Source organism: Zalophus californianus, chromosome 3 (assembly GCF_009762305.2).
Source record: "Zalophus californianus isolate mZalCal1 chromosome 3, mZalCal1.pri.v2, whole genome shotgun sequence".
Taxonomy (NCBI): domain Eukaryota; kingdom Metazoa; phylum Chordata; class Mammalia; order Carnivora; family Otariidae; genus Zalophus; species Zalophus californianus.
Genome location: NC_045597.1, coordinates 53,148,530 through 53,220,618, shown reverse-complemented (window position 1 = coordinate 53,220,618; position 72,089 = coordinate 53,148,530). Strand labels below are relative to the sequence as shown.

The following is a 72,089-nucleotide window of genomic DNA, read 5'->3' as shown; positions in this document are numbered from 1 at the left end:
GAAGTTAATGGAGACACTCTTTCTGTGCACAACCTTGTGTTCAGTGCCTGAGCAAGCTACAACCTGGTATGCTAATGAATGCTAATTAGGGTGGATTATGATGTGGCCTCTGTCACATCAGTTTAGTTCATTGCACCCTTGTGCGGAAAGGAATGACACTTTCCTACTCTTGTGAAGATTATTTAATTTAAATATAAAAAAAGGAGATTTAGTCCTCAGTTACCATCTCTGTAATCATCATCATCATTATTCAAATTTATCTTGTACCTTTTTTTGTATTCCTCTAGATAGCTGAATGTCACTCTCAGAGACCATGAGGAATGACAGTGAGACCAATGAATAAATACTAAACCAATGCACAAAGTATACATTCTTGCACAAATATGGAATTAGGTACCTAAGAGACCTTTCTGAAATGCTTGGCTCTGGATGCTCTGAATGGCTTCTGAATTGCTGGGAGTTATTTTTCAATTGGAATGGAAGTGTGATTCTTGATTGAATGGGTGATGTCTTTCAAAAAAGTGATTGTAATATAAATCTTAAGACTTTCTGGTAGATGGATTTTTTGCTAAGGAGGTGTTTTGAGTGTAGATGTGCATCTCTTCTAGTGGTTGGAGGAGTAATTTCAATGTAGGCTGAAATGATTGACCTATTTGCCAGAATGTTGAAGTAGGTTCAGATACACCAAAGTGTGAGGCAGGCGCTTCCTCTGGTGGGATTTCAGCACACTTGGAACCCCTTCAACTTGGTATTAACCCTGAGGACCAGTGCCTGACCCACTTGCGGGAAAGTTCAAGTTGCCTGTGACCATGCTGGAGAGGGGTGGCTGCATTGCCACAGAACTTCTAGGGGCAAAGCATTTGTGTTTCCTATGGACTGGACCTGGGCCAGGCAGGTGACAGAGTCATTGCGAGGTGAACATTTCCTGACAGTAATCGTGGTTGGCTAAAAAAGTTTTAATCTGTATAAAGTTTTGCTATAAACTCCTTAGCATGATGTCTAAATTTTGCAAATCCAAGCTTTCTCTTTTATAAATATGGGAACTAAGACCCAGTGAGTGATTTCCCCAAGGCCACAAGTAGTATGACTTAGAAACTAAAGCATCCAGCAGAAGAACAGCTAGAATTTCTGGGTGAGCTAGCAGCCTGCAAATGCAGGCCAAATCTAGGTTAACATGGGGTACCTACAACTTTCCAACACCACCTCATCACATGCATAGGGACGCTTGCATATTCTTCAGCCAAAGACAGGTCCTGAGCACAATCTAACAGAGTTAAATGCTCAAAGGTGGCTCTAGCTTACCATTGCCACGGGATGTGCTTTATATTGTTTTGTTAATAGATGTGACAGATTTGTTTTGATTCTATATTTATGACCATGTGCTAGGTCTGACTTTTGGACCAGGATGCCTGCCTGAAGCAATCTGATTGAAGTGGCATGAGATGTGAGATGGGGATTCATGACTTCTGGTTATATGTAGGAGCCTTTTCAAGTCTTTCCCTTGCTGCCACAACAAAACTGTATTACATTCCACAAGAGGATGCATTTCATGATTACCCAGTCAATGTGAAGAAGGAGCCAGAAAGAAAATTCACCAAGGCCACACAGACCACTTTAAACACCCAGATCTTGGAATAATAGGTTTCCAAAAGAACAGCAAATCATGTTTTCACTTCTAACACAGACACACACTGTGTTTTGCGAGTTTACAATCATCTGGATCAATCTTGCAAAGATATCCAAAGACTTGAAATCCATATATTGATTTGTCATTTACTTTCCAGATTCCTACACTTTTTCCTTTTGCATCAAAATCTTTAGATTTGAAACACAGATCTTCTGATCCTTCGATTCATCCTCTGATACATAGCAGAAGAGCTGGCAGAGAAGGGGTAAAGGAATCTGATTTTCTAAAAAAGAACACTCTTTTATTCATAGGCAGTGGACCTTCTAGGAATAGCTGGATATAGTTTTTAAAAGTCATAAATATTAAATCTGGAGGGATTTCAAAGGTAAGTAATTTAACAAACATGCTTCGTTATGTCTTCCAGACCTTCCCTTTAGTCTTATGAGCATTTCCATGATGAAAACTTGCTATCTCGCTATTAAAGATCTATCTCCTTTCCCTGCCCCCCCCTTTTCCTGCTTTTCCATTGACCACATGCATGTTAAATGTAAATGCATGTTCTCCTCATCCAGACTCAGCTGTATTAACCGTGCAGGGGTGGGGATGGGGATAGGGTGCACACTCTATGACCTGCTTCTCATCAGGCTGTTCCCTACTCAGCACATTAACCTGTATTTAAATTTTTGCAAGACCAGGTCAGGTCACAAAGAGTAACAGATATCCTGAGATGGCTTTTGTATTATGCTGACCCCTAGTTTGTTTCTTTTTTTTCTTTTAACTCAACAGAAATCCATGCAAATGGGAAGGTGCTTGCCTGCCAAATATTTTTGCCGGATCCGCACATATCATTTGAATATTTGCAACCACATGCAAATTATGCCTGGTGCTCTGTATCTTGAATGCAGGAATCTTTACTGCACTAACTAAGACATATTATTCACCACTCGGGAGGTAGCAGAGGGATTGATTTATCTTGGTACATACTGCTTGCCCAGCAGCTGTTAGATTCAGAATCGTTTGCTTAGAAAATCCATCAGAATTAAAGAGCAAATTTCAAAATAAATTGTTATCATTTTCATCTGCAGCCCGGCTGCATACACCGTGGGAAGTACAAAGATCCTTTTGCCTAAATGTTTCTTTGAACCCCTTCTTAGTAACAACAGTTATGAAAGCAAGTGCCTCAGGAGTTTTTCCAGTGACAACAGCCAATGTTTCCTCGTCATGTTGAGGTGGGCTTTCAACTTCATCTGATTTATGTTAACGGCAAGCCAGCTCATCCAAATGAGTCAGATCTCTTGAATCATTGTAGGTCTCCAGCTCTGAAAGGAGCAAACAATCTAGAAATGGAAAATGGTTGTTCATCCACCCTGCAGAATACTGTAGCCTTCTAGAGTGTTACCATTTCCCTTGTCCAAGGGCAAATCCCCTCTGCTCTCCTCCATCCTCCCCTCTCTCTGCAGTCTGATTCAGGCTCATAGTGTAAACACCTTTCTTGAGGATAATTTATTTTCTTCCTCAACCACCATCACAGGTAAGACTCAAGCCGAGATGGCAAAGGAATCTTGGTCCTGGGATCCTAGCCCTTCTCAGGTAGCATGGCATTAGAGCAGAAAACAACAGTGACCATATCTAACTTTAAAAATTCTGTTAAGCAAAATAAATAACAAAAGACCAGTATTGCTATTTTGCTCCAGTATGCAAGTTAATGTGTGGCCTTGGTCCTGAGAAGTTTACGTTCTCACCCAAAGCAACAAAGTGATAATGGTGTTCAACCTCAAGTTTCTTCCCTAATCTCAAAAACACAAAAACCAAAAACATCGCATAGCTCCTTCTTTCCTCTAGAAAACACCCTGACAGTGGTAATCATTGAGCTGCATGACATTTGTGTCAGCCATGGTTCCAACATTAGTTCATACAATTTGAACAGACTAAACAACTAATAGTCAAGTGCTAAATTATGTGGTGTAACCTCTGGATACTATAAATGTTCAGTGAACAGATAAGGCATGGTTGGCTTCACAGAAGGGTTGGTACTAAAATTCATTCCACTGAGTAATCCAGAGATGGTGTCTTTTCTATGTTCTCCTTCTATTCTTCATTCTGTTTTATGAAGCCTGACCTCTTCTCAGAAACCTTTAGAAATACTGGCAATTTTTAATTTTCTCAAAGCAAATGAAAACTCTCAATTTTGAATTTCAGGATGTTGGGCTCTATAACTTACCCTCCTCGTGATACCAAGTCATCCTCAGCCCCAGAGCTGGGCTCATGGCTCTAATCTAAACAACCCTCATTGACCTCATCCAGTCTCACCTTTTGTGCTTATCCCGGAAGCTCCCCGACTCTCACCCCAGACTAACCCCCACTCCTTTTGTAAATACTGTTGCTTCTCATTTTCCTCTTCCTCCTTCTCTTTCTTTTTTTCAAAATTTCCACATTTCCATCTAACTCCATTTCTAACTCCATCTAACGCTGGTCACCCAATCACTCAAACAGATCTGACAGGGCTAACTATGTCAGCAAAATGGCGGTTTGGAGTTTTTGGTTTGGTGTGGTGGAGTGGTTGTTTCTCTCATTTATTTCCTTACATGTTTTCATGTGTGTGCTCCTGACTGCCCCAGTAAATTTAAAACTCTTCAGGAGCAGGAGCAGTGCCTTCTCTTTGCTCTAATGTTCCCCATAGTGCTCAGTGCTCTGCACACAGTGGGTGCCCCAGAGTTGCTGCTGACTGATGGATGTAATGAAAGCTTCAACAGCTTGATGAGCCAATGGACCACAGAATGGTATAATCACACTGCTGATTGTCTCAACCCCCAATCTCTGGGCAGAAAGCCAAAGCCCACCCAAGATGTTGTAATGGTCTTATAATGACACAGTATTTGTTTACAAGGCTTCTTAAGAGAAAGTCAATTGGTAGCATCTGAAGCCTTCTAGACATGTTGTCTGATTAGCCTTCCTATTGTGGCTCTGGAGTGATCTAACCCTCTACAGAAAAGGAGCAGCCACAGAGGATATGGAGCCTGCTTTATATGTGTCCTTGATGACGTTCGTAAGACCACTGAGAGAAAAACCTACTGTTCCCCTACTCCTGGAAGTCTTCTTTGATCTCTTGGGCCACTGGTAATCATTCCATTTTTTATAAATTCCTGTTGTGTCTATTGCCTGGAGCACATAAATTGGTCTTTGATATTTATAGCAATAAGTAGATAATGCCAGTCAATAGCAATGACCAATAATAACAAAGAAATAGGAGATTCTTGCTAATTATCCTCTGAAGCAGAGTTCACAGATATCGTTCATTTTTAGTCTTTACCTAAAATTAAATGGCCATTAGAAAGCAAGAATTCCCATTCTTGTCCAGCCATAGACCACCAAGATGAAATAAGTTCATATCCTTTTAAGTCTGTGATGGAAGTTTCTCTTTTCTCTTCCCCTGGAAATAGATATTAGCTACATGGAAACACGGGAAGTTCCAGCCATTGGGTAATGATGATATTAAGGTACTTAACTTGTTTTTGAAGATCTGATATGTTTCCATGGAAATAACAGTTGGAAGCCAATAACTGCAAAATAAGAATTCTGGTTTTTCCTCAGCTTCTGGCTGCTGATAGAGAGCCAGATTTTCATATAAGCTGAAGAATCTCAGAATCTTTGATCTTGTGCATTAACTGTACTCCATTAAAACAAAAATCACATAGTTCCTTTTTTGTGACCTTCTATTAAACTTCAGGACTGTCAACTAATATTTAAGTCACCCCACAGACTGAGTTGTTAGCCAGTGTGGTAAAGGAAACAGTCCTGAGTCTGTAAGTCAGAATATCTGGGCTCAAATCTCACAAATTCTAGTGGTGGAAACTTGGACAAATTATCTGGACTCTTAGAGTCTCCATTTCTTAGGTAGAAGGCAAATTATTATTTACAGGGTGATTATGAGAATTAAATGAAAGAAAACATGGGAAACATTTCATGCAGGGCACCCTGTAATAAATGTCTATTGGACCTTAGTGAGGTGCTCGCTTCGGCAGCACATGTACTAAAAGTGGACCTTAGTGAAGAAACAGAAAAGCAGAAGAGTATGTGTTTGTTTCCACCTCCACCCACCCTCATATTCATGGACTTTCCCTCATCAACCTGAGAGGCAAAACACTTCCTTTTAACATTTCGTTGTTATCTCTGACCCAAAAGAATTTCATGATGTGTATTAGTTTCCTCTCACTGCTGTAACAAATTCCTGCAAACTTAGTGATTTAAATTACACAAGTTTATTACCTCAGCGTCTGTAGGTCAGAAGTTCTGCCCAACATACCTGGATTCTCTGCTAAGAGTCTCACAAGGCTGACATCAGGTGTTGGCTGAGCTGCATGCAGTTCACATCTGGGGCTCAGGGTCCTTTTACAAGCCCACTGGTTGGAACTGGTTGAATTCAGTTCCTTCTCATTCTTTCCACATGGATCCTTCCATCTCCAAGCCAGCAGCTGTGCTTCAAAGCCCTTTCATGCTTTGAATCTCTCAGAGGTCTCCCTCACTGAGGTGGGAGAAAGCTCTGCTTTCCAGGGCTCATGTGACTACACTGGGTCTAAATAATTCAGGGTAATTTCCCAGGTGACGGTCACCTGATTTGTAACTTAATGACACCTGCAAAGTCCCTTTGCCACGTAGCACAGCTATTCAAGGGTGAAACACCAGAGGGTGAAGGTCATGGGGGCCAGAATTCTGCTGAACATATCATGTGTCATATAGAATAAGAATATAGGTTCCTCCACTTTATCTGTTACAAATGTGGAATGGGAAAACAGTGTGAAATTACTATGGTCACCTAACTGTCCAGCGACAGAACCAAATAGCCCAACTTCCCTCTAAATATTTCTGATAGACTTGTGATCTCCACACCGAACATTCTGGATCCTACTCTCTCCTCAGTCCTATTTCCAGCCTCAGTATCAGCCACCTGCTTTCTTATCTGCCATCTCTTAATTCAATTCAATGGCAAGAAAAATAAAATTCAGGAAATAAAAACCCTCGGTGCCCGCTGTCAAGACCACCACATACTCTAGGTACACGACAGACAGGACAGACAATGTGCAGAACACCAGAGGACAAGGAATCTACTCCTCCATCGTGTCTCCCTGCTGTGCCACTTCTGTTCCAGAAGGCAGCCCTCCCCACCCCACCCCGCCGGCAGCCTTGCTGGAGCCACTGCAACCACAGACAGACAAGAGCCAGGACCCGTGGTGCTGCCGGTCCCGAGTGGCTCACCCCAGACCCCTTCTGGCCAAAGCGGCCTGCCCCCCTGGTTGTAGCAGCTTCTCCTCACCACCCGTTTCCCCCCGACTCCTGCCACCCACGCCAGCAGCACTAGGTTCCTGGGAACCCAGTGATACTAAGCTGCTGAATTTGGGGCTAATGTGTCATGTGACAATAGATAACTAATAGAATGAATTAACCTTGCGTGGATTAACAATAAAGTACTCATCCTTTTAAAAAAAAGAAGAAAAAATTCAGTTTTCTTCACTATGATTTTGTAACATGAAAAATCAAATAGCAAATCACCATGTGCAATTTTATTTGTCAATTATACCTTGGGAAAGCTGAAAAAAAAATGAAGTACATATTTTCTCTTCGGAGACTCAACACTGGAGACAGATTTCAGGGGTATGATGGAGTCTGTGTCAGTGTTCTCCAACTGCTCTTCATGAAAACACTTTCAGAGAACCCCACGTTCTCTGGAATATTTTCTGAAAGTCATGGGGCCAAGGAAGCCTCATTCCCGGTCCTTCCATCCACAACCAACAGCATGATAACCTCTCTCTCTGCTGAGCCAGTAAGAAGTCTGAGTGTAAAGAAAGTTGAGAAACAGGTAAAAATGGAAGATCTGGGCTAAACACGTGAAATCAAAGAGCCCCAGCACTTCGCCTAAACCATTAAGTTGATGTAGACATGTGTGTGCTGGGAGGGTTCCAGAAGCAGGTGACATTTAATTATTCATGAGAAGGAGAAGAACCCCTCTCCCCCTTTCAGCACTGTGCCTCTTCAGGAAAACTGATGGCAGGGGGCGGGGAGGGGTGTGGGATTTCAGAGATGTTACAAATAAGGTGGGAAATTTCCCAGAAATGTTTACCTGATTTTTGAACTACCATATTCTTTAGGTAGGTCAGGAAACAAGGCCTAAATTGAAAATGTGGAAAGAGGAAATTGCCCCTAAGTTCCCAGCACGAAGCCCGGTACACCGGCCTCAAACACTGACTCTACAAGTGAGCTGTGTGGTTCCTTCAGGAAAAGGGTCTTGGGCTATAAATCTGCTTCACGGAAGGTGCATTTTACATCTTACCACTTGGAATGCATGTCCTTGCTAGTGGACAAAGGCCAGACCAACTCTCTCCTGTTTATTTTCTTTTTTGTGTGTGTGTTTATTTTCTAACAATACTTTATTCTCTTGGAAAACAAACATCCCCGAAGCCCCCAAGAACATTTGCATTTTGGTTGATAATGTGGTCACTGAGGAATACTCTTGTTTACTTTACAAGTATTTGCTTTGACTCAGAGAACACCTGTCTCTAGAAAAAGACCCCCTTCCTCAGAATATTGTCTTTGTTTCCCCAGGGCATTATTGATAAACCAAGTCACAAAGGCTAGAGACCCGGTAGTACAATGTTCATTCCCCATGGGGAAGAGCCATCCAATGTAAAGCAAAGCTTGGATTTACAAAAGTAGCCCTAGTGATAGTTCCTGAATTTGGAGGTTGTATTGGAAGCGGCATTTACCAACTACCATTACAAACAAAAAATCAAAAATCAGTGGCATGTGAAAAGAAAAAGTTGTATTTCATTCTTGCTCCAGGCTGAAATAGGAATTCCTTGTCAAGTATTTCTCCTGGATGCCTTCTCCTTCATTGAAGACTCGGGGATCCAGCCTCCACCTTGCTTTACCAGCCTCTAAATCCTCAGAGTTCTCCCCACTCAACTGGCAGGTGAAAGAAAACAAGAGAGCCATTGTTTCCAAATTGTGTACCAACATGCCCCGGTGTGTGGCAGGGGATTCACAGGGGGACCACAAGCTAGTTAAAAATACTTGGGGAAACCCAGCAAAAATCAGTATGGGCTGGACACTGCAAAAACGACTTGCTTAAGGTTAATTGCAATTTGATCATTGAATCAGGCTATACTCATTTATACAATGCTACATTATTTTATTGAATATAATCGACATAGAACATTGTGTGAGTTTTAGGTGCACAACATATTGATTTGATACATTTATATATTGCAATCTGATTACCACTGTAGCATTAGCTAATACCTCTATCACGTCACATAATTAGTTTTTGTTGTGGGAATACTTAAGATCTAGTCTCTTAGCAACATTGCAGTTTATAGTATTGTTCACTGTAATCGCTATACTATGCATTAATTCTCTAGGACTTATTTATCTAGTGATTCCCCAGTATGTACCCTTAAACATCATATCCCCAATCCTTCCACCCCCAGCCCCAGTCCCTGGTAACCACCATTCTTACCTGCTTTTGCAAGTTCAGCTTTTTTAGATTCCACAAACAAGTGATATCATACTGTATTTTTCTCTGTCTGACTTATCTCACTTAGCATAATGCCCCCAAAGTCCATCCATGTTGCTGCAAGTGGCAAGATTTCTTTCTTTCTTGTGGCTGATTAATATTCCAGTGTGTGTGTGTGTGTGTCTGTGTGTCTGTGTGTTTGTGTGTGTGTGTGTGCGCGTGCGTGCGCGCGTGTGTGTGTATACATATTGATATCTATATATATATCACAACTTCTTTATCCATTCATCTATTGGCAGTCACTTAGGTTCTTTCCATAATTTGGCTATTGTGAATAATGCTGTGATAAACAAGGTAGTGCATGTATCTCTTTTAGACTTCTGTTTTCATTTTCTGGTTATATATTCAGAACTGGAATTGTTGAACCATATGGTAGTTCTATTTTTAATTTTTTTAAAGGAACTTCCATGTTGTTTTTCATAGTTACTGAACCAATTTAAGCTCACATCAACAGTGTACAAGGGTTCTCTTTTCCCCACATCCTCGTCAACACTTCTCTTTTCTTCTTGATGATAGCCATTTTAACAAGTGTGAGATGACATTTCATTGTGGTCTTGACTTGCATTTCCCTGATTAGTGAAGGTTAGCATGTTTTCATCTACCTGTTGGTTGTTTGGATGTCATCTTTGGAAAAAAATATCTATTTAGTTCCTCTGCCCATTTTTTTTATTGGATTTTTTTGTTTGTTGTTATTGTTGTTATTGAGTTGTATGAGTTCTTCATGGTTTTGGATATTAACCCCTTATCTGATATATGGTTTGCAAATATTTTCTCTATTATAGATTGGGTTTTATATTTTAAAAATTATTTCTTGAAGGATGTTGGCGGGGATGCGGAAAAAGGGGAACCCTCTTGTACTCTTGGTGGGAATGCAAGCTGGTGTAGCCACTCTGGAAAACAGTATGGAGGTTCCTCAAAAAGTTGAAAATAGAGCTACCCTATGACCCAGCAATTGCACTACTGGGTATTTACCCCAAAGACACAAATGTAGGGATCCGAAGGGGTACATGCACCCCGATGTTTATAGCAGCAATGTCCACAATAGCCAAACTGTGGAAAGAGCCAAGATGTCCATCGACAGATGAATGGATAAAGAAGATGTGGTATATATACACAATGGAATATTATGCAGCCATCAAAAGGAATGAGATCTTGCTATTTGCAATGATGTGGATAGAACTGGAGGGTATTATGCTGAGCAAAATAAGTCAATCAGAGAAAGACATGTATCATATGACCTCACTGATATGAGGAATTCTTAATCCCAGGAAACAAACTGAGGGTTGCTGGAGTGATGGGGGGTGGGAGGGATGGGGTGGCTGGGTGATAGAAATTGGGGAGGGTATGTGATATGGTGAGTGCTGTGAATTGTGTAAGACTGTTGAATCACAGACCTGTACCTCTGAAACAAATAATACATTATATGTTAAAAAAAAAAAAAGGTGAAGAAGAAGAAGATAGCAGGAAGGGGGGGAAATCGGAGGGGGAGACGAACCATGACAGACTATGGACTCTGAGAAACAAACTGAGGGTTCTAGAGGGGAGGGGGGTGGGAGGATGGGTGAGCCTGGTGATGGGTATTAAAGAGGGCACATTCTGCGTGGAGCACTGGGTGTTATGCGCAAACAGTGAATCATGGAACACTACATCAAAAACTAATGATGTAATGTATGGTGATTAACACAACAAACATAATAAATAAATAAATAAATAAATAAATAAATAAATAAATAAATAAATAAAATTGTTTCTTTTGCTGTGCAGAAGCTCTTCAGTTTGATATAGTTCTATTTGTTGATTTTTGCATTGGTTGCTTGGACTTTTGGCATCATATCCAAAAAGTCATTGCCCAGTCCAATGTTAAGGAGTTTCTTCCCTATGATTTCTTCTAGGAGTTTTACAATATCAGATCTTATGTTTAAATCTTTAATCCATCCCTAGTTAATTTTCAAGAGTGGTGTAACATAGGGGTCCAGTTTCATTTTCCTGCATGTGGCTGTCCAGTTTTTTCAACACAATTTATTGAAGAGACTATCCTTTCTTCATTGTTTTTTGTTCCCTTGTCAAATATTAGTTGGTCGTATATGCAGGGATTGATTTCTGGGCTCTCAAGTCTGTTTCATTGGTCTATGTGTCTATTTTGATGCTGTACCATACTATTTTAATTACTATAATTTTGTAACATTGTTTGAAATCAGGAAGTGTGATGCCTGGCTGCTTCTAAAATTCTTTACTTTTGAGTTTTGACAGTTTCATTGTCATGTGTCTTGGAGAAGGTCTTTTTGCATTGAGATAATAGGGCGATCTATTAGCTTTGTAAACCCTGATATCCAATTCTTTCCCCAGGTTTGGGAAGTTCTCAGCTATTATTTCTTTAAATAAATGGTCTCCTCCCTTCTCCCTTTATAATACCAATTATTCAAATATTTGTTCTTTTGATGGAATCTCGTAGATCATGTAGGCTTTCTTTGCTCCTTTTCATTCTTTTTTCTTTTTTCTCGTCTAACTGGGCTATTTCAAAATTCTTATCTTCTAATTGATTAAGTCTCTCTTCCATTTGTTCTACTCTCTGCAGATATTCTGTATTGCATATTTTTATTTCATTCATTGAGTTCTTCAGCTCCAGAATCTCTGTTTGGTTCTTTTTTATGATTTCTATCTCTTTGGAAAAAATCCCATTTTGATCATGTATTTGTTTCAAGATGTCATTGAATTATCATTCTGAGTTTTCTTGTAACTTGTTGAATTCCTTCAAAATAGATATTTTGAATTCTTTATGAGCTAGATCATAAAATTCTGTGGCTTTGAGCTCAGCTATTGGAGAACTGTTATTTTCTTTTTGTGATGGCATATTTCCTTGGTTTTTCATGTTCCTTATAGTTTTGCTTTGTTGTTTTGCATTTGAAGTAGCAGACACCTCTTTAAATCTTTGCTAGTTACCTTCAGACAGAGTATTCTATTCCATGATGTTGTTATTATCTGGGGGTTTATCTTTGTATGGGTATTCCTGCCCCACTTCTCTTGCTTCCTCTTGTAGCAGGATTCTTAAGCATTTAGGTCTCTGGTTCTCACAAGTCACCAGGCTGGTTACTGGAATCCTCCCTTCGCTTTCCAGGAGGTGGCACTATAACTCAAATTTGTGGTTTCTCCATTGTCTGTTTTCTGAGCACGCTCTCCCTACCGAACTCTTACCATCCCTCATGGGAGCAGGCACAAGGAGTCAACCACAGAGTCAGTCGGGGGAGGTGTGGGTTTAGCATTTGAGGTACTGGAGTGCCTGCAGACCCCACTGGGAGATCCACCAGCATGGTACTACCAGGGGCTCATGGGTGGACTTTCTGCCCAACACAGTCAGCTGGAACCATGTCTTTATCTGCCTCATTCCCAACCACCACCCCGCCCACCCCCAGAGTCCCTGTCTCAGGACTCTGAGTGCTGCTGGAGAGAAATGGGTTTATCCAGCCATGACCAGCACAGCTGGGGTAAGTATCCACTTACAACTAACATTCTCCCTTGGAGGAGAGGTCACCATTACCAGATAAATCGACCGTGTGCAGTGTTGCCTTGGGGTGATGGGGACTGCTAAACTTTCTTTTGCCAAAACCTTTGCTGTGACGAAATTCATATATTGTTTTGCTTGAATGTCTTGCTGTACCTTTAGATGGCTGGATTTCTGCAAATTCTCTCCCCTGCTTGCGTATCTGCCCAGGTCAGTACCCTTCTGTTTTTCCCTGACTGCAGCAAGAGGGATCTGGGTAGTTTGGGTGGCTCCCTTGATTCTGCAGCCTATCCCAAGGTCTATCTGCTTGTGCTTGAGTGCACAGGTGGATGAGACTCCTCCCACATTCCTGGGCATATGGTGCTAGGTCCCACAACACCCACAAAGGCACTTTTGTCTGTAGATGGATGTCTGTTTTGTTGTTAAAAGGGGGGGGTAAAAAGGAGGAACGTCTTATGACACCATGATTCTGATGTCACTAACAATGCTATTCCTTTTTGAATCTGGGTTTTCAGCCATTGTTATTAAAAAAAACCAAGTACCATATGAAAATTAATATGCATCAGGAAATGAGGGTCGCTGTGTCTACTCTGATTCTCAGGTTTAAGAAGATATGCAGTGCCCAAACAGGCATGCACATTCCATTAGTAAGTAACTGTGGTTATTTAAGAATTAAATAAAAATATTATTTGGCTTTGAATTCATGTGTACTATTTTTTCAACAACATGAAGTTATTAAGATATAAATACTTATTAAGTTACTTGGGCCTAGCCACTTTATAACTGGAACTGTTACATATTTCTTCGACCAAGAAGTAGCATAAAAAATTTACTAAGATTCTAAGAGCACGATGAACTGAGAGTGGAGGCTTGTGCTAAGAAATATTTAAAGGTCAAACCAGAAGTAGTATACATCACTTCCATCTGTATTCCACTGGCCAGAATGGAAAATGTAGTATAGCCATGTGCCTAGGAGAAAAAGGAAAACAATCTGATGAAAAACCAGTCATTCTCCACTGCAGAAATGAGTAAGCAAAGGCACAGAAGTGTTCCACATCTATAGTCTGAGTTGTCCTGAAAATTGATAGAGCATATATTCTCAGTAACTCAGCATCCCCACCATCCTTTCGATTCTACAGCTCTTGGCATCCACAAAGCACATAAAAACCATTGTTCCACTTATTTCTCACAACCTCGTGAGCTGGGCAGAGAAAGGATTGTCTCCTAGATTAAGAAATAAATTGCAAACAACTGGATTCCTTTAGGTCATCCAGGTAGTGAGGAACAGAAGTCAGACCCAAATCTGAGTTTTATGCCATCTTAAAAGTTCTTTCTGCTGCAGTCAACTGCCTGGCCAGTGAGAAGTCACTGGACGGGGGGAACTTGTGTTTAGCCAGAGGGACGTGATATGTTTGGCAGGGGACTGAGATAAGCAGGAACGGGCACAAGGATTGTCAGACAAGCAGTCCCTGTCCTACAAGTAGAAGATGGTCATGTCCTGAAGGGGATAGTTCGTGGGACAGGAGACACTGTCATCCAAGGTACGTATGTTCTTCGGCTTCTCCCACACTGGGCAAGCTCACAGAAGGTGTCTGGCCTCACCCTCTCCCCAGCTCTGAGGCTTGCACAGGCTTTGTACCGTCAGCTCTCAATTCCAGTGACAATTGATCAGGGAAAGGAGAGAGAACTGTCACCCAAATCTTATCTACCAGTTGAATTGCCTTATGACTTGAGAAAATTTGTCTTGAGGACTTTTTTCTAATATAGTTGAGTTATATTAGAAGTCGTCTCTCTCTTTTTTGAGCTCATCACTATTAATGGGAAAAAAGGAAGGTGGCAAGAGCAGGGAAGAAACCTCTTTGGGGTCCGGAATCTACCAGTGAAAGGCTTATAATGTGAATAATTTTTCTATAGTCTATATAAACATTTGTCTAACAGAGGCAGTTGCTCAACCTCTTAAGTTCTCTTCGGCCCCTGTAAACAAGAGGTAAGAAGCCGGAAGCACTGAAGCTGAAGAAGTTGCAATCTATAGTTTTCTTGCTCTGAATGGTGGGCATGCGGTGAGAGATAAATGAACTATTGAAGATAGTCGAGAAGGAATTTTCTTGCATGGCCAATCTTTATGTTATTGTATTTTCTGTTCACGTTTATTTTCTTCTTCAAGCTTCAAATGAAAGTCATTAGAGGCAGGGATTTCATCACTGGGTGTAGGTCAGAGGCCAGTTGACTTTCTGGTATATTCCTTTTTTTGGCAGTCAGCTAAAAGACGCCAGTTTGGGGGCGTGTGCTAAGACATGATTTGAGACCAGGCTCTGGGAAGAAAACTGAGTTCCCTTATGCTTATCAGTGATTTATTGCTACTTGAACCAGAACTAGCTTGCCTGCAAAGCTATACTTACTGCCAGGCCATTGAGTCTGACAAGGCCAAAGCTAAAATTATTGATGAAAGACTAAAGACCACATGTGAGAAGTTTATTCTTTTGCTGTGATTTCTAGATGTGCATGCAAGTGGCTCACACAGAACATTTACACCCTGCAGGTTTCTCTAGTCAAAGACACAAGCACTTTGGGCTGGCGGGTGGAGTGCAGTCCAAAGAATTTCCAGTTTTCTTTGCTGCCATTAAAGAGAAATCTTGTAGACATTTTCATTCTTGTAAGATACCTTCACAGGAATTCAATTTGTGGTACTAGTAGTGCACTCTGCTCAAAAAGATTCTGGGAGAGCCAGGGAAACAGCATGGTCCTTGTGTCTAAATGTCGAAAAGGAGAATCCTAAAGCGTTCAGTGATTTGCTTGGACTCATTTTGTTGGGAAGAGATGATCACAAACTAGACCAGAGTTTTCAAGGCCTAAAGAGAACTTCCCAGTGCTTTTGAGCTTTGGCATAACCCCGTCCCATTTCGCTCATTGCTGCTCTCCCTCAGTAATCCATGCTGTTTGAGAACTGCCATTTCCTATTTGCCTGCTGTGTTGTGACATGCTTTACATGCATTGTGTCATTTAATCCGCACAGCAACACGGAGGGTGATGATGACACCAATGCTCAGTGTAGAAAGTAGTGGCAAGAGAGGCGGATTTGAGCTATTTGACTCCAAATTCCATATTCCAAACTAGCATAAAGCACTGCCTGTTTTGTCAGGCTGAAACAGTAACTTCCCACTTCTCTTGGGTTGGTGACATATTTTCTCAAGTAACAGAATTTTTGGAGGTATCTTTAAGATTTAAAACTGCACGAATTAAGTCAGAAGTCACTCAGATATCAATACTAGATTATTTCCATGTGTCACAGATTCCAAAGAGAGTACCCACAGTTACCACATCATTCCCCTGGCAGACCTTCAGCCTTGGGTCAGTCAGCGTTTAAACAGAACTGTTGTTGCCCCGACCAAGAGAACAAATTCACACATACTCCCAGAAACGCAGGGCTCTCTCTGATGTTGCCTTGTTCTGCTGTACCTCGTATCCCCGGAGTAAATTACGCTCTGCCCGATGTGTAGCCACACCACAGATACAGCACAACGTTCCCACTGATGGTCATCATTGCAACTGGATATGTTCTTAGTTGTAACAAAACATTTTTATTATAACAAAAGGTTGATGGCATTTGGCTGCCTACCTAAGAATGTAGGAGTGTGGTCCTGCAGACCAAATGAAAACCACTGGTCTGAGGTTCGGCTGAGAGTCAACCAGGTGAGCCCTGCTCCTTGTGTTGTAGGGCAAACAACTCTGTGAAAATTGCCCTCATCAAAGCGATGGTCTTACCAACCAAATGCAAAAAGCCCAAGTTTAATAGCTGAGTTTGCCTAGTGGAGAGGCGAGACATTTCTATTTTTATGACTAACTTTGTCTCTCCGTATATATATATATATATATATATATATATATATATATATATATATGTGGGTTTATACTATGAGTATGCATGACTATGTTCATGTTGTTTATATGCCACACTGGCACGTATCTTAGTGTGTTCTTTACATGTGACTTCTAGCTGTAGAACCCTTTTGTCAATTCATGAAGAGAGTAAGAGCTACCTCCATTGCTTTGGCATCCCCCTTCACTCTTCATCCTAGCCATGATTTACAATTCAGTGATCCATTTGAGATTCAGGATGTTATTGAAGATTGAATGTCTTTTTTTAAAGATTTATTTATTATTTATTGTAGAGAGAGAGAGAGCTAGAGTAGGGGGAGGGGCAGAGGAAGAGGGAGAGAGAGAATCTCAAGCAGATTCCCTGCTGAGTGCGGAGCCTGATCCCACGATCCTGAGATCAAGACTTAAGCCAAAATCAAGAGTCACTTAAGCGACTGAGCCACCCAGGCTCGCCTTGAATAATGTCTTTTAAGGCAGCACATCATAGTGGGATGGCGAAGACTTAAAGACAATATAGCCCTTTAAATTATAGAACCTTGAAATTCTTGGGACCTGGATGGTTTTGTGACATTAAAATTATTTCATGTCTCTGAGTTGCCATTTCTTTATCTGAAAAAAAGTAGAAGAAATAATGTCTACCTGGTAGAATTGTAATAAGAATTAGAGTCAAGTGTGATGTCTGTCAGTAGAGTAGTTCTCCAAAAGGATCCATTGCTGAGCAAGTAAGAGAATGAATGAAGTGTGATGGGTTCCACCAGCCAAAGCTCTCATGCCCTACATCATTCTCTGTGATCATCTCTTCCCAACTAGGGGAGTCCAAACAAATCCCTGACAATGGGGTAAACTGTTCTTGTTTAACTTGAATTTTTAAAATTTTAGGATTCTTCTTCTCTACATTTAGGAACAAGGACCATCCTGTTTCCCTGGCTCTTCAGGGATCTTTATGAACACAGTGGATTACTAGTAACACATATTGAGTTCCTTTGAAGGTAACTAGTGCAGTAAGTGATAGCAATTCTACTATAATCACAGGGTGAAGCTAGCTGAGAATGTCTCTGTGTTTAGGGTAGTGATCAAAGACAATAAAAATGTTCAGTGGGTGAAATAATTCTGAGGAGCAAATATTCAGGATTATTTTTGTATAAAAAATTAGAAAGTACCAATGACTCTTGGTTAGTTAGCAACAGTACTTAATCCCTTATGTGTACCAAGCCTCTGGATTTAGGGTGGAAGAAATATAAAAGAAATAAGGATCATGATGACTTCAGAACAGTTATCAAACAACATAAAATACCCTTATTTTATAATACATAGTATTTTATATATATTATGTATTACATGTATTTTATAATATATGTTACTCCTATGCATTATATATATATGTAATTCTCATATATACGAAAAATATACCATACTATAATACGGTAATATATACATTATATATATTGTTACATATATTACTGTATTACTGTATATTACATATATATAATATTCCTATGAGATTAGGCAGTGCAAGCCAAGTGGTTATTTATTTGACAAATACTTACCGAGCACCTACTATGTGTCAAGGGCTGTGTTACATGGCTGAGATTTGATGATGAGCAAGGCATATCTGGTTACTGACCTCCCTGAGCCCAGAGTCTAATGCAAGATAGAAATAAACAGAGATTTTCTGTTTAGGACAATACATGATGCTAGGCTAGGGGTAGAGTAGAATATTGCAGAAGCACAGAGGAGACATATGTAACTCACTGGAAGGTGGGAAGGTGGAGGGGTTAGGACAGACTTCTTGGGTGAAGTGATCTCTAGGTTGCAATCTAGTGAGTGAATAAGATAGTTGGAAGTGTGTTCTAGGATATCGGAACAGCATATTTGGAGGACCAGAGATAAGGGATCCAACCAAAGGACATTGGAGAAGATAAAAGATATACAGTAGGTGAAAATATTGCTGCAAAAACCTACACATGAATGTTTATAGTAGCTTTATTCATAATCACCAAAACTAAAAAGGAATCAAATGTCTTTCAATAGGAGAATAAGTAAACACACTCTGGTACATCCATACACTGGTATATAAGTAAGTAAGTAAGTAAGTAAGTAAGTAAGTAAGTAAGTAAGTAAATAAATAAATAAATAAATAGAAATGCCCTAACAAGTCATGAAAAGACCTGGAGGAACCTTAAATTCATAATACTAAGCCAGAGAAGCCACATAGCATATGTTCTAACTATGTGACATTCTGAAAAAGGGGAAAATATGGAGATAGCAAAAGGGCATTTGTTGCCAGGAGCTCAAGGGAAGGGAAGGATGAATGGGAGGATTCTTAGGTCAGTGAATCTATTTCATATAATAATTTAATGATGGATACATGTCTTTGTACATTTGCCAAAACCCATAGAATATACAACACAAACAGCGAACCCTAATGTAAACTGTAGACTTTAATTAATAACAACATATCAAAATTGGTTCATCAGTTACAAAAATGAACCACACTAACGCAAAATGTTAATCATGGGAGAAACTGTGTGTGTTGGAGGTAGCAGTTAAGGGCATAACGGAACTCGGCTCGGTTTTTCTGTAAACCTAAAATTGCTCTAAAAATTAAGGTCTATTCATAGACAATTATCATATGATCTCACTGATATGAGGAATTTGAGAAATAAGACAGAGGATCATAGGGGAAGGGAGGGAAAAATGAAACAAGACGAAACCAGAGAGGGAGACAAACCATAAGAGACTCTTAATCTCAGGAAACAAACTGAGGGTTGCTGGAGTGGTGGGTGGTGGGGGGATGGGGTGGCTGGGTGATGGACATTGGGGAGGGTATGTGCTATGGTGCTCGCTGTGAATTGTGTAAGACTGATGAATCACAGGCCTGTACCCCTGAAACAATACATTATATGTTAATAATAAAAACAATTAAGGTCTATTCATGAAAAAGACATTCATTGTAGCTGAATTACTGAGTGCCAGATAGGGTGTGTTTGCTGGGGTGGAGGGGGTAGGGAATCATGTCTGGAGAGGAGATTGGGAATATAGGCATTTTTTGGATCATGAAGGGTCTGTGAGGCATTAGACTTGACCTAGAAAGCAAGACTTATCCACTGGATGGTTGGATATAGGGAGAGAAGAAGAGGATTTTGAGCAGATTGTGATAACTGTTTTTAAAATCAATCATAACAACCTCGTATAAAGTGTAAAAAGCATGCTTGCCAAAGAGGCTTCTAGAGAGGGCGAAAATGTAGGCAAGTTCTTTAAGAGGCCATCTCTCTTCCCTGTAACTGCCCACTCAGTTGGTCTTGGTGTGCTTTAGCAGCTGTATGAAGGCCTTCACTGGTAATTATTCTTCTAGTTTTCCATGAAATGTGAAGTATTCTGATAGACGTCCACCAAGTGTTGAACAGGTCTTACGGCATTAAAAGATAAGAAAAAGCCCTTAGAAGCTTCCTCCGGGCATTTATTTGGTCTAATGTTCCTGGCTTTGAAAAAATTGTGGCTCTTGGGCAAAATTCTAATAGTTAAATGTGAGGAAGGGAAATGAGGGATCCATGCTTATTCATTTTAAAAGAAAATAGCACATATGGGTGCCTTAATTATAACAATAATATATATGCAAAGTAAAAAAGTAGAAAATATGGGAAACACAAAGAAGAAAATACAACTATTTGTAATAATACTATTCAGAAATACATGTTTCAATACTCAGTATTTCAAGTTTTTTCTATGCACACATGACTCTTAAAAATTTTTTTTGAGTTTGTAATGCGCTTATTATTTTGCTTTGTTTTTACCTGAACAACTGAGTTTTTAGGGTAGATTGAAAATACTGTACAAAAAGACCCCAAACTATAGTGGTTCCATCAAGATATAAGCTTTCTTCTCTCTCATGGATAAATGCAGAGGTGGACAGGAGTTCCTCAGGTCCCCAGGTAGCTCTGCTCATACGGCTGCCTGGGGACCCAGTCTGTGCACATCCTTGGGAACACTGCTCTAGTCCAGGTGGGTGAGGCAGGCCTGACAGCCCCGCATCACATTTCAGCCAAAGGGAAGGAGAAACAGGGGATGGAAGGCCAACAGCTTCCTCTTTTAAGGATGTGACTGAGGAATGGTTCACTTCTTTTCTGCCCGCTTGTCATTTGCCAAAATTCAACCACATGGCTACACTTAGTTATAAGGGAGGCTGGGAAAAGCTGGTCACCCATTGCCCAGCCACAAGCTTGCAAAACCACAGCATGGGAGAATTTTACTAAATGCCAGGAGGCCTGAATACTGAGGACAGTTCCAGCCTCTGTCTCAAGTCCCCCAGTTACTCATCTGTGCCCTCCTAACCACACATAAAACATACTCCTGCCCCAAGGAGACAGCCTAAAGAGCCATCCAGTTACTAAATCCAACTCAAAGTTTAAGAGTTCTGGGTGACATCAAGTCTTTTCCACCAGAGTTGAAGGTGCCCTGATCTGGAGACGTTTAAACTAACAGGCATGTTTTCTGGCACCTTCTGCACACTTACTGTTCAATAGTGGAGTCAAATAGCATAGTTGCAATGAAAATTCCTCTTTTGGAAAAAGGGTGAATGAGGCAGAATCGTTATGGTCCTTAAGAATGATGACATCTCTTTGGGAAGGAACTGTGACAAGTCTGCCACAGCAAATAACAAAAATTCCTTGGCCAACAGACATTGGTTCCCTCCCCTCTCTGGGAGAAGGTCCTTTGTCCACTGACCTCTCAGAGACTCTGCTTGTCCATTAAGTTCTGTGGCCACAGCTACAGTGAGTGTGGGAGAGCATGCCTTCCTTGGGGATGCACAACTTTCCCGGGGGTTGCTTTAGGGATCAGAAAATTATGAGCTTCTGCGGGCCAGGTTCGTGGTTTCTTTGATCACATAGTACTTGCAAAATTCTTAGCCGTTTTCTGGACTACTCCATAAACATGTCAGGATAACCAAAGATCTTTTCTGCATAAATTTTAAGTGTATGAGCACTCATTTGTTTACTCAACTCTGTACTTGGACTATTTCCTCTCTAACTCAGTAACAACTCAGAGGCCATTGGAAATAACAGGGTTGGATGAGTAGACACTGTGCCTAATTCTGTATTTGCCAGTGGACTGCCTCCTAGGGTTCCGATAAGAGCAGGCCCCAGAGAAAGGTTATAGACCTAGGTATTATCGCTTTCTGTTTATGGTACTGAAGCCGTTCAATTTCCCAGGTCCATGAGGTCTGAAGTACTGGACTGCTAGTCAATTCAGACTGCGGTCCCCCGCACAGGGGACATCCCCATCTGAGCTCTATTTCCTTTCGTCTCCGCTGAGATGCTGACGAATTCTTGCCAAACTTCACCTCTCTCTTTCTCATTGCCTACTAAAAGTAGCAAGGAACGGCCAACAGAAATCAACATTCTGATTTTGTCTCACTGTTTCCCCCAGGGCTCCAGGCCTGGTAAGCGTGTAAACTGCCTTCAAAGTTACCACAGGGACCAGTTTTTGTTTTTGTTTTTTTATTACTTTTTAAAAAAATTTATTAGAGAGAGAGAGAATGAGCAGGGAGAGGGGCAAAGGGAGAGGGAGAAGCAGGCTCCCCATGAGCAGAGAGCCCAGCATGGGGTTCTATCCCAGGGCCCTGAGATCATGATCTGAGCAGATGCTTAACCGACTGAGCCACCCAGGTATCCTTCACAGGGACCAGTTTTGCCAAACTCTGTGCTGTGATTTGATAAAGGTCGCCAGCTTCTCAGCCAGCAATATCTGTTTCCTTGCTGCCTATCCCGTGATTGTTAAAGGATCAGTTTTAAACACAATCAATTTTAACACAATTGTTAAAAGATCACATACTCATTAAAGTGATAGAGTTTACATTTTTGTTACCCCTGCAGGATACTCCTTCTGATACCAGAAGTAGTTTATGTTTTGTTATGATTCAGACTACGCTACTGTTACAAAAGACCCCAAAATGTAGTATTGCAAAACAGATCGAGAACATCTTTATTGAACAGTTTTTATATACATCTCTGGATGACTTACTTAAGAGAGATAATACTTAGAAATGGAAATGTTATGTGTGAACACTTTAAAGGACTGACTAATTGCCTTCTAGAAAGATTGCAGGAGTTTGTAATTGCAGCTGCAGTATGTATATCTGCCTCCCCACATAATCTCCAATACCTAATATTTTTTATATTTTAGAAATCTTCCCCAATTTAATACATTCTTGCCTTTAGAAGAGATTTTTACTGCAAGAAATGAAATCCCGAACTACACATATTTACTGACCACCTATAATAGTTTCTCTGAAAGACCAAACCAAATAGGGTGATTTTTGAAGGGCTCTTCATCTTCAAAGGAAATGTTTTGGGAGGAGAGAAGAGTCAGGTTGGAAAATCTTAAATAAATTTTATGTTGTGGGGCACCTGGGTGGCTCAGTCGGTTCAGCGGCTGCCTTCGGCTCGGGTCATGATCTCAGGGTCCTGGGATTGAGCCCCGCATCAGGCTCCCTGCTTGGCGGGAAGCCTGCTTCTCCCTCTCCCACTCCCCCTGCTTGTGTTCCCTCTCTCACTGTCTCTTTCTGTCAAATAAATAAATATTTAAAAAAAATAAATAAATAAATTTTATGTTGTGTGTGTTCGTGTGTGAAACTTGTTCTCTGATTTAAAGAATAAATACAATCTCACTGTGAGAAATTTAAGGAAAAAAAACAGAAAAATATAAAGAAAATGAAAAATCACTCCTAATTACACCACAATAGAAAATCACCTTTTAATGGTTTATTGTCCAACTATTCTTCTTCCTGAGTATTTATATGCCTGTGTCATTTTAGATCCTTTTTTTTCACTTAAAAACATTTATACTTTTTTTCATGATATTAGAAATCCTTCAAAAATCTTTCAATGACCACATTATATGGCTCTAAATTAACAGAAACTAGTATTTATTAAGTACTTATTAAAATAGAGGCAATTGAACCTCATCATTTGAAAAACAATATAAGGTCAACAATATTGTAACCTTCACAGTGGCAGACTTCATTACTGTACCCAATTCTTCATCCCTCCCTACAGAGTAGTGGTTCTCAAGCAGGGACCAATTTTGCCCTCTAGGGAACATTTGGCAAAGTCTGGTGACGTTTTTGGTTGTCACGATTATGGAGGTGCTACTAACATCTAGGTTGTAGAGGCCAGGGACACTAACAAGTCATAGGACAGCCCCTCACAAGAAAAAACTATCAGGTCCAAAAGGTCAATAGTGCAAAGGCTGAGAATCCCTGCTGTTGAATCCTAACATTAATTGTATGATTTTTTTTTTTTTACATCTTGACTTGAGGTTTGGTCAATGCAACTTGCTTTAGCCAAAAGAATGAGGTGGAAATTTCAATGCAACCTTGTCTTATGAGTTTTAACATTTCCCTCTTGTGGCTCTTCTATCACCACATGAAGTACATGCTTGTCTATCCCACTAGGGTAAGGAGAAGGATGAGAGACTCGTGGAGCAGGGCCACCACCAAGCACATGGATCTGCAGGGAGGAGCCCCAGCCCCGCCTACATGGGGCCAACCCTAGCCAGCCTGTACTCATGGGAGCTACGATAATTCATGAGTGCTGTTTTAAGCCACTGAGTTTTGGGGCAGTTTTTTATTTAGCAATAGCTAAATAAAACATTAGATGATAAAACTAATTGCTTCAGGTCACAAAATTAGCAAGCCAGCCCCATTTCAAACTCAGATCTAGTTGACTCCAAAGCCTAGTCTTAAACCTTGAGAGTATATTGTTTTTCTAATACCGTCATTTATGTAATCATTCTTCTTTTGGATAACTAAGTTATTTTCGGTGTTTTTCAGTTGTAAATAACGATTCTTTGGTAACCATTTTTTTTACATGTATGTTTATCCTCCCTTTGATTTCTCCAGTCTAGAATTTCTCTGTCAAAGGATATGGACTTTGATGAGGAAATTGATGCATTTTGACTGTGTAATTTTTAAAATGATTTTATTTATTTTTATTTTAGAGAGAGAAAGAGAGCAAGGGAGGAGCAGAGAGAGAGGGAGATAATCTGCAGCAGACTCTGCACTGAGCACAGAACCCAAGGTGGGGCTCCATCCCAGGACACTGAGATCATGACCTGAGCCGAAACCAAGAGTTGGTCACTCAACTGACTGAGCCATCCAGGTGCCCCTTGACTATGTAATTTTTAAAACATATTTGAATCATCCAAGTAATTTTATTAATTTAAAAAAATCTTAACGATCAAATCACAATATATATATATATATCTGTATGAAATCATCATATTGTACACCTTAGGCTTACATATGTTCTATGTCAATAATATTGCAACAAAGTTAGAAGAAAATAAAATGAACCCCAGTTCTATTAATTAAGAATTTAAATAATATAGCTCATAGCCAACATTATAATTTTAGATAAAATATACAATGCATAAGAAATTACTTTTAGGCAATATTTATAAAATTTAAACTGTGGAAGCTTACAGTTCTCTTAAAGATAACCATGCAATTTCATGCAAGATGCAATATATCTGTGCTTCTAAACTATATTATGCATCATTTGCTGCACCTATAGTCAAATATAAGTTTCTTCTTTTTTTTTAAAGATTTTATTTATTTATTCATGAGAGACAGAGAGGCAGAGGCAGAGAGAGAAGGAGGCTCCCCACTGTGCAGAGAGCCCAATGGGGGACTCCATCCCAGGACCCCGGTACCTGAGCCGAAGGAAGACACTCAACCGACTGAGCCATCCAGGCACCCCTAAGTTTCTTCTTATAACTGGAAAAATGCAACCCACTTCTATGGAAATTTATTTAGAGGAGCCATTTTTAACAATGAATCAGGACTAAAAAAATTTTTTGAAAATGGACCTGTCTAAACAAGGCACTCCCTGAAGGTGAAGTTAGCAGCAGTTGGATGCCAGCACAGGAGTTAAAGCTGACTAGAGGCTGATGTTTTTCAGCGATCCTGTGTCTAATAAAACGTCAAACACAGTGGCACCTGAATAATGTTACTTTGCCACTGCAACCCTCGGTAAAAAATATAGATAGATGTAAATGGCTCCCTAAAGCCAGTGTGTGACCCCAGTGCCGAAGGCAGGATTTATTAGTGTTTATTTTCACTTAGCGTAACGACTTCAGCCCTAGAACATCAATGCCAAACCCTTCCTCCCAAAAGGTAGTGGTCAGCAAAAAGCAAAGCAAAGACTATCCAGGTCTCCCTACAAAGGGAGGGACGAGGAGGCTGAACCAGAAGCTCGGAGGCTGGGAACCTAATCAACGTTCTTTTGACCCTGGGACTTGGCGTTCTGAAACTCGGGCTTGAATGTTGCCTTTAGAACAGGGTGGGGGCTGGGGCGCCTGGGTGGCTCAGTCGTTAAGCGTCTGCCTTCAGCTCAGGTCATGATCCCAGGATCCTGGGATCAAGCCCCTCATCCGGCTCCCTGCTCGGCTGGAAGCCTGCTTATCCCACTCCCCCTGCCTATACTCCCTCTCTCTCTGTCAAATAAATGAATAAAACCTTAAAAAAAAAAAAAAAAAGAACAGGGCGGGGGTTGCACCAAGCCCACCCCAGCAGCCAAGCCGGCCTTGCTTTGCTGTAGAGCGCCAAGCTCCGCCACGGCCGTGAGCAGGGCGCACGAGAGCAGCGAGGTCTCACCGGGCCCTGCACCCAGCCCGCCTGCGCTTGGGGATCAAGGCTCTGCCCACGCAGACTTTAGGTTCTTAGTAATTGTATCTTTTAATTGCTTTGCTTTACGGAAGACGGTTGATGGATCAATGGAGCATGCGCTGGGGGCTCAGAATGTCAGCTGACCCAGGGTCCCACCGGCCACTGCCTCGCCTCTCCTGTCCCTTCTGCCTCCCTCATCCTCTCCCGCTCCCCACAGGGGACTGCTGCAGCTCCCACCCTGAGGACCAGGTCATGGAGGGGGTGGATTGGGAGGGAAGGGAAGCCCACTTCTGGCCCTTGGCCTCCACCCCGAGTGAGCAGCTGGAGGGGGAAGAGGAGGTTAGCTTGCCCCATTGTCATTTTGTCCTTGGCCCCTGTGTGGGAGGTTCCTGTGGCTCTCGCACCCTCTTCTCATGGCCATCACTAAATTTCCTAATTTGGTATAATCAGTGGTCAGAAGGGTCTGGTCTGAATATTGTCTTCCTCTGTGGGGTCACTGCCACCTCTCCCTGTCTGTCCCAGCAGTGATGCGCCTGTCTGTTCACTCACTCTCTATCCCTACAACCCCACAGCCCTGAAGATAAGTCATTCAGTTGAAGTCCTAGGATCTTCATTTTAGAATTTAACCTGGAGATTAAATGGCGTGTTCAGGGTCACAAAGGAGCGATGGCAGAGCCTAGACCTAAACTAGATCTCGTGAGTCATCCAAATTCCAAATCCAGCCCTCTTCCCACTCCAACATCTGCTGAAGCCCTTGATGTTGATAAATGATGTTGAAGCCTGGCTTCTGCCTGACCTCTCCTGTCTAAACATAGTGACTGCATTTTGCTCTCATTAACTTCTGCTGCTGGCATTTAGCCAGGATATGCACAGAAAATGGGAGAAGTGTGTATCTGGCCATTGTATTGTACATAAAAGAGTGTTGAGTAGTTGGCCTCTGGTGTATAACTGCCTGGGTTTGAATTCAGGCTCTGCCACTTACTGGATGCCCTTGGCCAAGTTGCTGAACCTCTCTGGCCTCAGTTTCCCCACCTATACAGTGAGGGTAATGATAGTAGTCATTTTCTAGAAACATTAGACTTGATGGCACTCAACAAATCTCTCAAAGATGTTAATTATCATTATATAATAATAAATAATTATCATTATAATACAGTCTTCTGCTATTTTGTAGCTTGGCGGGGATGGGTAAGTTCCCATACGTCCTTACTACATTTGAACATTGGTATTTCAGATGCTGAAATCTGACCTTGCCGCAATAACATTCTGCTTGCTCTCCCCACACTCTCCCCCTTCACCCACCCCTGTATCTCTACTTACTTAGCCTCTAAAGCGATACCGTGTAAGAAGTGTAGCCACCCTGGGATGGCATACCATCAAGAAGCCTAGGCCATTTTGAGAAGGTATTTGAAGATGCTCTAGCCAACAGCGAGCGTCCGTGGCCAGCCACAAGTGAAGGTATTTCTAAATGATTCCAGCCAAGAGGGTGCTTTATGCAACTACGTTCTGGGTGGTTTGTTATGCAGCAGTAATGACCAGAATATGAAATGACCAGATATTGAAGTTATCAAACACATCAAACACAGATTAAGCAGTGCAAAACAATAGATGGCGGGGGGGGAGAAGTTCAGCAGAAAAGCTAAAACTTCTAAAAAAGAATCACATAAGAATTCTTAAACTAAAAACTAAATCACTGAAATGTGCGTGTTAAATGGGGTGAGCAGCAGGGAAGATGCTGTACAGGCTAGGATTAGCGAGCTAGGCGACAGATCAGTAGGAAATACGAAGACTGACATGTGGGGACCAAAAAGGATGGAAAGTACAGAAAAGCATAGGGGGTGCACTTGGGACCAGTAAAAAGGTCTAATATGTCTATAACTGGCATCTGAGAAAGGGAGGAGAGAGCGAATACATTAAGAAGCGGATTCAGGGGGAAAAAAAAGCAAAAGAACACTAACAATAGGTTGATCATCTGACTTCTGCTTTCAGGTTCAGTGTGGGGTGAAAACAGGGGCATTCTCTAGTGTTGAGCAGTGACATCCAGAGTTCAGAAACAACCAAGAACTAACAAGGAGGGGGAGTTTATGATGTGAGAAAAGAATCTGGCATCTGAGGTATCCAGAGGAGAAAACTGAGATAACTAAATCGTAGACTGAAACTCCCGAGGGCTGGGCCTAATTCATCTTTTTAAAAATATCAGTGACACTTGGCATCTGAGAAGAGATTCTCGCTAAAACATTTACTGAGTAAGAAGCATCTGTTCCACAGAGAAGGTTGTTGCTTATCTTTAGGCTGGCTAGTGAAGAGCTGCCTGGGGGCAGCTAGACACCCTCCAGATGCTACCTTTTGGGTCCTCTCATTACCTTTAGACTTCTTTTTTCAAGATTTTATTTATTTATTTATTTATTTATTTATTTATTTATTTATTTATTTGAGAGAGAGCATGAGCAGCAGAGAGCAGAGGGAGAGGGAGAGAGAGAATCCTAAAGCAGACTCCATAGTGAGTGCAGAGCCCTACGCAGGGCTCAATCTCATGACCCTGAGATCATGACCCAAGCCGAAACCAAGACTCAGACCCCTAACTGACTGAGCCACTCAGGCGTCCCTCAGGCATAGTGTGAAGCCCAGGGTAGAGATTCCAGGAGAAAAACTAGCAAAAAGAGGTTGATGCCAGTAGCTATTTTGCATTTAATCTGTTGGCTCAGAGAAATGATGTAAGGCTTTGGGACGAGTGAACACCATGACTATAACTGTGTTTTATTTATTTATTTATTTATTTTTTTTTTAAATTGTCCTGCCTGGCACCGTGGAGGAGGATTGGGTGCAGCACAGAGGTGGAGATTGCGTGGGAAGATCAGACTAGGGCTTGGCCACATCTACCTGCTGACCCGAAATTGCCTGTTGTGCCATTGAAACTTGTTTCTTAGCCATTTTAATGACCAATTTTTGCAGTCATTGAGGCCAGTTGTGCAGCTGATCCAAAGCGGTTGTTAAGTCATCTAGGAACACAACATGGCTATCGATCTCATGGTACAAGTAGTCAAACAAGTGTGGAAGAACAAGTCCTGAATAGGGCTGATGTTAAAAGAACAGAAAGCTTTTATGCTGGATCCTCAGTGTATTGGCTCAAGTAGAAAATTTAAGGAGGATTTCAGATTTCAGAAACATGTGTGCATGTTAGAAATCCAGCCCCAAAGTGGTACTTGTAAGCCAAGTAAGCAGAGTAGCAAAGGTTCAGGTGAAGGTCATATAGCTGTGAGTGGATAGTGCCCAGTGGAGTTTGTTGCAGAGAAATCTTCCAGTTTGAGTTCTGCACACAAATGTGGCATAAAAATCCTTAACAATATGGTTTTCCATAAGCTAAGCATATAGCTCCCTCTGCTCTCGTCTGACTTCTGTCTAGAAGCCGGTTTGCGGGAATTGTAAAACTTACTTTCTGTGCCCTGGGAGGCCCCTAAGGGCACCGGCGGAGCCTGGGCCAGTTATGCTTATTATTTCTTCCCTTAACGTTGTTGTATTGGAATTTGATGCCTGGATCTGCTGTGACCGTTTTGCTAGCGAGAGGTCAGCACACGAAGGAGGACAGATCAAAGGGAACCGTAAGAAGCAGATTTGGAGCCCTGATGTACTACACTGAAAGCCTGATTCACCGCTAGATTTCTTATTATGCAAGGAAACACATTTCCTAATCTCCTGGTTGTTCAAGCCACTTTGAGTTTGGCTTGTCTGTTATTTACAGCTACAAGCATCTGAAGTTACACCCACCAAATACACACAGGCACACACGCACACAAAATATCTCTTCCCTAACCAACCCTTGCTGTCTGAAATGCTTCTCCTTAGTGAGCCATTCTTTTCGCTGGGGAATTTTCTCTCTACAATATCCACATATCTCTGGAAGATCCTCTTTAAATCTTTTCGTTTTTCTAAAAATTGGTTTAGATGTTGCTTACTATTTTATTGAGTCCTTACCAAATGCTAGACCCTCAGGGCTGTGAGGATTTGAGGTTAAGGGAAGGTGCTAACAGATGGGAGTGGTCTTTAAAGACTTGCTTACAATAAATGAAGGAGAATTATCTAGGCCACTGTCTTAATGGACTCCCCTCACTTTCACGACTAGGCTCAGCACAGGCTGATGGGCTCCACCAGGAGGAGAGAAGAAAGCAAAGAAGTGCCCAGTGGAGAGGGATAGCGAGGTGGATTTGGCCCTGAGACTCTAATTCATTGCTACTTGCCTGTAGGAAAGAGAAAATGATCCATCACCACCGTGATTAAGGTGTACTTCTTTTGCCTTTCCCCTTTCTCTTCCACTTTAGAAAAGGGAAAGGTTGGAAGAGATAAACTCAATCTCTAGAATGTGAAACCAGAGTTGAACAGGAGAAAAAAATTTTGACCTGTCAAGTCCAAGTAGAATTAATTTAAAGACTAATGTGTCACCACTGATAGCAGGGCATGCATGGAGCCCATGACCACTAAAATCTTGCCCGGAAATGCTTGTTGGTATGGGGGATGGCACCAAAAGAGGTATGCTTGAGCTGGAGGAGGAAAGCAGCTTCAGGGAAGATACTAGATGTCGATCAGGTCAAATTGTGTGATTCCTCTGAGTAACTTCAAGAACAATGACCCTATCTAATCCATATTACAATTTATTCTTTCTGACATGTTTGCACTTTTTTTTTACTTGAGGTCTCAAGAACACGAGACAGGTGATGTACTATGATTATTTGAATTTTGTGAATAAAGAAGTGGAGAAAGGCTAAGTTATGAAACAATTGTTGAAGAGGCAAGTCTAGATCTCTCTTCTCCCGACATCAAATTTTCTCATCTTCCCACTCTTTCAAACTTCCCTGCCTTAGGATTCTATGTAAGAAGGTACTACACCTGAAAAAGCTCATCATGAAAAGTGGCCTCTTTGGCTCCACTTCCCCTTCCATCCCTCACCCAATTCTATGTAGCTCCAGCAAGAAATGGGGGCAAAGCCACCCAGTTTGTGTAATTGTTACATATCACAGCCCTAGAAAATTAATTTTAATATCTATCCTAGTGTCTCTTATAATGCATAGCACAGTGCCTTGCTCAATATGGCCATGCATGGCAGCTATGGAAAAAAGATAAAATATGTGCTTGACTCTGGGGCTAAGGGTGTAGCAAATGGGATGGGAAGATAATAATAGTGGCCCCGATTTGTTGAACCCCTCCCATGTGCCAATCCTTACAACCTCTCAATGCACATAGTTTGACTCCTTCTTTACAAGGCAGGGAACCAAAATCCAAATGGTGGCACCTGCCCCAGGTTACCAGGCAGCAGAGCTCAGACTCCAATCCTGGGTCTAGCTGACACCCACGTTTGTAATCTGTCTTCTAAAAGATATGTACATTTCACGAGGAGTTTCATTCCACCAACATAAGATTTTTTTTTTTTTAAGTGGAGCCCAATGTGGGGCTTGAACTCACAACCCTGAGATCAAGACCTGAGCTGAGATCAAGAGTTGGCTGCTTAACCAACTGAACCACCCAGGCGCCCCCCACCAACATAAGATTATTAAGATCAGACCTTTGAGAAAATGAAGCTTGTGCAGAATCCATACAGAAGGAAAAAAATGGGTTTTGCCCAAGACAGTGACATACCATGATTTTAGGACCCTCATAAGAGAGCTTAAAATAGGTGGCGCCTGGGTGGCTCAGTCGTTGAGCATCTGCCTTCAGCTCAGGTCATGATCCCAGGGTCCTGGGATCAAGCCCCACATTGGGCTCCTTGCTCCGCGGGAAGCCTGCTTCTTCCTCTCCCACTCCCCCTGCTTGTGTTCCCTCTCTCGCTGTGTCTCTCTCTGTCAAATAAACAAACAAAATCTTAAAAAAGAGAGAGAGAGAGCTTAAAATATCTATTAGGGTTTTTTTTGTTTGTTTGTTTGTTTTGTTTTGTTTTAGGAGAAATTACTGTCTCTGAAGCCAGCCCTGATCCCCAGGTTCTTAGTTCTGCATGCTACTAATGGAGTAAGTAACATCTAGCTCATTCCTTTGCCAAAAGGAAGAGACACCTTCAAATTTTCAAAACAGAAGATTTCTACAAGATTTCTCTATAAACACTGAAAGCCAGTAGCAATATAAATAATGTTATAACTGGTCCACATCTGATAATATCAAAGAGATTGTCACTACAAATAGCTGGAGTACTGGTCAAGATGTGGTAACAACAAGCTTCTGAAAAGAAAATAATCAGTCAACAAAGGAGAGGGGAGGTGAGGGTAAATGATTAGGAAATAGAATTTTTCAATTACGAGAGTAGAAGAGTAGAGGTATCATAAAAGTGTTGCAAATCAAAAGGATAGATTTCTGTTTTATAGCTAAAATCTAACACTCACGGTGTGCAAATTTTTTATTGTAAAAAGTGACACAAGCCTAAATCATAATAATGTGAATCAATAACTAATTAGCATTTATAAATGCAGCTTCTGGGAAACATATTTCAATTTCATAGCAAGGAAGCTAGAGAATCGATTAACAAAGCCAAAAGTGAAGCCAGCACTTGCTTGGCATGCCCCGAATGACTCCACAGGCTAAATGTACAACTGCAAGCTGAGTCAGAGGTGTGTCCCCAAAATGTACAAGTGGAACCCCATGCCACTGTCCCAAGCCAAGTCAACAAGTAGACACAGAGAGACAGGATGAGACACGAGGTGTTCAGGTTTCCACTGGAGTCACTGGGGAAACAGGTCATCTTCCCTGGGAACTTTTCTAAGATGGCCTGATGGAAACAAATGAGACAAAAGAAAGCAGAAAGAGAGGGAGGAAAGCGACTCCACTGAAAAGGAATTGCTGCACATGTTGTGTTTTGGAAAGATGCAAGTGTGCGTGAATCTGGTATATTTGTAGAAGCTGACTCATGAAGACAGAGGACTTCAAATTTTGCATGCTTTCCTTCCTTCGGATTTGGCATGTGGTGGGAAGAAGATAGAAAGGGGATGTTTACAATGAGCAGACAATTCCATTTGCCAGAGCATCCAGGATGTGTTGGTTTCCTGACATGACCTTGTCAGGACATTCACTTAGTTGTTGCTGAGTGTTGACATGATCTGGTTCCATCTCAGTCAGATACAGCAGCCTCCTTTTTCCTCACAGGCCACTGGAGAAACCAAGTGGTCCTCTGAGGCAAGGGCCAGGGATGAGGGGGGAAAAGGAAAAGAAAAAAGAAAAACATTAAAACAAGAAGAGTGGAAGTGGGAAAAGGGGTGAGTGAGAAGAAAGAGCAGGAGTAAAAGTAGTGCATGAATGGAAAAGTTGGGTATTGAATCCTGCATTTTAGATCCTTCTACTCAGATCCTGGAAAACCTTGAGCAGCACTAGAAAAGAAAAAGCTTTTCCCATACCTCCATACTCTTGGCATATCCACTTGTTATAGCTGACTCCTTCAAGGCACAGGCCAGTTCCCATTAATATTTCATTAAGTCATAGATTCATTCCAAAAAAGCTCTAAAAATCCCTCACCTACCAGGTTGTTAACATATGCAAATTTACATTACAGTCAGGCTGAATTTTCAAGTTTTTCTATAGAGGTCGCCCTTAGCATGGCAGACCATCCGCCATGTTAGTTCCCTAGTCTGGCTGGTGCCACCATGTGTTGTCTCACAAGATCCTAGGTTCTTTCCATCCCTAGACTTTGGATTTTAGCTCATCTTTGAGAGATTGCAAGTTAGTTGCCTCTAAGTTAAAAAATAGTAATAGATATTCTACTCTTTATCCACTTTGGGAGCCTTTCAGCCCACCTCGTATTCAGTCCAGTTTAATTTCTAGAACATCTGTGATTCCCAAGGTTGGGTTCAATGGCCCTCTCTGATGCCACTGCATGCTCTACATACCCTGGAGCTTACCTACCACACTCTTAGGAGGCTCCTCCCCACTAGAATGGAAACTCTTTAAAGTCAGGAAGAACACTGTAGGATCCCCAGTGCCTAATACAGTACCTAGCACATAGTTGGTGCTCAGTGAATAATGTGGAACAAATGAATGAATATCATTCACCTATGGGAAGACAGAATCACATTCCAGGAGCCAGTGCTGCTAATAAGGTTCTTTATATAACAAGATTTTGTGTCAGTGGAGAGTGGAGAAATTCTGATTGCATATCAAAATTCATTTTTCCTTAAGCCAAGGCTCAGCAATTGGGATATGCAATCATATTTTGTGCCAATCTACCTCAGATTTACTGATAGTTTTAAAACAATAGGTGGGGGGCGCCTGGGTGGCTCAGACGGTTAAGCGTCTGCCTTCGGCTCAGGTCATAATCCTAGGGTCCTGGGATCGAGCCCCGCATCTGACTCCCTGCTCTGCGGGAGGCCTGCTTCTCCCTCTCCCACTCTCCCTGCTTGTATTCCGTCTCGCTGTCTCTCTCTCTCTGTCAAATAAATTTAAAAAATCTTTAAAAAATAAATAAATAAAACCATAGGTGTATTTTGGACAATGATTGAGTCCTACAGTCATAGCTTTGCTGCTTAAAACGTGTATAATTTCTTCTTTAACATCTGCTATTTCTTTCCTTCTTCCATTCTTCACAACCATCAAGAAACATTTATCCACGAATGTCAAGTGCCTTAAATTATGGTTTCCTGTGCCTTCCCAAGTTGCTTGTTTTCTGCTGTCTCCCTCAACGTGAGTAGCCAGGATGGGTTGAGACAGCTCCCCGACATAAATTTCCATGAGGTGGAGCATCTAGTCCATTGTTAATGTTTCCTCACCATGGTAAGCTATAAAAATGTTCAGGGGCTCCTCCAAGTCAATTGTGCCTCAGGGCATTAGGAACTAGTGCACAACACCACTTTTTTTTCTTATGACAGACGCATAACACAAACTTTTCTTTTTTGAGTGAAGAAGCTTCTATTTCCTATCTGGCTCCATTCTTGCATACATATCCCTTGTAAATTATTTTTCAAATTCGGAGGTTCATTAATTTAATTGAATCTGTTCCTAATTTTTAATTAAATCTGCATTTTTCCCAGTAACCTTCGGAAAGATGGAAGCCACAACAGCATATTGGAGAGAATGGGATCACAGAGTAATACAGACATGAAAGAGAAGCACAATATCACAAGGCAGGTCTTCTTATAAATTTATTTTTGTACCAAAAAAAAATTAACATTCAAAGGCAATGTTTTTACTGTACAGTAGAAAATATCATCAACTATATTAAAAATGGGATTTTTTTTTTTTTGCTGGTAAGCCACTGATAACTGTTCCATAAAAAAAACCCACAAAATTTACAATTTGCAACACTTGTAGAAAAAAACACCTGTTCAATAATTATATAAATACTCTTGACAGATTCCAGTAGCCCATTATGTATACTTTTTGGCAATGTCAGCTTTCTAAAGTCAATTAGCTTCTAAATTTGAAAGGCACCTGGTGGCCAACATCCTGCTTATTATTCAAGGCAGCCATTTTAATTTTTTGCACAGACTTGACAAGTCTGAAAAATCTATTAAGTTAAAAAGAGTAAAGAAGTATAATACAGTTGATGTTAGCAAACAACTTTTTTTTTTTCCCTTAGCTGCAAGTTTTCCCCAGGGGATTTACAAAGTGCACCAGTTAAATATGTCTGTACATTTAAAACATTAAATATGTCAACAGCAAGACATTTTTAAATATTTGAATCAAATACTATGGCACAAATATAATTTACAATACTTTGCACAGAAAACATTACATCTGAAATATAACTTTAGATATTATATAAAAATACATATATCTTCTCTCCTCATTAGAAAAAGTATTTATTTGCAGGTTCCAGCATGATGTAACGATTCAAAGGAACTTAACCCTTCTGATGATCATCCACTGTCAATTAGATGACACCCTCCCCACGTGAGCTGCAAAGTGGCACATAACCACAGGCTAGATCCAGAGAATTAACCCCTCCCATAGCCCAAATGCAGTTTCATATAAAGGCAATCATAATTGCTCTAATCTGGTATAATTTTAGGAATTCATTACAAAATTTAAAAGCCATTATGTAAGAAAGCCTTTAGACTGTAACACACTTTACTCCAACATCTCCCATTGGCTGTAAATACACATGCTCGCTACAGAGTCAAAAGCATGGAAAGAGTCTTCTTGTACCATTGTGGGTCATACCCCTTAGTAGTCTCACATCTATATACATCTTTCTTGGCTTGTTTAAAATTTTTTTCCATACATCCTAGGAAGTACAGAATAATGCTCCACACAATGGGACTCAATCTATATCTAGAACTTTAAAAGCCCCAAAGTATGTTGCATCTTGATCTGGATCCAGTAGTGATGGGTTGGATACCTCGATGCTTATTTCCTCACCAGATCGTAGCTTAAAAAATCCCCCAACGTTTATGGAATAAAAATGGAATTCGGAATTCCCTGACCAGTATTTGGTGCTACCTCCTTTCATCAGGGTATGAGAACTCGGGATTTTGATGCTGGTTTTAGTGACATACACCATCAGCTGAAGATACTCTGTGGCGAGGTCTCCCGAAGTTTCATGATGCCGAAAGCAAATGTTGGCATACAGGAAATAAAAGCCGTCTTGGTTAACTATTAGTTTTCCATTGCTGAAAGTCATGTTGGAGATCTTGGCCCAACCTCGGTCATGGTACCAGGAGGACAGACTGACTTTGTGGGAACCTGAGGATAGGAAGGGCACATGACTTAAAATCCACCCCTTCAATGAGAAGGACATCCTCACAATTCCATGAGGTTGGAGAAAAACCTAACAGTTATTGTTCCAAGGGGAGAATACTTCCTCAGAATTTATTTTCTAAAAGGGCAGAAATGCATTAAGATGTGCTTAGTATTCTCTGCTAGGTACCTGAGAGAGTACGAAGACAAAAACTCAGTGTTCCTTCCCTCAGGAGCATACGGTCCATGACCGTTAGGTAGGGTGTGTGTTCAGTTAAGAAGCAAGGCGTGAACCTTGAGAGCCAAGGTGCAGAGATAATTGCCATGGGAATTCAAAGGAAAGAGAGTTTAGTTCTTCCCAGAAGAATCAAGAATGACTTTGCCGGATTGTTCCTGAACCTGAGAACTTAAAATAGGTACAGGATTCAGTCAACAGAATCAGAAAGAGCACTTAAGGTTGAAGACAGAGAATAAGCCCAAGGCAGTTGATACAGAAAAGCAAGAGACAGAACTTCCAGACTGCTTGATTCCAATGGTTCCGATCCCTTCCCAGGACAGTTTATTTCCTGAACTCCAGAGGTGGGCGCTAGAGTGAGCCCGAGAAGCCATTTCAGGCACTGCAACCTCTTTGCACCCTTCCTTCCTTTTCACTGGAAGTCCTACCTCAGGTCATACCAGATTAAAGCATCCAGAGCGTAACTATCACCCCAAATGTAAATATCATTCCAAATATAAATATCATCCCACGGTCCCAAGCGAATCAAGATGAGACTGCAAGATTATTCATCACAGCCCCACAAACACTAGTAAAGTAATTCCTCCAGGCTGGTAAACAGCCACCTAATCCATTGACAGAGCAAACAAAATTCAAGATGTTTCCCACCTAAAATTATCCCATGTTTCCCTCTTCTTACCCTCCTCCCGTATTCAGTCCTTCTCTCAATTAATAACTTGTCTTAGAGTTTATCTCCTATGATGAGTCTTAATAGAGAGAAGCAGAATGACTAAGGTAAAGTCTACCCTCTCAGTGGGATGGATCAGTTAGTTATTAGACCAAGGGCTCATAGGTACAGCCTGGAGAGGCGAGAAATGAATAGGAAACAGGGAGGGGAGAAAAGACAGGAACCTTGACCACAGGCCACTTCCACCGTTAGCCAGTGAATTGGAAAGAGTGTCCATATTCCCTACTAAACATATCTCTATTTTTATTCATCCATTCATCAATTCATCGATTCATTTAGTTGATCAATCATTCAAGAAATAACTGTGCGGGGGTTTCTTTGGAGATTCACTCTGCCCATAATTAAGAATGTTATCAAGCAGTATCCTCTCGAAGCACTTAACACTAATAGTGGAGAAAACAAGAAATAGGCATATAGATTGGAAAACATAATATCTTCATTGCTGCATGTCACACAGCACTTGGTGGAAGTTCAGTTAAGCAACTGCCAAGTGAATGCTGCAGAAGTGAGTGGCAATCAGGAGCACTCAGCCCAATGAGGGAGACAGAGGAGCCAAGGGACAGGGAAGGCTTCAATCAAATGTGGATGGGCTGAGAAAAGGGAGAGCGTAGTGTCAGCGACGGAAACTGTTGGAGCAAATAATGGAATGCACACAGCAGGCAGAGGAGAAAGGGAGTGTGAATGAATTTGAAGACTCAAGAATAGAGAAGAGCGGGAGACAGGGAGAGAAGAATACACTACTATCAAGTTGAGGGACCTCACATGGCAATCCTAGGTTTGCATGACAAACAAGGTACGCCGATGACCTTTTACCCCAGGCCCTCATCCCCTGTGGTCAGTGCCATTAGGCGCTAGGGAAGAGACGTCTCCAAATATTTAGCCTGAGCCACCCCCTTAAGAAAGCCATGTAGTCTGGCCTCACAAAACACTTCCCGATGCATTTTATTCAGGAAGCGAACAGTCAATATAAGGCAGATTCTGATTTTTTTTCTTATGTGTCAATCAATATAAAACAGAGGCCAAAAATGAACATGCGAAATTAAAGCCACCTTCCTCTGAAGAATCCCGTACTGGCCAAAACTGGGAGATAAATGGACTCAAGGAGTTGTTGGCTCAGCCAGAGACGCAAATGCTATTCTCTTAAACAGAAGCATACACTACTTCATTTCACTCAGTCACAAACTCAATAACCGTTGGAAAATAACTAGGAGTTTTGCCTTGTTTTTTGGCAACGATTTGACGCTAGGTGCCTGAAGAGAGAGCTTGCTATTGCCAAACAGACTTTGGCACACGGTGTAATGTAATATTTATCACATGTCATTTAAAATGAACTGAAAAGATAAATGCAGAGCACATTCATAGCACAAACAGCTGATATATCGGTATTAATTTGATTGCATTTGCTAATATGCAAAATAGTTTTCACTCAGAAAATTAGTGTAGCTTCAATGTAAGGCACACATACACATGTGCAGAGAGAAAATTTGTTTATGAAGCAGATATCTGAGGCAGGATAGATGGTTTAGGAGAATGTGCTACCAACCAAAGCATTGGTTTCTCAGTTTCCATGTCTGCAGTCAGGAAATACCTCTCTGGGAACCCATGCTATGAGAGTGGCTGCAAAATCATTACTAAAACTTGGGTTGTTGTGGTGGGTTTTTTTTTTTTTTAACTCCAAGAAAAACTAGCCTTAAATCATTTTTAGAACAAAGTGGAATATGTATAATCATTTAATAAAACTCAAATGTAGTAACAAGTTGCATTCACGGAGTGCTTACTAGATGTCAGCTTCCATGTAAGCATGCTCTGACATTGCCTCATTGAATCTCCATGGCCACCCCATGAGGTAAATACCATCTCCATCCCCGTAAAGAAACTGACACACTAAGGATTCCAATAACTTGCCTGAGGTCACACGGCCAGTACGTAGTACAGTGGGGCTTCATACCCAGGCAGTCAGTCTATGAGCCCCTGCTATTAAAAGTACATTAATCTACTTTTTATGGGAAAATAAGAACATAAGAGTCCCCAGTTTTTTTCCCCTCTGACAAAGCCAACTGGCCACAAGGTACTAATATGATGGCCTATAGTGTAAAAATCATGGACCTGGGAATCAACTAGAGTGGAACCCAACTTCTAATCCTACCGCCCCTATGACCTTGAGCAGATAAACTATGTGGACCTCAGTTTCCTTGTCTGCAAATCTGAATGATAGTCACTTACCTTGCAGGGTTGTGGTAAGGAGTAGAGATAACGAATACAGTGAAATGCCTGGTACATTGTATGTTGAACAAATGGCATGATAATAATAATGTCAAGTGACACTCTATTGTAATGTTCTTTTAACCTTTGGATGTTCACCTATCCCAAGGTAGAGTCCCAGTGGGGATTACATGGTGAAATAGCTGGGGCCCTGGTTAGATGTAGGCACAGAGCTCTGAGTTTCCTCATTTCTAAAAGATAATCAGCTCTCCAGGGCATTGAGCTAAATTCTGATCCAGAGAAAGTGATAGGCCCTTGGAGAAGGAGGAGTATGTCTTCTTTTCTAGAGGGCTACTGCCTCTTAAACATTACTCTGTTAAGGCCCTACCTGGAACTCTGCAAGAGATAAATCCATGCACTTTATAGGTTGGCAAGGGGGATGTACCAACTTTGGCTTGGAGAAATACAGATGAACAAAACAAGGGATTGTCCTTCCCAGTTCTGCAACCTCAACTGGCAGTCATTAAAAATAAGCACCCATCTTGATGATCTGAAAATGAAGAGTGATGATGTCCATTCTGGCAGAGTTGAGAATTACTGTTTCCACAAATGATCTTTCTTCTGGTCTAGAAGTTAAGGGCTCTCAAAATTTTAGTAACCGGCTAATAATAGTTTGGAGTATTCAAACGGACCGATCAAGGACTCTTGAAATCTTTTTCAGGCTAGATGCAAATGGAACTTACCTGATGGGATGTCAGTGGCATTAATAGTGAGATGAGCAAAAGGCTGAGTATGAGGCTTGCCCCTCCTGGCCAGTTCTAACCATGAACCTTCCATCATAGCTGGAGATGAGAGAAACCATGTTAGCCCCAAGAGTACTGACCCTATTTGATTTCAAATATTCATGCAGATTCATGCTTACCTTTTTCTGCTCTGATGTGTTGTGATCTAACAATATGTTGTAATTCCTGAAATAAAAAGACAAAAATCTTATTTATATATTCACTCTTCCAGTCAAGCCATAAGAATTTAGGATTGTTGGACATATGATAAATTAATCTTCTTTCCTTCAAAATATGCCAGACATACATAGGCAGTGAAATTCTTTAGTGTTCTAGGTAGATATCAAGAGAAGTTCAACCTGGGGTGCCTGGGTGCCCAACTCTTGGTCTTGGCTCAGGTCATGGTCTCAGGGTGGTGAGAAGCCCTGCATCAGGCTCTGTGCTCAGTGGGGAGTCTGCTTGAGATTCTCTCCCTCTGCCCCTCCCCCCACTTGCATGCTCACTCTCTCTAAAATAAAAAAATCTTAAAAAAAAAAAGAGAGGCTCATCCCAAAGAATTATGTTGATATGCTTAAAAAGTAGACCACACACATGTTATCTAACAAAATACTTTGGACAATAAGAGGAAATAAAAGACAATGTAAATTATAAAACCTGGAATAATTAAATGTAATTAAGAATTTGTAGCAGATACACAAATGAAGATGAAGTTAACTAGGAAAATAACAATTACCACAAAATATATGACCCTCTTAAATCTTTAGGGAGGCTCTTTTTATGTCTATTTTATTAGTGAATTCCTCTTACCACACTGAAGTTCAGCTCACAGGAAAGCAAATAATGCTTAGCTCCCAATGGTTAATTTTTTATTTAAAAAAAAAATCACAGTGCATTTAAAGTACTATATGGAAGTCTAAGAGCTTTTAGAATATCAATAATTAAGTTAAAATACTGCCACAAATAGAGGTTTAGAAACTCAAACCAGAATGGGGCACCTGGGTGGCTCAGTCGGTTAAGCATCTGCCTTCGACTCAGGTCATCATCCCAAGGTCCTGAGATCGAGCCCCACAGTGGGCACCCTGCTCAGCGGGAAGTCTGCTCCTCCCTCTCCCTCTGCTCTTTCCCACCACCCGCTCCTGCTCTCTCTCTCAAATAAATAAATAAAAGCTTAAAAAAAAAGAAAAACCAGAAAAAGAAAGAACACAAGTATGTAAAGAGCACAGGTAATTGCATATCTCGACTTGAGCCCTGAAATGAAGGATCCAATAGGTAAGTAACTGCATGCCCCTCTGAATCAAGACCTTAGCTACCATTAACTATTATGATAGAATGGGTGAAATGTCAGGTTTAACTTCAGTTCAAATCCCTTATCAGCCACCTACCTGAACTAAACATATTAATAGCACCTCTATCATAAGGTGGGGATTAAGATTAAATGAGGTAATGCATTTAGGCACTTAGAAGTGTATGGTAACGCAAATACCTAGATAATAGAAACACTCTTGGAGAGATTCCTAATTTCTCTATTATTGGGATGACCATCCATGCTAACCATTTCCCACCCACCCCCAGCTCCATCCCATGATATTTAAAAAATTAGCCACGTAACCTAAGTTCTTTGAGTGTCTGGAGAGAAGGGCTTTGAGATAAATGATAGATGATAGATAGATAGATAGATGATTGATAATGGATAGATAAATAGATGATTGATAGATGATAGATAGGTAGATAGATAGATAATGGATAGATGATAGATAGTGGATAGATAGATAACAGATGGACAGAGAGATGATAGATAGATAATAGATAAATAGATAGATGATAGATAACGGATAGAGAGATAGATAATAGATGGATAGATAATGGATAGATGATAGATAATGGATAGATAGATGATAGATGGATAGATAGATAATGGATAGATGATAGATAATGGATAGATGATAGATAATGGATAGATAGATGATAGATGGATAGATAACAGATAGATGATAGATGGATAGATGGATAGAGATGATAGATAGATAACAGATAAATAGATAGATGATGGATAGATAGATAATGGAGAGATGATGGATAGATGGATAGATAGATGGCAAACACAACTTCAACTGTTAACAGTTGGAAGGATTCTAGAGATAAGATAACATTGATTTTTCTCTCCGTCTTCAGGACTCTCAAGAGAGATAAGAATCTATTCTATTTTTAAAAACCCTTGGAGGAGATGGCACAACTGTTTTCTGTTACCTAAAGAAGTCACAGTGTGACTGACTTTTACAAAGAAACCTTGGGCGCTCATCCAGGGCTAACTTCTGCCCTTGCCTTGACCCAGGGCACTGCCCTGCGGAACTCTGGAGCACTGTTTGTAGAAAATTCTAGGCAAATTGTGGCGAGTGGCGCAAGGCAATGGCCCTTCCCAGGCCTTATCCTTCCCTCACCATCCAAGATTTATTTTTCTCCCCTGCCGACCTCCGATATCCCAACTCTCTTCTTATGACTTCTGGATTCCCAGTGGTACTCTGATTTCTGGAATTTCCTGGTTTAGTCTCCCCTGTATTTATAACAGAGATTTATAGATGTACAGTGTGTCTTTATACATTGTGTGTATCTTTACACATTTGTATACAGTGTATCTTTTACATGTGTATATCTTTACAGCTTTATATATATGCATATATATATATACACACATATACAATCTATCTTTATTCATTATATATACATTTATAATAGAGATATACCTTGTATATATATTTATACATTTACAATATAATGTCTTTATACATAGCGAATATCTTTATACACTTATATATACAATGTTTCTTTACCTGATTACTATCTCTTAAAAGATTGGAACAGGATCCTTGATGACAGAGTAAATCGGGAATTTAAAGCTACCCTTCATTTTCCCTCTAGCCCGGATTTGCCTCATCCTCAGAGGGGAGAGGGAGGAGGGGGAATGAAGCAAAGCTAAGTATGGCATATGTCTACAAATGTCCGCTTCGTGCTTTTCTATGGAGAAAAACACACCTTTTATTGAGAAAAACAAGGGAAGAGCTTAAGTGCTAGCTCAGCAGTTCTCAGACTTGAGCATGCGTCACAGTCTCCCAGAGGGCGCATTGAAACAGAGTTTCTGACTTAGTAGGTCTTGGGTAGGGCCTGAGAATTTGCATTTCTAGCAGGTGAGCTAGTACTGCTGTCCTAGGGTCTCAATTTGAGAACAGCAATCCCCCTGAAATCCCAAAAGATTTCAGAGATGGGCCAATCTGACATTTGTTTGAAGGTTGAGACCCGGGCAAAAGAAGCAACAGACTAAAGTCACTGATTAAATGGGCAGGGAAAGTTTGTTCTTTCCCACCTGGGAATAAACTTCTCCCGCCCATTTCATCAGTGGCTTCTAGGTCACAGCTGTCACAGAAACTTTTCATTACAAGAAAATTCAATAACCAGCACCATTCAGAAGCACTTTCAATGACTGCTAAAAAACAAAACGAAACAAAACAAAAAACCTCCAAATACAAAACAAAACAAAGAAACCCTAATGTGTCCTGGCCCAGAATGAATTAGAACTCTATCTAGAGAACCATCACGTAATGCTGCTTTCATGTTATACCTGTTCTTAGGTACCCAAAATTGCAATGCTTCTCAGAAATCCTATAGAGAAGTTTCCATGTGAAAAGGCAGTGCATTATGTGTCTACAACCTGAGGCTACAAAAAAATGTATTCTTGTTATCTATTCTTGTATCACTACCTCACCCCCAATTTTTTGAACTCTAGTTGATGTGCATAGATGTCAACCATAAACAGAACATTCTTCTAAGACTAATGCAATTAGTCTGATACTAACTTGGTATTTGTTTTTTTTAAGGAATCTCTTCAGGTGATTCTAATATAGGGCAGGCATTGACAAACATTATTACTAATTGAGTGCTCCCATGAATGGCTGTTTGGTGATGTCTGTATTTGGCCATAGATTTATTATATCCTCATAACTTACATATATTCCACATATTCATGCTGAAAATTAAATAATCCCTTACATGTGTATCTAACAGAGTATTTTCCCTTGGACTATCATATTTGATGCTTATTAGAATCAGAGGCTGGGTAACTATCACTAACCTCATTTTTCGGACTGGTAAATGGAGGCTGAGAGAATATGCACTCTCCTAATTAAAGCTGGGACTTGAACTTCTGTCTCTGACTCTCCCTTTACAAGAGGTGGCCATCAAATACATGCCTGAAAGCTGGCAGAAAAGTTTCAATGGTCCTTCATGGGGTTCAGAACATGCTACTCCAAAATATAAGGCCTCGGCATATTGAATAATTTAAGCTGAAGGAATTTGAGAAATGGCAGGTGCAGGAAGGACCCTTGTGCTTCTCCTCTGAAGTGGTCATAAGACACTTGTGTGAGAGATGCTCTCCTCCTAACTGGCAGAAAGGAGCATCCTTATCTCTAAGATGTGAGGATGCTAAGAAGAACCTGAAGGAACAGGCCCTTTTGTCCTGTCACATTTTCCCACACCTTTCTACTCTCCATCAAACCTAGTATAAAAAATCGTTCAGGTTAACCATTTCTTCAGGTCTTCATTTCTTTAGGAAACATACATTCAATACATGCATATGCTTTTCTTTCATTAATCTTGCTTTATCAATCTAATTTACAAAGCCCCAACTGGAGAACCTAAGTGGGGAGAGGGGAAAAGATCTTTTTTTCCTGGGGCTTAGGTGGTTCAGTAAGTTAAGCGTCTGCCTTCCGCTCAGGTCATGATCCCAGAGTCCTGGGATTGAGCCCCACATCGGGCTCCCTGCTCAGTGGGGAGTCTGCTTCTCCCTCCACCCCTCTCCCCTGCTCATGATCTCTCTCAAGCTCTCTCTCTCTCAGATAAAGAAATAAAATCTTAAAAAAAAAAGTATCTTTTTTTGTTTCTTCCCCTATGCCTGTCAAGAAATCCTTAGGGGGTTTTTTTCCTCCCTGGAGTAGAAAGTCTGAAAGGAGGCTTATCTTCACTGGGGATCTGACTGCTGAGTCTCTGCAGGTTGCCTGGAAAATCTGACAAAAAAAGAGTTTGACATCAGGAAAATTGGTCTCCGGAATTTCAGGCTCAGAACTGGCTGAGTCATGTTCAGGGCTTGGCTGGTGAAGTGCCTGAACCAGGGCCTGCAGACCCTGGGCATGAGGGGCATCACATTTCCAAATGTGACTCTGCTGAGTCCACTCCACACAGCAGGAGCAAATCTATTTTGTCATTTTTCTCAAACAACAGATACTTGGCTATGTATATGCTAAGCACGGATCTTTCTTGAATGCCCCCCTAATATTTTTAATTTTCAAGATTATAGGAAACCCTTCTAAACGAGTACTGAAACTTCACTCCAACTGACAATTCCATTTATTTTCTAAGCAGCACACTTACATTTATTTTCATCCACTCTAGTCCTCTACTTCTGTCCACACTAATTAGAGTGTCTTAAAATGTACAGTTCTTTATTCCCAAATCTTACCATTCAGACATTGCTTCTGGTTTCTTTGAATTCAAAAAGTTCTGATCATCTAATCAGAAACACTACAAAGAATTATCTCAGCTCCTTTCCTATGAACAAATTATTCAGATGAAAGAGATCTTTTTAGTATATTATGTGTGTTTATCTTATTTTAAATCCAGTTGTAAGTTAAAAAAAAAAGTTAAGTCTCTGGATAAACATCCTGTGCATATGTGGTCTACACGATCATAAAGAAGGATAGGTGGCTTTGACACACCTCCCAGCAAACAGCCTTTAGCAGGAGCAGAAACAGTTGCCAGGGTGAAAAATCTGGGCAGTGCTCCCTGCAATTTCTCTAAGGTCTTCACTAAGAGCCACAAAAGAGAACCCGATGTCTGCTCCTCAGGAAGACCAGCGATCTGCCTTCTCCGAATACAGTATGCTTAGCATCTGTTACTTGCAGGGGACAAAAAGAATTGCCCCCTGGGTTTCTACAAACTACCCATGACAACTAGGATCATTACCTATAAGTGACTAAGAAAAACTCACCTGAATGAATGAATTGATTTGCGGTCACACTGTAACAAGTAGGCTTTTCAGCAGAATTATGCATTTTTAGATAAGCGTAATTTGGGCCTCGATTATGCTAGCTTCATTTAACCCTTCAAAACAAACAGAAAAAGCGAACTACTGGTAGGCAGCCAAAGAAATTGCTGCCAATTCAAGGAAAAAAGAAACCCTCTGACATACTGCCACCTAGTGAACGCTGTCCAGCACTGACAAGCCTGGGACGCCACAGCCAGGCTTTGCAGACCAGATCGCGCAATCGCCCCCACTCCAAAGTCTAAAAACAATACAGCTGAGGAAATTTCACAACGTTTTTCAATCTTCTCATTGTGGCATTTTCCTTTTGAGACTGCGCTAATGTTTCATCTTTGCTGTCAGAGTACATCTGAACACACAAGAAAACAACCGATACAATTTTTTTTTTTTTTTTAATTTCGACTTTGATTTCACTCCTAGAAGAATGTTGTGATTTCACAATTCCTCCACCAGGAAAGAAAGCGCACAAAAGATCGATGTGATTGTGTAACGTGTGGTTCTCTAGGATTGCTTCTTTTCGACTTCTCCCGAACTCAACCTCCAAGAAGCACAATCCCCAGAGTATGGTAGGGTAAATTTGAAGAGTGCAGGACCGGGTCTTCAGTCTGTTGGCGCAGCCTCTTTCAAACATCTTCTAAAATATTTTAGGGTCTTTTGCCAAACATAGGGAGGTGGGAGACCTCTCAGAACTGGCTCAATCTTGATAAATCAAAGCCACTTAGGAGAGATTGTACTCTTTAAGAATAAATACAAACACTTATGAGTATTTTCAGCTCCTTTGTGGAGTTATGAAAATTTTGCTCCAGGTAATTTCAACATTTACAGCAAAGTTAAGCTTTTGCAAACTCAGTTGGACCACTGCCCAAACAAGACTTTGATAGCATTCCAATTCAAGAGCGAATGTTATTAAAATGGTCTTATTTGCTTGATGGCAGTGTGTTATTATCTTACGAAATGACAGAAGTTGATTGAAGCTCCCACGGAGGACATTCTTAGCTGTAAAAATTCCCCGAAAAGGCCAAGTTACTGGAGGTTGAGCTTCTGAGACTGAAAATGGCACCTGTGCATTGGGACGAGAATTGTGTGATCCACACAGTGCCTGTCAGTCAGAGCATAGAAGAAGGAATTTGTACAGCCAGATGCTTTGGAAACCACTGGCACCAGCTCATAGCTGGGGTCTCAGGTGGCTGCCTCCCTCTGCAGTACCCACAGCAGCTGCAGGGGACATCTGGCTGGTTGAACAAGGATTTAACACCCCGTTTGCCAGATATAATACAGGGTTCATACACTTGTTAACATATGTAATGCATTCATTTTAACATCTTAATGATACCCTTCAAGTAATTCTTCTCCAACCAAGTTACAAGAATAGGGTATTCATCAGCCGAGTTAGCCATGAATGCCACACATGGGTTGTTTCTGAAAATGAATAGCCAGTTTCCCATTCCTGCAGAGAAGTCCTGGAGACTTCCACCACATAAACTGCTCAAAGAGCCATCCCCTCCTCTCTCGCCAAGTACAACTGCCTTCCTTCAAGCTCTCATCATTTCTCATGAGGATTATAATTGCCTCCTACCTCCTCTCCCAGTCTCTTGCTGGTCCTCAAACTGATCCATTGCTGCTGGAGCATCCGAAAGTATACGGAGGAGCTTGGTCCTTCTCTGAAAATCCTCCCGGGAGTCACCCACAGGCTTCAGGAGCAAGTCCACATTCCTCACCTGAGCTTAGAAGGCCCTGCGAGATGTCCTGGTTACTGCTTCAGGCTCCCTTGCTATTCCCCCTCCCCTGAGCCCCCAAACTCCACCACTGAGGCCACCGTGGGACACCACAGTACAGCCACACATGCTACTTAGAATCAGTATCCTGCCCTCCGGTTCATACCGACATGGTCTCCAAGTGCTCTCTCAGAGAGACGTCTTACTGTCTTATCAGTAGCTCGTCTTTATTTGTAAAGATTTTATTTGCCTGGTATTCTTGCCTTACAAGGCACAGAAAGCATACCCACCCACAAAAAGAATACCCAGGTGTTGTCCAACAACCTAAAGAGGCAGCATTAATATAGATGTCCTCAGCCTCTTGCTTTCCTCCCTCCCCTAAAGTTCACATTAACCTTCTAATCCACAGGATATGGGGGAACACTTTATAGGCACCTGATGAAGAGGGGGGGCCCCGTAGTTCCTAATGAGCTGTCTGTGGTAACAGTTCAAAATAACCTCAAAGCAAAGAACTTTAAGAGGAGGATCCACTGAGCATGCTGTCACCTAAATACATGTTATGAAGGGCATAGCAGAGTCTGTGCTTCTCAGCCCACGTGCCCTGAAGCATAGTCTTCTAGGGCGCCAGGACAAGAGAGGAGCACTAGCGAGGGGGAAGGGCAGCTCCTGACCATCCCCACGCGGGGGGGGGGGGGGGGGTGCATGGGGAGGAGGACTGGGTCCGGTGGGTCCAGTGGCCCAGCTAGCAGCAGGAAGGGGAGCCGGCGTATAGGGCATTGGCCCACTGAACCTGAAAGGAAGAGCCATTTCTGACTCATTTGCAACTCTACATTTTGATCCCTAACATTCTTTATTTCTTTTTTTTTTTTTAAAGATTTTATTTATTCATTTGACAGAGAGAGAGACAGCGAGAGCAGGAACACAAGCAGGGGGAGTGGGAGAGGGAGAGAAGCAGGCTTCCCGCGGAGCAGGGAGCCCGATGCGGGGCTCGATCCCAGGACCCCGGGATCATGACTTGAGCTGAAGGCAGACGCTTAACGACTGAGCCACCCAGGCGCCCCAACATTCTTTATTTCTTAATATAAGCTACTGATTTACAGAATTCACCCAGAGCAAAGTTTTCCCGACACAGATTCTATCCACAGCCCACACCTCAGCACCCTACCTCTTAAACCTCCTAATTTGTTTGCCTCCTAACTCAGTCAGCCACCACCATCCCACGAGCACTTCTGGAAATTTCTCAGTGAAGAACTTTACCAAGATGTGTGTTGGTCTCCTCCTCCCACCCAAGCATAGTCGCCGGGGGCTCATTTCTCCCAAAAGAAGTCTGCTGATTGGAAAAGATACGTCTTTGCAAACAGAAAATGCACTCTCCCCACCAAAGGGCTGAAGAAGAGCATGCCCTTGTTTTCCTAGAACAGAGTGATGCTTTCCTGGCAGTGCGCTGGCTATGCTGGGAAGAGAAAATTAGTTTTTCTTGTTTAACCTTCATGGTTTAAATGAGGAACCTTCTGCCACAGTTAAGGGTCCCCTAGAGTTTTCATAAAGTAGCCTTATGACAGCAATATTAGTCTTCATAAAGAGCTCAATCTCAAAATGTCTTGCACTATAGTTCTTGGTTAAGAAGTTTAATCTAAGGGCCTGGAGGAGTGACTGCAGTGTGGCATCTTGGGCAAGGCGTGCTATTTATCCTGTCTCTGCTTTCTTCTGCCACTTGAACTAATATGCCCCCTTGCACTGGCAGAGCTTTGACATTCACAGAACCTTGTGGCCTCCAAAGGAGGCTTACTCTCACAGACCCTCCCCAAGGTATCGGACTACTAGGAGTATGACGCCAAGGGGAAGAGAGGTACCAGACCAGCCACTGAGGACAAATGAGGCCAGGGAGGAAGGGGCAGGGTGGCTAGTCAGGGTCCTCCAGCCTCAAGGTCCTTTAATGTGTTCATGCCCCAAAGGCAGAAACTGCCCCCTCCAAGAGGTAGGACAAGCATCACACTTGGGAGTGACCTCCAGCCCTTTGTGAATCTTTCTGAGCATACATAATGTGGCTAGCTTCTGGCAAGAGCAAACCAATAATCGTCTGATGACACCAAGAGCAGGGATGAGCAGGGCTCACTCACTCATTAAGCCAGTTCTTCAAACTTTCACTGAGCACCTACTGTGTGCCTGTCACCGGAGAGAGAAACTAAACATCACACAGTCCCTGTCCTGGAGGCTCACATTTGAGTGAGTCAGCCCCACACCAAGCTCCTACAATGGATGCTCTGAATGACAGGAGTGAATAAAGAAGCTCTGGGCACACACACAGGAGCAGCTTCTAACCCAAGTGTGGGCAGGCAGGCATCAGTGGGGGCCTCCTTTGAGAAGTAATGCCTGAGCTGAATTTTGAAAGACAGAGAACCAACTACACAGGAAAGGCCCAGAATAACGTATAAAGGGCCACACAGAAACGCCCATCTCTCATTCACCCATCCATCCATTCCACAAAGTTTAATGATGGCTGCTGGGGGTGGGGGGGCAGGCATCCTATGGTGTGCTGAAGGTGCTGTGTTTCCAGGAGAGATATCATCTTTGCCCTCACTGTGCTTTGGATCATAGCAGGGAAGCAGAAGGGGAAGGGCACAGCCAGGTTAAGGAACTTCTAGCATTTTACTGTGGTAGGGCCACTGCGCACAACAAGCTTGGTGGGTGATGGAATGACACACAAGGTAATGAGCCTGGAGAGGCAGGGGTTGGAATGAGGGTTTCCAGAGCACAAAAGATTATGTGTTATATGTTCAGCAGCTCAGACTTTATCCTGTTGGTTACCGGGGTCCACCGAAGGATTAGTTAAGCAGGAACGTAAGGGACATGTTCAGATTTGCATTTTAGAAGTCACTCAGCTGTGGAGAGGATGGACTAGAAGCAGTGAGACTATAGGTGGGGTGGCCACCTGCAGTGATCTAGGCAAGAAACGATGCTGGTGACACCTGCATTAAGGTGACAACAGTAGGGACTAGGTAGAGAGAAGTAGTTGAAGGTTTTGTGAGGAGGTAGAATTCACAGGATGGGGGCCAAGTAAAGAGTGAGTGATGGAGAGTGTGAGACGATCTTCTGGCTTCTGGCTGGGGTGATGGAGAGGATAATATGGTCCTTCACCATGAAAGGGTCCGAGAAGATAAAAAGCAGGCATAGGCACTGGGAGGAAGAAGTTCTGAGCTCACCAAAACTTTCTGAATATGAGCCCCCTGATTTATAGTTATCATTATCATATTTACCACCACCACCACCACCACCACCACCTAGTGTTCTTGAAGGGCAAAGATTGGAGGCTAGGGCAGCACCCAGTAATGAGGAAGTGATGTGAGAACAGAACTCTCTCAGACCCTGAATCTCAAAAGGTTCAAGCAAACATTTGTCTCATCATCTTAGCTGCAGACCCCTCTCTGCAACTTTCAAAACCCACATTTCCATACCATAGGCTGGCTCCTTCTCTTCACAGCCACCACTTATGTTCACCAGAGTCTTCCCTGTACTCTGCTGGCTCTCACATCTTCTTAGGATGCTTAGTACACCTTCTTGGTCCTAGGTGCTATCTCCACTCCCACCCTGAAGCCTTCCTTTAAAGATAGACCAGTCCTTCTCGGAGAGGATTTCTGAAATCACAAAGTCTCCTACTGAATTACCAAATCTTTGTGACCAATCTGGTTTATTTATTTTTTAAGTAAGGTCCCCAAGGTATTCTTAAGATCAAGCAGGCTTGGGAAACACCGTTCTAAGGAACATCACTCTCCAGTTCCACAGGCTCTATTTCCCCTAAGATGAGCCACTCTGTGGGGAGCAATACAATCTATCCTTTGTGACCTTCCCTTCTAACCAAGGACCCCGAGTTTTATTCACTTCTAAAATTGTAGGTCAAGATCCCAAGCCACATAATTAGATGCTCTCTTTCAGGTGTGTCTTTCCTTATCTCTTGTTTCTTTAAGAATGTCGTTCCAAAATATCTTTTCTTCCAACCTGGGATACTTCTAGCACACAGATAAGCCCACCTCTGATGATGCCACTCACTGTTATTTCCCTCTTGCAAACCCTCCTACCTTTTGCCCTGGGTCTCCCTGAGATTGAGCACATCACAGCCAATAGCCTATTGTTGGGTCAAAGGCAGTAGATGGCCTTGGTTTTGTAGGAAAATTCTGTGGGTCTTACTTCAGCTTTCCCATAAAGACAGTTTTCATAAATGCTAAATATGATTGGGGTTGATTGAATTGCAGTTCCCAAAACTGTTACGGCGCAGATGAAATCGCATTGGAAAACCACTACATGACTAACATCTTGATTTGGGAACACCAGTGCCCCCAAACCCCAAGTTTCCCTGTGGGTTTACAAGAAGCTTTCTTGCGATACATATGCATATACAACAGCAAAGTGATAATGACTGGGGTTTAGTTTTTCCCCTTGTGTTTGTTATGTGTGTATTTAACTAAAAAGCAAGTGAGAAATAATGGTATATAACAACTCTAATGATTATAATTTCATAAGTAGTTAAGATCTACTCAAATTTTAGTTGATTTCTTACATACTTTATTTTTAAAAATGGGAATAGTCTTCTTGTAATAAGTGACATCAGAATTCTAAAGGATCAGCTCTCTCTAAGGAGAACACAACCACTTAATCTGATAAACCTTTTGGCTTTAAATTAATGTTCTTGAATCCATGAAACCTACTAAAAACTGTGTAGGTGACAATCAAGGTTCATTCAGAGATCACAGATGTGGAAATGTATATGTCTAAACAAATCTTTGAAAGTTCTTTCAAAAAATGCATGCTGTTAAATCCATTTTTAAATGTCTCTGTCTCCTGGAATCCAAATAATCTTAAGGTACTTTAGTTTTTAGAAAACAAAATTTAGCCATTCCAATTTTTCATAGACTTGATGTATTGTATTCACAGAGTTAACTCTGCTCACATAGTGAGCCTACTTTCCTGCCTAAACAGGGTTTAGTGAGTAGTGGAGACTGGTCACTGTCCCCTAGAATGCAGCCTCTTCTCTTCCCAGTGAGTTATGGGCAACCCCCTTCCTCAAGCCTTGGTGCAAATGTCTGCTCAGCTAGAGATAATTGTGCTGCTTCCCTTATGGCCAGGCGTGGTCTTATGAGTAACTTCCAGCCAAGAGGATGCTACTAGAATCAATGGTATCTCAGCTCCCAGGTACCAGTCTTGGCCTTTTCTCTCCCTTTCCTCTGTCTGGAAATGGCAACAAATGGAAAAGCCAACTTGGACCAAGAGATGGAAGGTACAGAAGGTACCAGATGAAGATGGAGGAGCCTCCCTTCTAGCCTTGGACTGCTCACCCCTGGATTATTGCATGGGAGAGGGAAAAACTCCATCTTATTTAGTTCATGAATGAGGGTTCTCTTTGTTACAGCAGCATGGACTGTGCCAAATAACAGTGACTAATTACTGGGGGATCAAAGTATTGAATATCTTTGGGTACACCACTCTTAATACAAGGAGAGAGTTTTAATTTACACTGTGAATCCAGTAGGAGATGAGACCAAATATGTACTGATCCCCAGGGAATAAAACAAGAATTCCAGGTAAGAATTAACTGTTCAATAATGATGGCTCTAGTTTTACTCCCCATTTTCCAGTAAGCCTTCGGAGGCTCAGAGGCTTCCTGACTCCAGGAAATGGTTAGTCAAGAATATGCCAACAAAAGATAGTTATTGGTAGTCATTATCATCCTTGGCTTTTCGTATTCTGTAGTGCAATTGCAGAGACCAGAGGAAAACATGCCTAAAGGGAAAAGTCTGGATGGAGATAACTTTCAACAAAAATTATCTGTACTTTTGCATCTGTACCGAGACCTTACCACCTCAGGCTACAATATTAATAATTATCCATCATAACTTTGGTTAAGACACCAGAGAAATGAGAAGCAGGCTACTAACACTCTGGCCTTATGAGTTGGTCGATGACCCATGTTTATTTAAAAATATTAGTTCACAGAGTTCCATAAGTCACAATCATTTATTTGTTCTTTTCCTTCATTCTTGAGACTACATTATGTGTGACATATTCAAGTGTGAGCAAAACGGCTATAGTTCTTGTCCTGAGGGGAGTTTGCAGGTTTGTTCTGTGACCTCCAAACACTTCTGACTGTACAGCTCTTTCAGGGAAAAAGTTTTAATGCTCCCAAACATACATATTTATTTATTTAAGTATTGAATAAAACATTCCTGTATACTAAGCACATTATGGAATAGTCACAAAGATGTTTTAAAAGCTAATATTAAAAAATCCATACACATGTAAATCTTCATGCTCCCTTGCCACATCCTGGCGGAGGGGGTCATCTTGAATGCACTAAACATCCCACATTAATCTCTCTGCTCCACATCATTCTTTCAAATACTTTTCATAGTAAGCTTCAGGAAGTTTTTCACAAACAGGTACTTCGTGTGAAACCAACAACTGGGCATACTAAAATCATGCCGAGTCACAGCCCAGAGTGCTCAGAATGTATATTTAGGGCCTAAACACATGGTTTTCCACTGAGGCTGGCCGAGAGATCTAAGGACCAAGTGCCCCTGCTCAGGGCCTGAGCTCTCCACTCCACTCCTCAGGCTAGCAGAGGCCAGAGAGGCTGCCAAAGCTGGAAACAAGAATTGCTTTATAAATTGGACACCATATTTGTACTAGTGTTTTCTTTATTGTCATAGACTGTTATGATAGACTTTGTAAATTGTGGTTGGTAGGACTGGATCACTAAGAGGCTTTCAGAGTTCTGTGCTAAAGGGGAAAAAAAGCCAAGAAAGCCCAGCCACAAACAGAAAAGGGGGAAAAACAGCATTACTTGCCTGACCAAAGACGGGCTGGGTAAACAGCACTTTTTGCACACATATAATGTAATATTGTGCTTATGTCTAGCATTTGTTACCACTGGATGGGTTTGATCTTTCAATAATGATTGCAACCTCACATGTAATTTGTTTTATGGGTTCACTCAATATCTATATTAGAACTAAAACAAAGATACAAACCTACTTTATGAATGCCTGATACATCTATTTTCAGCATTGGCAAGAGAAATGAGAAATCTGATTATTTTGGCAAGATGTAAAGAATGTCATATTAACCAATAATTCTCATCAAAGGATAACACAGCTGGCAAATCACTCTTTGGCGAGGGTAAGAGAAGAATACTTCCTAGTCCAAGAAGAATACCTTGGGTATAGGAAAAATTATGGCAACGTGCCTAGCACGGTATGTGCGCTTAATAAACATGGCTTGATTCTAATGATAAGGTATGGATAACACTCATCTCATTCGTAAAGATCCTCTTGTCTGGGGGAAGAAATAGCATCTTCTACCTCCAAACACTCATGGGTATATTACGACAGCTCCTTACTCTTGAAAAAGGATTGTCTGTGTGTAATGTTATTACCCACGAATAAGGGTAAAATCTTATAGCCCAACAACACAAAAATGTGCTATTAGCAAAATAAAGTTCTCCTCATCCTGTGAGTCATACTAATCTGTAAATATAATTAAAACCGTGTGCCTTTAATGAAAAGAGTTGATTATTCTTGTCTGCCCACAAATCTTTCTCCTTTGGCTGGCCAGGTACTGAATCTCTTATAGTGAGTGTTGCTTATTTGGAACGAGGCACCAAGTCCCCAAGGCGCTCCTAAAATACTGAAAACTCTGCCATTATTGCTCATTTTAAGTACAAACTGGTTTGTTGTTCTATCTAGACAGTTCGCTTAGAAAGCTCAAAGGAAATGGGACAACAAACAGGTATTAAGTTCTGATCAGGCAGGTGGGGGCAGAAACTGAGGCAACAGAAGGTGTAAGACTGGAGCAGTGATTGGCCACCAACACTCTCTCCAGCGGGATTTGTCTCCACTTAGGACATGAGGTAAGCCTATTACTTTTTAAAGATTGTAAACAAATCCTCCCAGTGCCATGTTCAAACCATTCAAACTATGCCCACTTATTTAAAATAATGTTATATAGTACTAAATTACATATACACACATTCACGCACATCCAGTAAAGTCTACTCTAAGGGGTTTGGTCTCCCACGGATCAGGACTTTGCATAGTTACGTCTTTCCCTTGTAAATGCCTCTGTAGAGTTTTCTAGCTTAATCTCCGTAAGCTTTATCTGTGCCTTGTTAAGTTCATTTTTAGGGCTGTTTAAACAATATGAATGGAATTTTTCATTTGTGTTTTCTAATTGTTGTTTGAAATGGGGACAGCTAGTGATTATTACTTAACTAATTTTTACAAACTGATTGACTTTGCTTGCAGCCTTTTAGTTCTTTCAAATTTACCCTAGTATACAATCATATCACATGCAAAGTTTGCCTTCATATATGTGTATGTATATATTCATATATTTTCTTATTTTATTCTCTCATATGATTACATTAGCTAGTATACTCTGAACAATGTTAAATAACGGGGCGGGGACACTAGGCATCTTTGTGGTGTTCCTGACTTTAAGAAAATGTTTCTGTTTTTCATCCCATTAAGCTAACTTTTAGTTTGAGGTATTTAGGAAAACATCAAGAATACATCTGGTTCTGTTTTCTAATGGATTTTAAACATCAGAAATAAATATGAAATTTGGTCAATCACTTATTTAGTATCTATGAGATGCTAATGTTTTTCTCTCTTGACCCATTAAGATGAACCACTTTTGCATTCCCTTAAATAAATGTTAATGGTATCCGTTTTTCTCAATATTTTTTTATTTTCAAAATTATCTTGGCTGATCCTATTCTTCCAGAAAAAAACCCCGAAGGATAATTCTTAAGAACCAGGACACCCGTGAAATTAAAAGCTTATCTCTTCATTGTAAGGAGGTACAATATGGGTCAATTTACACAGAAAATTAGGAGATAGTAATTTACCTAACCAGAATTACCTTAATTAGGGGTTCTGTTTTTAACTAATAGATTATCTCTAGTACATGTAAATCATTGTTTAAAGATAGATTACCCAACATTTGGGAGAGGGGATAAAAAAGCAGACCAATGAAAATGAAACATAAAACAAAACAATAAAAATGAACAGACTAGCAGAGTTGCTGTTTCTATAGCCCAAAAATTACAATATAGGACAAAAAGATCAAATTAAGCCCACGCTTTAAAATATCTATCTACTCCATAAAGCTAAGCACCTATACACTAAATTATAACAAAAATGTAATATGTAAAACTGGTATGCTCTTATAGATGGTAGAGCAATATGTATTTCATTGATTCTCTGATGCAATTTTTTTTACATTTTAGTAACTGAAATTAAGATGCAAAGAGAATCTATGATGATCATGTTTAACATATTTTTTGAGATTTTATTTATTTATTCATTAGAGACAGAGAGAGAGGCAGAGGGAGAGGGAGAAGCAGGCTTCCCACGGAGCGGGGAGCCCAATGTGGGACTCAATCCCAGGACCCCGGGATCATGACCTGAGCCGAAGGCAGATGCTTAACCGACTGAGCCACCCCGGTGCCCATGTGTTTAATATTTTTGTCGACATTTCTTTCTTTCTTTGTGATGCATGAAATAATGACATAAGTTAAAAATTGGTGGCATCTTAGATTTGACAAAATACAGCAAAGATCAACTTTAGATACAAAACAGCTTCATCTCCCTACCTCTAGCACATATCCTCTTTTCTTAAAATGCTATTATTATCTGTGAATCTTTTAAAAATAGACTAAATTAAAATGCAATTTAGATTTAGGGAGTTTGACAACTTTAGGATTTACCCTAAGATGATCAGAGATAGCCCAGGGAGTTGCATACTAGAGGCTGGGATAAATGGGTTGATGCAAGAATCCACACAGGTGCGCATGTTGGTATGCAATGTGTGCAGGCAGGCATGCACTGGAGTCACTGGGTTCTACCCAGTTTTTGGTGGAGTCAGTAAGTAAAATAATTTCACAGCTGCAAAATTCTCAAGTGACTTTATTCAGAAAAGTAGAACACACAGTTATTAATTGCAATGTTTCTCACTTGGAGCTGTCGGTGTAAGAGAAGTCACTGGTCTCCCCCATCCCCAACTCCTCCCTTCTCACTCAGCTCTCCTGGAAGATGAGAAGATGGACACAGAATTTCCACCTTGCCCACCACGTCACTTCCTGCTCTGCCTGCTTACCTCCTCACCACAGATGACAATGGATAACTTACAATTTTTTTTTTATGCATGAGCTTGTTTTTTTTTATTATTATACATACAGTACATCATTAGTTTTTGATGTAGTGTTCCACGATTCATTGTTTGCCTGTAACACCCAGTGCTCCACGCAGAACGTGCCCTCCTTAATACCCATCGCCAGGCTAACCCATCCTCCCACTAGAACCCTCAGTTTCTCAGAGTCCATCGTCCCTCAAGGTTCATCTCCCCCTCCGATTTCCCCCCTTCATTCTTCCCCTCCTGCTATCTTTTTCTTCTTCTTCTTTTTTTTAACATATAATGTATTATTTGTTTCATAGGTACAGAACTGTTATTTTTAACAGAGTCCTGGACCCTCTAGAACCCTCAGTTTTTCAGAGTCCATCATCTCTCATGGTTCATCTCCCCCTCCGATTTCCACCCCCCTTCATTCTTCCCCTCCTGCTATCTTCTTCTTCTTTTTTTTTTTAAACATATAATGTATTATTTGTTTCAGAGGTACAGAACTGTTATTTTTAACAAAGTCCTGGACCGACAGATGTGGAATAGGAGATCCTACCTTTACAAAACCAAATGTAAAGGAAATAGCAGTGAGTCCTATAAATTGAGGGAATGGTTTCTAGGGCAGGGAATTCACACCAGCAAACTGACCCATTAACGACCACAAACTATCTTTGTCCTCCTTCAATGTATGAATTTAAATGACTCCTCTTAAAAAAAAAGAAAGGAAAGGAAAGAAAAGAATATGGGCATGAATGTCTCTAGTCATCATAAGAAGCCATTACCAGCTTCAAAAGAATTCTACTAATCTCTTTTAAAAATTCTCTTTAGCTCTTTTACAAATTATAAAAATGAAAAAGAACAAAGTCAAAAGCACTCAGCCAGTATTAATTTTCGGTATTAGCAGGGTCAGTGAGGACCCTTGACTTGTAGCCTCATGCGGACTCACCTTTTGTACAGCTGCTCGGAAGGCCTGTTTAATGCTCTTACACGAATCAGGAATTAATTTTGTTTCTTGACTCTCCAGAGTTGTGTCTTGCAAATCTGCGTTTTCGTGGAGTTTGAAAATTCTATTAATGCAATGAGTGTCATCTTCTGATATTCTATTAGGATCCATCTGAGGGAAAAAAAAGTCAGGACGTGGAGTAATTATCATTGATCATTCTACTATTTAATAAAGTGTGACTGACTTAAGGACCAAAAAATTCATTCTTACAAGAGTCTTTATGTCTCCAACAATTAATAGTGAGTACAATTCCCCTCAAATTGGTGAAACATTGACTTCTAATTCATTTTTATGAGTACCTATGATTCACAACACAAGTATACACATGTGAATCATGGGGAAATGATCAAAATTGTCTGCCAACATGAAAGTCCTCGTGCGGGGAGGACTGTCGAGGAAAATCACGTGAGGTCAGTGCAGGTAGAGAAAGCTTTTTCTCTTTAAGCCATACCCAGCATGCTAGATAGGATGATGAAACTCACTTGGATATTCAAAGCATGAAGCCTACGAAAATCAGGTGAAATAAACACCATCTTTAGCCACCATGTTTTCTGGCCTTTCTCCCTTAATCAATGTATATATATATTTTAAAGATTTTATTTATTTAACAGAGAGAGACACAGCGAGAGAGGGAACACAAGCAGGGGGAGTGGGAGAGGGAGAAGCAGGCTTCCCGCCAAGCAGGGAGCCCGATGCGGGGCTCGATCGCAGGACCCTGGGATCATGACCTGAGCCAAAGGCAGACGCTTAATGACTGAGCCACCCAGGTGCCCCCAATGTATATTTTAATCAGCCAAAGAAGGGAGGGAGAAATCCAGTTCCTAGGTCCCCCAAAAAACCTAAAGCCAGAAGTATAATTTCCCTTTGTGTTGAAACTCTCATCAGTGTTTCTTAACCTGGAGTGGTATGTCTGTCAGGGGGCGAAAGTTAACGTCACATGGGATGAAGAAGGCTGTCTGGGGTGAGCAGGTTGTATGGATACTTGCAGGGGGGAGATGCGAAAATTCCTACAATTTAAGGGATTGTTCCACCCAAAATATCCCCATAGAGTTGTTAGCTGGTTGTCTGCATACACATCTCTTTAAGTATTACTCTTTTCTTGAGATTGTCTACCCCCTCCTCCTGAGATTCTGATAAGCCCTTGTAACAGTTTCTTTTTTTTTTTTTTTAAAGATTTTATTTATTTATTTGACAGAGAGAGACACAGTGAGAAAGGGAGGACAAGCAGGGGGAGTGGGAGAGGGAGAAGCAGGCTTCCCGCTGAGCAGGGAGCCCGATGCGGGGCTCGATCCCAGGACCCTGGGACCATGACCTGAGCCGAAGGGAGACGCTTAACGACTGAGCCACCCAGGCGCCCCGCTTGTAGCAGTTTCAACTGCCAAGCAAAGGGTAGAGATAATTTAGCTATCAATTGTTTTAATAATAATTGTTTAACTTATTGTCCTCTTCTTTCAAAAATTCAAGGTACCTTGTGTGCATTTGCTCATTAGTAGGTACATACTGGATGAAGAAAGGAAAAATTATAGAAGTTTATAATATAAGCTCAGTGAATTAATACCAGCTCTCTCAGTGCCTGGTTTATCTTCTTAAAAGTAATCAAAAAAGATGGGTAGGTTTATTAACCAACCATCAGAAATAAACTGGAAAGTATTCTATCCATATCTGAGGTTCTTGAAATGAATGATAACCTTTCAACACATGTGCACCCACTAATACGGATTTTATTATTTCAGTCTTGCATATGGGAGAGGTGTCCTTAACAAAGCAAAACTATTTGTAATCCATATTTATTTTTCATATTTTCTTTACAATAATCAGTATAAATCAGAATATGTGAGTTTTTATATAAGGAAAGCTTTTCAATCACCCCTTTTTTTTTAAAAGCTCACTTATGCCACTAAGTTTCCCACAAAATCAGAGAAACCTGGGCAGCTGATATGAAGGGTCATTGGGTTCAGACCTCAAGAAGGAAAAATCATGCCAAGGCCTCAGTTGGCTCACCACCAAGAAACTGCTGAACTACAAGAACAATGTGGTGTTCGCGGGGAAATGCCTGGGGACCCTAAAATTGGTTGAGCTCCAGGCCTGCTTACAGACTAAGCGCCATCAAGCGGAAGCAGTGTTGTCCGCCATGTTGTCACTACTGGAAGTAGAGTCCGAGCCCCTGTAGCTTCAAGGGCTCACCTGGAGCTCCTTAGAAACGCAGACTCTCAGGTCCCTGGTGCACCACCTGAGAATCTGCATCCTAACTAGATCCCAGGTCCTCCCCATGTACATGAAAGTTGGAGAATGCTTTCAAATATGAAATGTACAAATATAGATCTTCTGTTCTTAAAAGCTCTCGAAATTTCCTTGGACACCAATTTTAATTTTTTTCACAAGCAATAGCAGTTAGTACAAAACTCTTGTGACAATAATAATGGCTAGTGATCTGATGCAAAGAAATGTAACACAAAGATTTTGTCCCCTGTCTTTTAAAAAGTCTCCACTTTTTGGTGGCCGAGATGCCACCCCCAGCCAACTGAACCCACATCCCTGAGGGTAGGGGCCAACTAAAATCTCTCCCCAAGGGCTTCAAATGTGCTCTGGAGAACCACTGTTTAGGAAGGCAACACAAGAACTAAAATGTATATAAAAGTCATCCAATTGTTTTCCCAAAAGAAAGCATGGCATAGTTAATTTCAATAGTCATTTATTTTGTTTACTTAAAGGCCATACATTAGAAATGTCTTGTTAACCTATAACCAGACGTCTTTCTTGTTCCAGTGTCTTGTAGCTCTCCCTTCCCCAAAATGGAGACCAGGAAAAAAGAGAGGAGTTGAGGAGTGGGGGCTGGCAGACCACACACACCAGTGGGGGCCTCGGCTCTGGTAGTCTCCATGCGGGGAAGACCCTAGGGCAAGGCGTGGGGCACTCCACAATGCTGGTCCAGTGGCTGAACAGAGGACTCTCCTATCACACACCCTCTCTCCCGACACACTAGTCTGGAGAGAGAATTTGCATGACTGAAAAAAATGCTACTTTTTAGTCTAGTTTAGCTACTCATTAGATAACTTCCATACTGCAAGTTTCTAGTGTTGTGAATCATTTGAAAAGCTTCTTCAGTAAATTGAACATACCAGGCACTGGGTTTGATGCTGCCAATGATGTAGTGAGCAAAACAGGCAGTCCTTCCCTTCTTGAACCAATGTATTGTACACAACAGAGGAACGCACAAGCTCATCAAAAAAAAATCATTGTAAACTGAGTTACAAACGAATTCATTGTACCTAGAAATGTCTGAATGTATTCTATAAACCTTGAATATCTGATTTAAAAGACTTTATAATGCATTTATCAGATGATGTAGTTCATCTGAAATGAAAGTCTTTAAAAAAAACAAACTTCCTTGAAATGTGATCATGTGTAGGGTTAAATGAAGCAGGATGCTTGACATTTGTGCTACTTCGTTATCTGTTTTTTCAAACAGGCAGCCCGCACACCTCCACATCAGAGTCGCAGTCATGACTGCTCTCTAGTTTGGGGAACAAACACCCAGGGAGGTTGGTGTGCATACTGGGCGTTTGGGGGAAGGAGTTCAAAGGGCAACAGAGATTGAGTTTTCTGAAAAGCTTACCTTGTAGCTAAACTCCAAACTTTGAATATGGTTATATGGATGTTAAAGAAAGAAAGAAAGAAAGAAAGAAAGAAAGAAAGAAAGAAAGAAAGAAAGAAAGAAAGAAAGAAAGAAAGAAAGAAAGAAAGAAGAAAGAAAGAAGAAGAAAAGAAAGAAAGAAAGAAGAAAGAAAGAAAGAAAGAGAGAAAGAAAGAGAGAAAGAAAGAAAGAAAGAAGAAAGAAAGAAAGAAGAAAGAAAAGAAAGAAAGAAAGAAAGAAAGAAAGAAAGAAAGAAAGAAAAGAAAGAAAGAAAGAAAGAAAGAAAGAAAGGAAGGAAGGAAGGAAGAAAAGAAAGAAAGAAAGGAAGGAAGAAAGAAGAAAGAACACGCGCATCAATTTTACAAGCAACTTTTTGGAAGTTTTTTTTCTTCTTCTTCTTCTTCGCAAACCAAAGTATGAATACTATGTGGTAAATATATAGCACAAACCACATGCTATTTTTTCTTTGGCAAGGTTCGTGGAGGAAAAGCCAATCTACTTTAGATCTAGTACTTTTTTTTTTTTTCTTTTCAATCTGGGCACAGGCAATCTGCAAACATTTGGGAGGCTGATTCATTTTTAACTATTCAAACATGAGTTGAGAAGGGGAAACATTTTTTAAAGTCACTAATTTTTACACTATTCTGGGCATTCTTCTAAATGCATTTAAAACTAAATTAAGTGGGTTTTTTTCTTGAAGAATTATATAGCAACCCCCCCCCAAACAAAAACAATAGAACTGGCTCCTTTTTCTCTTTTGTTTATTATAAACTGCAAACATGTTACTTGATCCTAGACGATTTCATTCTAATTCAGATGCATTCAGAAACCCCAAGTAGTTGACACTTCCGACTTTAGTGGAACTAAATAAAGTATCTCTTATTTGCTACCAAGTTCTAATCTAAAGGAGTTGACATGAGTAAAAATGTTATATTAGTGATGGGTCAAATCGAGTCTACTCTCTTAGCTAGTAGAAATTTGAAAGAGGGCCTCTGGCATATGTAAAAGTGGAAAGAATTGTAGAATGAACTCCCACAAACCTATCACCAAGCTTCAACAATTATCAACCCATGGCCAATCTTGTTTCATCTATAAGCAACCACTTCCCTACCCCGAACCCTCCCCACCTATTATTTTGAAACAAATGCCAGACATCATAGCATTTCACTTGTACCTTACTTTAGAAAGTATCTCCAAATGATTAGGACTCCTTTTGGTATCAAAGGTAGATACTATATACTCAATAAAACACAACCAAATCTAGTGGTGTCTTCCTATGAACACATTGCTCCTGATATAACTTCTTTCTAAAGAAGTTGCCCCTTTAAAAGTGCAGTACGAAAATGGGGTTCAGGAGTAATGGCTAATATATTTGGCATAAGTTTTAGAGAAACCCATTCTTCATGGCATTTAGGAAAATTATACCTATAAAATCTGATGACATTAAATCTACAAATGAAAATTTTCTAGGTAGGCTTACTAATTGGCCTTTTACTTTGGAAAAAGGTGTTGAGAGCTTCACTATTACTCATGTAACGTCAAGACGGCTAAATTTTGATAAGCGATCATCAGACAGACCCCCGAGCCTACCAGACCATTAAGACTGCTGTGGAGATGCAGAACATCTGTCCTAAGAGCCCAGCGTGCCACTCTTTTCTACATGGCCACACCCATTTCCACAGTTCCCACCAATCTAAGCTGCTCATCTTCCCTACAGCTCATTCATTCCCCTCTGCTCTTTCCCTGCTGAACACTCACTTCACAATTACTGCTACGAAAATGCATATTCCTAAGGTGTTAGAAAAGATAAAAAGTAGTAGAGAATGATTGCATCTTTTGTCCTTTTTCTGAATGCTGCTCTCTTGTACGACTAAGAAATTTAAGTCTTTTGTTATAGGTACCTCCATTATCTGGCACCATGCAATGCACGTAGTAGGTGGACATTTTATGAATTGAATTAATGATCCTTAACTCCCATTCCATAGCACTTAATAGTCTCATCTGCCGTGTAGGCACTCAATACATACAGACTTTACATGGAAGGAGAAAACTGGGTGGGAAAATGGGTGAACCACTCATTCTTGACTGCATCATACTCTGAAGAAAGAAAAACATTTCATCACTTTGATATAGATGTGTGTAATCTTTGTTGCAAAAGTTGTTCTGTTAAGAAAAAATATATCAATAGGTAAGGATTATTTTTATTAAGATGCAAATAAATACAAGTGTCCTAAAGTATTGCTCAGAGTATTTTCACCTTTTTTTAAAGTAGATAATCAAACTTGCTCTATAAAACACAAAACAGTGGATAATGAATATTTAACAAAAAGCCTATGATTACAAGTAATGGAGTTCAAGACTCTGGCACATGTCAAAAACCCATACAATCCAAGCAATGCTGTGTTTTGATGCATCCAATTTGGTTTAGTAATCACCTTTGAATCTGAAAACCAATGAAGTCCAAACCCAACTCTCTTTTCCCATAAAAAAAAAAATTGCACAGTCAGCCCTCCACTTCCTCTGACAAAGAGTTCACAGCACCAGACAAGAACATTTGAATGAATCTAACCAACTGCACTGCAATTTCCAAGAAAACACAAGAGCATAAACCACCAGAAAGCATAATATTACAGATTTACCCCTTCCTTTCTACTATCTTTCCCTGCAGTTCCCAGCCCTCTTTCTCATCGTTTAGAAGTTTAGTTATTTGCTAGACTGTAGCGAGGCTGTATCAGGGGTGAGAACTTCACCACCATCACACACACCTTGCTTCCCTCTTCCGCCCACCTCAGTGGGAAGGCACCGGGTCCTTCCCTCCTCTTGCACCCAGAGCGAGCGGAGCCCCTGTCCCGCAACCAGGCTTCTCTGGGCGCACCGTCACTTGGCCCATCAGGCGCCTTGAGCATCTCCACTGGGTGCTCCAGCGGCTGCCTGCAAGTGCAAGCACCGCGCGCGACCTTCGGCTCTGCGCTCTCCTCCAGCCCCGCGGCCCGGAGCCCACCTGCAAAGCAGCCAGCCCCACGAACCAAACCCTCTGCAGGTGGTGGGCGGGCAGGGAGAGGGTTGCCGCCTAAGCGCTCAATTTTTCCCTTAAGTAGACGTTAATTCTTAGCTCCAGATTAGAAATGGAAGGGGTTGTAGGGGGAGTGTGCAATCATCCATTAGAGGTGAGCGGCCAATGCTGCGTCGCGGGGGAAATTCAAACGCAACAGGCCGGGCGAGCCCAGCCTCTGCCCGCTGCGGGGCAGGGACGGGAGCGGAGAGCAGAGGCGAGCGCGCGGGGCCCCGCGCCGGGCTGTCCCCGAGCCGAGCCGGACGCACCCTCTTTAGTCACTTTCCCCTCCCGAATATGCAAGATCCAGGGAGCCGAGCCGGGCGGCCAGACTCAGTTTCCCACGAGTGCGGAAGGGACGAGGTGGGCGGACCCCCGGGGAGGCGGGCACTCACCTGAGCTCTGAAGTAGAGGAACAGGGCGACGCTGCAGACCACCTGGCCTAGCCCCAGTCCCAGGAAGGCCACGAACATGGAGCGGGAAGCGGCGGCGGGCTGGTGCGGCGCGGGCGGCGCGGGCGGCGGGGGGGGCGTGCAGGGGACCTTCGTGCGCGGCGCCGGAGCCGCCGCTGCCCATCTCCTCCGAGCCGCGGAGGTACTTAGTGTAGTCTCGGCTGGCGCGGCGCATGGCGCTCGGCCGGCTGGCTGCTGCGCTCGCCTCCCTCGCTCGCTCTCTCCCTCGCCTCTGCCCGCGACCAACTCTAAAGACGGCGCGGAGCCGGCGCGGGGCCAGGCGGGCCTCGACGTGGGGCACTCAGAGGCGGGCGCTGCTCGGGGGGCGCGCGGGCGAGCGGGCAGGGCGCCCGGCTACCCCAACTCTTATAAACCGCTGGCGAGGGCTGGCCTCGGGAGCCAATCAGCCCCGGGCGAGGCTGCCTCTTCCACTCCCACCTCTGTCTCCCCTTCCTTCCTTTCTCCTCCCTCGCTTTCTTACTCTCTCTGAACGGCCTCCTCCCCATCAGCGCTCTCAGAGGATAAGGGCTGTGGGTTGTTCCAGCGGAGCCAGACGCCACTTGCTCATCTTCAGCCGCCAAGAGATGGGCCGGGGGAGAGGCAGATGGTGCCTCGGTTAAGGATACGGATAAAGGGACATCGCAGACGGGCCGTTAGCATCCCTGAACTTCAGTTTCTCCTATAGGATTTAGGAAGTTGGACTTGGTGATCCCTTGGTCATCCGGTCCTCCTCCCCATCACCCCGAAAGAAGTTCAACCAGGAATATCCTTGGGGATCCTGAGGGTGCGGCCTCTATCATGGTTCCAAATACAGGTTCCGAATTATTTTGGCAGCCTTAGAAAACCAGAGCCCCGGTCCCAAATCCCTGTTTTCTGCACCCTCAAAGTGGCTTTGAGTAGGGCAGGTTTTGAATGTGGGAGCAGAGAGCCTAGAGGCACCAACTCTGAGCTAGGAAAAGAAAACAGTACAGAGAGAAAGAAGGGTAGGCTCCAGTAGCTTCATATATGGGACCATATATTACATTCCGACAGGGTTCGTCACATGCCATTCCTACTGCTTGACGGTTATTCTCCTTCAGTATCCGAAAGATAAGAGGGCTATACTCTAAGATATAGGGAGCCCCGGGGGAGCTCCTGACTGTGAATGGAGAAAGATGAATGTTACACAAGGTTGAAGGTGTAAGTTAAATGTCAGTTTCATTGCTAAAGAAAACTTTCAAGGGTTTTTAAAAAGCCCCTATTCGGAATTGTGCCCCTCGGTGAGAAAATGAAAATATGGATTAGGCTCACAAATTCTGATACATCTTCAGCAGGAAGTAAGGGAAGTGGGTGCTGGACAGTTGAGACACCTACAAAAATTCCACCTCTGTGGTGTTCTACATTTCATGAATCCTTTTTAACTTTGTGTTCTCTTTCTGCATAGTTCTCTAATGGGTTCTTCTCTAGGCAAGATTTCTCACAAATGACACATCTCTAAGTTAGTAAAGATTGTGCTCTCAGGTGAACACTTAGAACACAGCACATTTTGAAGAATAGCAACCAGGTTGTATTTAAAAAAGCATCTGTACAAATGAAATGGTTTGTTCAAATAAAAAAAAAATGCTTTTAGCATTTATGTGTGTATGTATACAAGTTTGATAGGAAAAGAGGGGGAAAAATTTGCAGACTCCAGTATAGAAGTAATTAACATTAATCTTCTACTCCATGCAGACCTGGGCCTCTCCCTACTTTTTGTTTGTTAACTTTGAGGATAACATGTTATTTTCCTCTTTAGTCTTCTTTTGGAAAACAATTCTATATTTCGTCTTTTTTGTAGATCTTTAATAAGATCAAAGAAGTTTAAAATGCATTATAACAACTAAACCCTGGGGCGTACGGGTGGCTCCTTGATTTCAGCTCAGGTCATGATCTCAGGGTCCTGCGATTGAGCCCTGTGTCAGGCTCTGCATCCAGAGTGGAGCCTGCTTGGGATTCTCTCTCTCTCCTTCTCTCTCTGCCCCTCCCCCCACCTCGGGCACTCTCTCTCTCTCTAAAATAATAATAATAGCAACAACTAAACCCACAATGACCTCTCTGTAATCCCTTCCATTTTTTCCAGTGTTTTACATACATTTTTGTTCCTTGCCATCATTATCCTCAGATTACAAGAGGGTCCTTCAAATCTCTGAGTCATGTTCAGGTATGTTTGACCCAGTAGCTTCATAGTTTCATATATTAGACCACATGTTATGTTTGTACAGAATTTTTCATGTGACATTCCTACTGCTTGGCACTTGTGTTCCTTTAGTACCCTAAAGATTCTATCTCATTGTATTCTGGCATGCATCGGCTGAATTGGAAACCACTGTCAGTCCATTTGTTGCTTCTTTGAAGGTAATGAACCTTTCCAGCCTCTTTCTTTGCTTATTCATTCATCAGCATTCCACCCCTTGATATATAAACTCCACATGTTCAAGAACTTTATCTGTACTATTCATCTCTATATCCCCATATTCTAGAATGTTGCCTGGTATATAGTAAGTGCACAGTAAATATGTGTTGAATAAAAATATGATTGAAGGAGACTGCCACAATCCCTGTCCAAGTCACATTGTTTTTTTACCTAATTAATCATGTCACCTAACTGGTCCCACTTCCTCCAGACTTGCTTGCCCCTGAACAGTTCTACACACACTGACTGGGATTTCCTTTTAAAGCAAAAAGATGTATCATTTGCCTACTTCCAACCCTCTAATGGCTTCCAAGTGTTATTGGTATGAAGTCTAAACTCTTGAGATAAAAACCTCCAATGGTCCTTCACAATCTGGCTCAAGACTCCTGTTCTACATCAGTTTTGAATATTATCCTTCACCGTAGTGTGCTTCTCTCCCTTCTGTCCACAGTGGGATGACTCTCCTACTCAGCCTTCCTCTTTCTGCTCCAGTACCATTTCTCCAGTAGTCCTCCTTTGTTCCCCTGACCTGGATGGGCTCCTTCTGTTTTATGGCCCCACAACACCTTTAACTCCTCCTATCATGACACTCATGCACTCACTCACTCACAGATACATTACTGGAAACCTACCATATACCATGCACCAGGCTGGATCCCAATGACAGAGTGATCAAGACAAACATGCAGCTTACAGTCTGGTGGGAAAGAAACATATCAAACAAATCATCAAATAATTAACTAAAACTATGATGAGTGTTCCAAAACCAAAGTGCTAGAATGATGAGAACATTTTAGTAATGGGGAGGGGGACTAACCTATTCTCAAGAGGCAAAGATAATGATTAAAACTAATACTTGAATAATAGCTATCAAGGGAGAGAGTGACCAGGGGTCTATCTTAGGCAGAGAATCATTATGTTATTATAATTCTTTGTTTAATACATCTTCCCAATTGAACATGTCTGTCTTACTGTGAACTCATAGATTTATTATTACCTTAATATATCAATTAACCAGGTACTTTGTTACTAAAATTGCAAAATAATTAAGTGAGAGCCCTAGTGAACTAAGGCATTAAGAGATGTCAAGCCCAAAAACACAGTTGAAGGTTCAAGTTTATGTCAATACTCAGCTACAAACAACATGATGATTAGATCAACATTTCTCATGCTGCATTTCCTAAGACCCTGGTGTATTAAGATGAAAATCCTTTGGAGTCAAGGGACAATTTATTGGTGCATGTAGTTGAAAAATGTAGCATTAGGTCTAGATTCAGGCATGGTTGGACACAGGCCTTCATCAAATGTCTTTCCCTTGAGCCAGGGGATTGAGTTAACCTAATCGGAACCTATGGGCTGAGAGAGAGAGAGAGAGAGAGGAGAGATAACTCCCAAAGGAAAATTAAAGTACAGAGATCAAAAACAAGGAATTGATTCTGTGTTGCTGGGCAGGCAAAAATACCAGTTACGATCAGTGACTCTGCTAGGTCAGCAGTGTTCACGCTCTTTGGTTTCAGGACTGCTTTCTATTCTTAAGAGTTAATGAGGACCCCAAAGGACTTTTGTTCACATGAGTTATATTTGTGAATATTTGGCATAGTTGAAATCTAAGCTGAGAGATTTTTTTAAGATTTTATTTATTTATTTAATTGACAGAGAGAGAGAAAGACAGCAAGACAGGGAACACAAGCAGGGGGAGTGGGAGAGGGAGAAGCAAGCCTCCAGCAGAGCAGGGAGTCTGATGTGGGGCTTGATCCCAGGACCCTGTGATCATGACCTGAGCCGAAGGCAGTGACTTAACTGACCGAGCCACCCAGGCGCCCCTAAACAGAGATATTTTTTTAACCTATTAGCATGTTAACACAGTAAAGTTTTATAAAATATAACTATTTATATTTTTTTAAGTAGGGAGAAAAGTAACACTGTTTTACATTTTTTCAAATCACCTTACTATCTGGCTTAATATATCCTCATATCCATTTCTGTATTTAATCGGTTATATTACTGAACATCATACAGCCTCTAGAAAATTCCACTGTATACTCTTGGGAGAATGAGAAGGAAAAAGGACCATAATGCTGTAGTTTTATTAGAAAATACTTCTTTTTTTTTTAAGATTTTATTTATTTATTTGGGAGAGAGAGCATGAGCAAGGGGGAGAGGGAGAAGCAGACTTCCTGCTGAGCAGGAAGCCCAACATGGGACTCGATCCTGGACCCTGGGATCATGACCTGAGCCAAAGGCAGTTGCTTAACCGACTGAGCCACCCAGGCGCCCCACTAGGAAATACTCCTGACTTCACAGAACCCGTGAGAGAATCTCAGAGACTCTTAGGCATTCCGCAACTACACTCTGAAAATGGCTGCTTTAGATGTTATTTGACATTCACTTAAATAAAGGAGGAGGTCCCATGGTCAGATTAGCTTGGAAATAAAATTGGTTGGTGTTTGTTTAATGCAGATCTTATCAGTGGCAGTAATGTACAAAAGCATATTGTAAATCTCAAGAAAAGGGATTGGATATTCACTGATTTTCAGATTTTCTAGTTTGTGGGGAGGAGGAGGAGGGTGGGGTGGAGTGCTTCATATATCAAGGGTTTAATGAGCAGGAATTGGTAAAAACTTGATGAGAGACCCCTGTAGGACACAAATGGTCCATACAACACAAATGACCTACGTGTCGGTACAAAGGTCAGCAGGCAGGGGAACATACAGAGACTGC

General features: G+C 41.4%; 1 protein-coding gene across 1 annotated transcript; it reads right to left on the bottom strand.

Moving 5' to 3' along the window:
* Nucleotides 1-35,333: 35,333 nt before the first annotated feature.
* On the bottom strand, nucleotides 35,334-67,112 carry TNFSF11 (TNF superfamily member 11). Its single transcript, XM_027590800.2, is given in 6 exon segments — nucleotides 35,334-36,883; nucleotides 40,785-40,883; nucleotides 40,964-41,009; nucleotides 59,743-59,910; nucleotides 66,881-67,012; nucleotides 67,014-67,112. Coding segments are annotated over 6 exon segments (966 nt in total). The 3' UTR covers nucleotides 35,334-36,461.
* Between the last annotated feature and the right edge of the window lie 4,977 nt (nucleotides 67,113-72,089).